The sequence below is a fragment of the Lolium perenne genome, chromosome 4, assembly GCF_019359855.2.
Source record: "Lolium perenne isolate Kyuss_39 chromosome 4, Kyuss_2.0, whole genome shotgun sequence".
Lineage (NCBI taxonomy): Eukaryota > Viridiplantae > Streptophyta > Magnoliopsida > Poales > Poaceae > Lolium > Lolium perenne.
The window spans coordinates 194,421,319-194,493,407 of record NC_067247.2 but is presented as its reverse complement, the minus strand read 5'-3'; the positions used below and the strand labels follow the sequence as shown (position 1 = coordinate 194,493,407).

The 72,089-nt window shown below is 44.1% G+C and overlaps 3 protein-coding genes across 3 annotated transcripts; 2 read left to right on the top strand and 1 right to left on the bottom strand.

Annotated features, from left to right (window-relative positions):
• The first annotated feature begins 27,186 nt into the window (after positions 1 to 27,186).
• On the top strand, positions 27,187 to 32,171 carry LOC127295277 (uncharacterized). Its single transcript, XM_051325190.2, has 7 exons — positions 27,187 to 27,507; positions 27,627 to 27,712; positions 30,349 to 30,495; positions 30,580 to 30,688; positions 31,275 to 31,398; positions 31,469 to 31,742; positions 31,828 to 32,171. The coding sequence occupies exons 1-7, from the start codon at positions 27,378 to 27,380 to the stop codon at positions 31,927 to 31,929; spliced, it is 972 nt and encodes a 323-aa protein (XP_051181150.1). The 5' UTR covers positions 27,187 to 27,377; the 3' UTR covers positions 31,930 to 32,171.
• A 710-nt stretch (positions 32,172 to 32,881) lies between these two features.
• Positions 32,882 to 41,217, top strand: LOC127295279 (thioredoxin domain-containing protein PLP3B). Its single transcript, XM_051325192.2, has 8 exons — positions 32,882 to 33,115; positions 39,912 to 39,986; positions 40,101 to 40,148; positions 40,232 to 40,374; positions 40,455 to 40,527; positions 40,610 to 40,671; positions 40,771 to 40,868; positions 40,950 to 41,217. Exons 1-8 carry the CDS (start codon positions 33,032 to 33,034, stop codon positions 41,057 to 41,059), a joined length of 693 nt encoding a protein of 230 aa, XP_051181152.1. The 5' UTR covers positions 32,882 to 33,031; the 3' UTR covers positions 41,060 to 41,217.
• Positions 41,218 to 41,399: 182 nt separating this feature from the next.
• On the bottom strand, positions 41,400 to 46,041 carry LOC127295278 (acyl-coenzyme A oxidase 2, peroxisomal). The gene is made up of 7 exons (XM_051325191.2): positions 45,497 to 46,041; positions 44,231 to 44,346; positions 43,153 to 44,036; positions 42,855 to 43,034; positions 42,611 to 42,777; positions 41,951 to 42,074; positions 41,400 to 41,836 (listed from the first exon to the last, which is right to left on the bottom strand). Exons 1-7 carry the CDS (start codon positions 45,958 to 45,960, stop codon positions 41,681 to 41,683), a joined length of 2,091 nt encoding a protein of 696 aa, XP_051181151.1. The 5' UTR covers positions 45,961 to 46,041; the 3' UTR covers positions 41,400 to 41,680.
• Positions 46,042 to 72,089: the final 26,048 nt, after the last annotated feature.

Genomic DNA, 72,089 nt, shown 5'->3' with positions numbered 1-72,089 from the left:
ATCATTGTCGGATCTTGTGAGCTGCCTAACATGATCAAGATCATCTATCTGTAATTCTATATGTTGCGTTTGTTGGGATCCGATGAATAGAGAATACTTGTTATGTTGATTATCAAAGTCATGCTTATGTGTTGTTTATGATCTTGCATGCTCTCCGTTACTAGTAGATGCTCTGGCCAAGTAGACGCTTGTAACTCCAAGAGGGAGTACTTATGCTCGATAGTGGGTTCATGCCTGCATTGACACACAGGACGATGTGAGAAAGTTCTAAGGTTGTGTTGTGCTGTTGCCACTAGGGATAAAACATTAGTGCTATGTTCAAGGATGTAGTCACTAGTTACATTACGCACCATACTTAATGCAATTGTCTGTTGTTTGCAACTTAATGCGGAGGGGTTCGGATGATAACCTGAAGGTGGACTTTTTAGGCATAGATGCAGTTGGATGACGGTCTATGTACTTTGTCGTAATGCCCAATTAAATCTCACAATACTCATCATGATATGTATGTGCATGGTCATGCCCTCTCTATTTGTCAATTGCCCAACTGTAATTTGTTCACCCAACATGATGTTCGTCTTATGGGAGAGACACCTCTAGTGAACTGTGGACCCCGGTCCAATTCTCTTTACTGAAATACAATCTCTTGCCATCTTTGTTCTACTGTTTTACGCAAACAATCATCTTCCACACAATACGGTTAACTCTTTGTTACTGACAAGCCGGTGAGATTGACAACCTCACTTTGTTTCGTTGGGGCAAAGTACTTTGGTTGTGTTGTGCAGGTTCCACGTTGGCGCCGGAATCCCTGGTGTTGCGCCGCACTACATCCCGCCGCCATCAACCTTCAACGTGCTTCTTGGCTCCTCCTGGTTCGATAAACCTTGGTTTCTTTCTGAGGGAAAACTTGCTGCTGTGCGCATCATACCTTCATCTTGGGGTTGCCCAACGAACGTGTGAAATACACGCCATCAGTGGGCCCACCCCATAGGCCGGCGCGGCCCAAGGCCTGGCCGCGCCGCCCTGTGAGGAGGGGGGCCCACAGCCCCTCTCGCCTCCTTTTCTTCGCGAAATCCTTCGTCCCGAAGACCTAAGCTCCAGAGGGTACCTCGCAAAGAGTTACAGCCGCCTCTGCGGGGCGGAGAACACCAGAGAGAAAAGAGCTCTCCGGCGGGCTGAGATCCGCCGGGGAAATTCCCTCCGGGAGGGGGAAATCGACGCCATCGTCACCGTCATCGAGCTGGACATCATCTCCATCACCATCATCATCATCTCCATCATCATCACCGCCGTCTCCACCGCTGGACACCGTCACCGCCGTAGCAATTTGGGTTTGATCTTGATTGTTTGATAGGGGAAACTCTCCCGGTATTGATTTCTACTTGTTATTGATGCTATTGAGTGAAACCGTTGAACCAAGGTTTATGTTCAGATTGTTATTCATCATCATATCACCTCTGATCATGTTCCATATGATGTCTCGTGAGTAGTTCGTTTAGTTCTTGAGGACATGGGTGAAGTCTAAATGTTAGTAGTGAAGTATGGTTGAGTAATATTCAATGTTATGATATTTAAGTTGTGGTGTTATTCTTCTAGTGGTGTCGTGTGAACGTCGACTACACGACACTTCACCTTTATGGGCCTAGGGGAATGCATCTTGTACTCGTTTGCCAATTGCGGGGTTGCCGGAGTGACAGAAACCTAAGCCCTCGTTGGTATATCGATACAGGAGGGATAGCAGGATCTCAGAGTTTAAGGCTGTGGTTAGATTTATCTTAATTACTCTCTTGTAGTTGCGGATGCTTGCAAGGGGTATAATCACAAGTATGTATTAGTCCTAGGAAGGGTGGTACATTAGCACAGGTTCACCCACACAACACTTATCAAAACAATGAAGATTAATTAGCCGTATGTAGCGAAAGCACTAGACTAAAATCCCATGTGTCCTCGAGAACGTTTGGTCATTATAAGTAAACAAACCGGCTTGTCCTTTGTGCTAAAAAGGATTGGGCCACTCGCTGCAATTGTTACTCTCGCACTTTACTTACTCGTACTTTATTCAACTGCTACATCAAAACCCCCTGAATACTTGTCTGTGAGCATTTACAGTGAATCCTTCATCGAAACTGCTTGTCAACACCTTCTGCTCCTCGTTGGGATCGACATTCTTACTTATCGAAGATACTACGATACACCCCCTATACTTGTGGGTCATCAGCGACGACTGGATTTCGTTATCCGGACGAGATTCACCATCATTGAGAACAACATGATCAGATTTGGCCGGCTCATTCAATTCCACAGCTTCTTCACGTCGTTTGCGTGAGCAGCCTTTCCGCGTGTGCATCAAGAAAAAAGAAAAAGAAAGAAGAAAAATTCTCGTCCAGATCGGATCAGAGAACACCGCGTACTTTATCTGTACCACGATTGACCCAGCGGTTCGCAGCCGTGCTCTTATCTCGCGCTGGGAGAAGACCCACGAATGCAAGAAAGTTCATGTGAAGATAAGACCCAAAAAAAGCAAAGAAGAAGGGACGATCGAACTTCTAGCTAGAGCTAGCTCCTGTGTACATATCAATCGCAGACCACATTATATTACACAAGTCGGAATGTGTGAACAACTCGAAAAATACATCAACCTCGCCCCGGCCAACGACTTCGACAATGAGGATATATCACACTGATGACGTCAATAGATATGGGATTGGAGGCTTCAATCTCCCATGAGTTCACGATGAAAAAGATTCGGAAGCATATATGGAAATTAATCGGAGCTTTTGCGCATCCAAAAATATCAGCTTCCATTGTTGGTGCTTCAAGCCAACAAAAATAATCAGGTGCTATATTTATAATTACGTAAAAACTATTTTGTCAAATATTTTTCGGATCGTACTATTATTTGCACGCGGGTTTTTATGTGCGGTAATATAACTGTAGATCGGGAATAAGCTTCCACTACTTTGCTGTGTCAACCCCATTCACCATCACGCATCCGCCATCACGCACTCGACATCTCGCACTCGCCACGCCCAGGCATGAACATTTACTTTGACTGCAATTATGATATTGGAAGAAGTTGTGTACTTATGCGATGAGGCCAAGCACTACTACATTGGACAGAAATCAAGTTATTAGTAAATTTATTTTCTATGGTTATATCATGCTGACCCGATGCACTTTCGGTGGATTCATCTATATGCTTGTTATCGGTTTCATCGTAAAAAAACTGACCCGAGGCACTTCCGGGTCAGTGGATTTATCTTTTATGGTTATCAATGGATTTACCTTTTATGGTTATCAATGGATTTATCCTTCATGATTATATAAATACTGACCCGATGCACTTCCGGATCAGTGGATTCATCTTTTGTGGTCCTTAGTGGATTCATCTTTTATGGTTATCTAGTACTGGCTCGACGCATTTCTGGGTTCATGGATTCATCTTATACATAATATTGACCCGGTGCAATTTTGGCTCAGTGAAATCATTTTGTAGGGTTATCAACATATTTTATATTTAATGGCTTCATCTTTAATGGCGTTATTGGGTTCATTTTATATGGTTATCAATGGATTTAATCTTCAACGGTTTAGTTTTTAGTGGATTCATCTTTGAATGCTTCATATTTAATGGTTGGATTCATCTTCGAATGCTGCATCTTTAGTGGATTCGTCTTCAATAGCTTCATCTTCGATGATTATTGACTGATTATATGATGTTGGCCTCATGCACTTTTGGGAGCCAAAAATTTCGTCGAGTTCTCTATTGGAAGTTGAAAATGCACAACAGCTATCGCAACTTTGTCGTGATCCTGGCGTGTGTGTGATCATGATTCTCTAGACGAAATGAAAAACAGGTGCTATTCATCCATTTAATTGTTTTGTTTTGTAAATTTAATTATGCCACCGAATTTTCTTCACTTGGTATTATTTTTTGTATAAAGAATCACATATCCATGGTGCCAAGAAGCACTACATATAGAAGGTATTTCGACTTCATCGCGACGACTACTCCAACCATGAGTTACTTCATTGACTCTGAAGAAGCCTGCATCACCGTCGACCATGGAGGCACCCTCCTCGCGATCTTTCACCAGCTCCCCTGGAGAGCCAGCATTCGACCACGTCCGACGTGTCTACTACTTTAGGCAAAACACCGTAGGGTTCCGCTACATCAACTCCTTCTGGATATACGTTGTACGGCTCCATTGCATCAATTACATCGTGGCCTCGACTCGGTTGCGCCGTCAAATTCTGCTAGACTAAACTACTGCAGTATATAGCCAAGTGAGGAAGAATTGATTAGAAGTTTTGACACCAAGTTGATTACCTGTTGCTGCTTTGCATGAATCAAAGGAAACACATTAATTCTTGAGAAGGATATAATGAGCTGCTACGTCTCATACCAGCAAAAATCATTCGAGTATTATTTCACCAAAGAAGAAGTCTGGTCATGGGAATCTTTACTACACTACCGTTCAAGCCAAGAAGGAAAGAGAAAACAACAATATGAAGGCCGAGTCGCATGCGTCCTCGCATGAATTTAGGGGGCAACATGTTAGTTGCATGCATAAACGTCAACTAAAGCGCTACCACGGTATCGTACAAGGAGAAGGAAAAAAGCAATCAGCAAAGCTAATCTCTATGGACCATGGATCAGTCATTCATTAAGGAGAAGTTGGGTCACGGCAAGCTATGCCGATTCACCATGCATGGGTGCTCAACGTCGACTCTTCCCTGGTGCCTCAGGGAGCCGCGCACGTTTCTCGAGACAAGGTCGCACACCACAAGTTTTTGATTGTAAGTACTAGTTGTTACTACTTCACGAGCAAAGGAAACAACAGAGAATCTATCAAGCTGCTTTCAAGCAACCTTTGTCTTCATTGCGACTGCCAAACGATTTCAAGTGCGGGCAACTTTATTGCCATCAACTTCAGAGAAGTCGACAACGCCTTCGACTCTGGCAAGATCGACATTGTCATCAGCCAATGAGGCAGCATCCTCTCTCCAAAACGAGCCAGAATTGACTCGGGGGGCTCGACGACGACTTTGTCCTTAGTCACAATTGCAATAGGACGTCTAAGCAATGATTATGACATCGCCCCAGCAACACTCGAGGGCTCGGCGGTTTCTTCATCAACGACTTGGTGGCCTTCACATACGTTACTTGCAGTTTCTAGTTCGACACTAATTTTTCGTTGTGCCCGACAACTTCATCGACTCCGCCATAGCAATTGCATCCACCGCATCGACCGCTTTTTCCGCATGACCTGCTTCTTCATCGACTCTGTCGTATCCAATAAGCTAAGTATTCCTCTAGCCACAATGGATTATTACTTAATTTAGCTGCACCCGACACTCGGGGGCAGCGTCGAATAACTCACCCTGCACATCTTCGACTCCGAGCATTTGGCACTTCACCCGATGATAATTTTCTTCAAAGCAAGAAGACGAAAAAAATAGAGATGGAAAAATCTTCGAGTCCGCAGACTTGTCATTTATTCCTATCAAGAGCGATGATCACGTACTCGACGAATCGACAAAAAAAGATGAGATGGAAAAATCTTCGGGTCCATTGCATCATCATTTATTCCCATCCACAGCACCGATGGTGTACCCGACAACAATATAGAAGAACTCAATACATTCGGCTATCGCATCACGCCCGAGAAAAATATAGAAGAACTCGAAAAATGGGTCGTTCCATCAGTCGAACAAAGGCACTCCACAATATATTCTCAGAGCGCGTCCGCCGCGGTAAAAACTCTGAATGTCGTGACTTGTAAAAGGGTCACGAAGGTAAGACCCCAGGATCCGTCCTGTGTGGCGTGGTCACCACACCTGAATGCGCTCTGCCACTTGTATCCACATCAACGATGTGAAGAAAAATCTTCGCGGACGCGTTAGGTAACCCGATAACTTAGTTAGAATTCGGTTTCGGTATGTCCTAAAGCGGCACATCATGAATTACGCCAGTATCTCGAATTCGAGTCCAGGGACTTGGGTTTGGAGTAGGTTTATCCGGATTTGTGTCAACACCCGGATTTTTAAGTCCAGATGCCTATTATGCCATTCATCGCAATCCCAGGAATATTGTTTTTGCGAGACATAATAGATTGATATCACAACACATCATTCATTACATACCATAATCATCTTACAAATAAAGGATCACATGATTGATGGCGTGTATTTCACACGTTCGTTGGGCAACCCCAAGAGGAAGGTATGATGCGCACAGCAGCAAGTTTTCCCTCAGAAAGAAACCAAGGTTTATCGAACCAGGAGGAGCCAAGAAGCACGTTGAAGGTTGATGGCGGCGGGATGTAGTGCGGCGCAACACCAGGGATTCCGGCGCCAACGTGGAACCTGCACAACACAACCAAAGTACTTTGCCCCAACGAAACAGTGAGGTTGTCAATCTCACCGGCTTGCTGTAACAAAGAGTTAACCGTATTGTGTGGAAGATGATTGTTTGCAGAAAACTTGATAAAACAAGTATTGCAGTAGATTGTATTTCAGTAAAGAGAATTGGACCGGGGTCCACAGTTCACTAGAGGTGTCTCTCCCATAAGACGAACAGCATGTTGGGTGAACAAATTACAGTTGGGCAATTGACAAATAAAGAGAGCATGACCATGCACATACATATTATGATGAGTATTGTGAGATTTAATTGGGCATTACGACAAAGTACATAGACCGTCATCCAACTGCATCTATGCCTAAAAAGTCCACCTTCAGGTTATCATCCGAACCCCCTCCAGTATTAAGTTGCAAACAACAGACAATTGCATTAAGTATGGTGCGTAATGTAACTAGTGACTACATCCTTGAACATAGCACTAATGTTTTATCCCTAGTGGCAACGACACAACACAACCTTAGAACTTTCTCAGTCCCGGTGTCAATGCGAGCATGAACCCACTATCGAGCATAAGTACTCCCTCTTGGAGTTACAAGCATCTACTTGGCCAGAGCATCTACTAGTAACGGAGAGCATGCAAGATCATAAACAACACATAAGCATAACTTTGATAATCAACATAACAAGTATTCTCTATTCACCGGATCCCAACAAACGCAACATATAGAATTACAGATAGATGATCTTGATCATGTTAGGCAGCTCACAAGATCCGACAATGATAGCACAATGGGGAGAAGACAACCATCTAGCTACTGCTATGGACCCATAGTCCAGGGGTAGACTACTCACACATCACTCCGGAGGCGACCATGGCGGCGTAGAGTCCTCAGGAGATGATTCCCCTCTCCGGCAGGTGCGGAGGCGATCTCTGGATCCCCAGAGATGGGATCGGCGGCGGCGGCATCTCCGGAAGGTTTTCCGTATCGTGGCTCTCGGTGCGGGGGTTTCGTCCACGGAGACTCTTTATAGGCGGAAGGGCAGGTCAAGAGGCGGCACGGGGCCCCACACCATAGGGCCGCGCGGCCAAGGGGGGCCGCGCCGCCTATGGTGTGGCCCCTCCGTGGCCCCTCTTCGTCTCTCCTTCGGACTTGGAAGCTTCGTGAGAAAATAGGCCCACAGGCTTTGATTTCGTCCAATTCCGAGAATATTTCCTTACTAGGATTTACGAAACCAAAAACAGCAGAAAAACAGAATCGGCACTTCGGCATCTTATTAATAGGTTAGTTCCAGAAAATGCACGAATATAACATAAAGTGTGCATAAAACATGTAGATAACATCAATAATGTGGCATGGAACATAAGAAATTATCGATACGTCGGAGACGTATCAGCATCCCCAAGCTTAGTTCTGCTCGTCCCGAGCAGGTAAAACGATAACACAGATAATTTCTGGAGTGACATGCCATCATAATCTTGATCATACTATTTGTAAAGCATATGTAGTGAATGCAGCGATCAAAACATTGTATATGACATGAGTAAACAAGTGAATCATATAGCAAAGACTTTTCATGAATGGCACTTCAAGACAAGCATCAATAAGTCTTGCATAAGAGTTAACTCATAAAGCAATAATTCAAAGTAAAGATATTGAAGCAACACAAAAGAAGATTAAGTTTCAGCGGTTGCTTTCAACTTGTAACATGTATATCTCATGGATATTGTCAACATAGAGTAATATAATAAGTGCAATAAGCAAGTATGTAGGAATCAATGCACAGTTCACACAAGTGTTTGCTTCTTGAGGTGGAGAGAAATAGGTGAACTGACTCAACATTGAAAGTAAAAGAATGGTCCTCCATAGAGGAAAAGCATCGATTGCTATATTTGTGCTAGAGCTTTGATTTTGAAAACATGAAACAATTTTGTCAACGGTAGTAATAAAGCATATGCATCATGTAAATTATATCTTATAAGTTGCAAGCCTCATGCATAGTGTACTAATAGTGCCCGCACCTTGTCCTAATTAGCTTGGACTACCGGGTCATCACAATGCATTGTTTTTACCAAGTGTCACAAAGGGGTACCTCTATGCCGCTTCGTACAAAGGTCTAAGGAGAAAGCTCGCATTGGATTTCTCGCTATTGATTATTCTTCAACTTAGACATCCATACCGGGACAACATAGACAACAGATAATGGACTCCTCTTTTATGCATAAGCATATACCAACAATTAATAATTTTCTCATTTGAGATTTGAGGATTGTTGTCCAAAACTGAAACTTCCACCATGGATCATGGCTTTAGTTAGCGGCCCAATGTTCTTCTCTAACATATGCATGCTTAACCATATGGTGGTAGATCTCTCTTACTTCAGACAAGATGGACATGCATAGCAACTCACATGAAATTCAACAACGAATAGTTGATGGCGTCCCCAGTGAACATGGTTATCGCACAACAAGCAACTTAATAAGAGATAAAGTGCATAATTACATATTCAATACCACAATAGTTTTTAAGCTATTTGTCCCATGAGCTATATATTGCAAAGGTGAATGATGGAATTTTAAAGGTAGCACTCAAGCAATTTACTTTGGAATGGCGGAAAATACCATGTAGTAGGTAGGTATGGTGGACACAAATGGCATAGTGGTTGGCTCAAGTATTTTGGATGCATGAGAAGTATTCCCTCTCGATACAAGGTTTAGGCTAGCAAGGCTTATTTGAAACAAACACAAGGATGAACCGGTGCAGCAAAACTCACATAAAAGACATATTGAAAACATTATAAGACTCTACACTGTCTTCCTTGTTGTTCAAACTCAATACTAGAAATTATCTAGACCTTAGAGAGACCAAATATGCAAACCAAATTTTAGCATGCTCTATGTATTTCTTCATTAATGGGTGCAAAGCATATGATGCAAGAGCTTAAACATGAGCACAACAATTGCCAAGTATCACATTACCCAAGACATTTATAGCAATTACTACATGTATCATTTTCCAATTCCAACCATATAACAATTTAACGAAGGAGAAACTTCGCCATGAATACTATGAGTAGAAACCAAGGACATACTTGTCCATATGCTACAGCGGAGCGTGTCTCTCTCCCATAAAGTGAATGCTAGGATCCATTTTATTCAAACAAAACAAAAAACAAAAACAAACCGACGCTCCAAGCAAAAGCACATAAGATGTGATGGAATAAAAATATATTTTCAGGGAGGAACACGATAATGTTGTCGATGAAGAAGGGGATGCCTTGGGCATCCCCAAGCTTATACGCTTGAGTCTTCTTGATATATGCAGGGGTGAACCACCGGGTGCATCCCCAAGCTTAGAGCTTTCACTCTCCTTGATCATGTTGCATCATACTCCTCTCTTGATCCTTGAAAACTTCCTCCACACCAAACTCGAAACAACTCATTAGAGGGTTAGTGCACAATATAAATTGACATATTCAGAGGTGACACAATCATTCTTAACACTTCTGGACATTGCATAATGCTACTGGACATTAATGGATCAAAGAAATTCATCCAACATAGCGAAAGAGGCAATGCGAAATAAAAAGGCAGAATCTGTCAAAACAGAACAGTTCGTATTGACGAATTTTAAAATGGCACCAGACTTGCTCAAATGAAAATGCTCAAATTGAATGAAAGTTGCGTACATATCTGAGGATCATGCACGTAAATTGGCTTAATTTTCTGAGCTACCTACAGGGAGGTGGACCCAGATTCGTGACAGCAAAGAAATCTGGAACTGTGCAGTAATCCAAATCTAGTACTTACTTTTCTATCAACGGCTTAACTTGGCACAACAAAACACAAAACTAAGATAAGGAGAGGTTGCTACAGTAGTAAACAACTTCCAAGACACAAAATAAAAACAAAGTACTGTAGGTAAAAACATGGGTTGTCTCCCATAAGCGCTTTTCTTTAACGCCTTTCAGCTAGGCGCAGAAAGTGTATATCAAGTATTATCAAGAGACGAAGTGTCAACATTACCTTGGGCTTTACCCTTACCTTTCTTATTGTTTTTCTTTCCCTTTGGTTTAGGAAATGTATGAGTTTCCGGTATAGAGGTGAATTTCAGAGTGCCTTCTCCAACATCAATGACTGCTCCCAATAGTTTCAGCAGGGATCTTCCGAGTGTGAGTTTTCCTGTTTCAAAAACAAGATAATCAATGGATATTGTTCTTCCAAGAATGGTTGTATGCACACCTGCGGCTATTCCTTTAGGAATTATAGTAGAGTTATCAATGAGAGTTATTTCTTCTCCTCCTTCCTCGACTCCCCAAAGTTTCAAATATTTATAAATACTTTCAGGCATAAGGCAAAATTCATACATAATATCACAGTAGGCGTGGAGAGTTCGATCACCGATGACAATTTTAACAGCAGGATCCCACATTGAGAGTTTAGAGTTCACTAAGACTTGTTCAAGACGATTACGAACGTGGCAATAATTATCATTCAAGCGAGATGTACTTATCTCGAGATTATTTAATCTACTATAAATGCTAGTGAGGACTGAATCAAAGTTATTAGCTGAATCATGTGATGCAACCAACTTCTTTATGGCATTAAAAGCTTGATCCCCATTGCAATGAAGGAAATCTCCTCCCACTAAAGTATCCAAAGCATATCAATAGCGAACCATAAGACCAAAATAAAAATTACTGAGGAGCAAACTTAGAGTCATTTGAGGTTCAGTTTTACGATAAGAAGTAAAAATTCTAGACCAAGCATCCTTAAAACTCTCCTCATCCCCTTGTTTAAAAGTGAAGACTAATTCTTCAGGCGAAGAAGTAACAGGTTCAGAGCTAGACATGGTAACAAAAGTAACTAATTTTTTTTGTATTTTAATATAGAGTGCAAGACAATAAAGCAAACTAGATAAAGTAAATGCAAGTAAACTAATTTTTGTGTGTTTTTGATATAGTGAACAAGATAGCAAATAAAGTAAAACTAGCAACTAATTTTTTTGTAATTTGATTTAGTGCAGCAAACAAAGTAGTAAATAAAACTAAGCAAGACAAAAACAAAGTAAAGAGATTGAGAAGTGGAGACTCCCCTTGCAGCGTGTCTTGATCTCCCCGGCAACGGCGCCAGAAATTTATGCTTGATGGCGTGTATTTCACACGTTCGTTGGGCAACCCCAAGAGGAAGATATGATGCGCACAGCAGCAAGTTTTCCCTCAGAAAGAAACCAAGGTTTATCGAACCAGGAGGAGCCAAGAAGCACGTTGAAGGTTGATGGCGGCGGGATGTAGTGCGGCGCAACACCAGGGATTCCGGCGCCAACGTGGAACCTGCACAACACAACCAAAGTACTTTGCCCCAACGAAACAGTGAGGTTGTCAATCTCACCGGCTTGCTGTAACAAAGAGTTAACCGTATTGTGTGGAAGATGATTGTTTGCAGAAAACAGTAAAACAAGTATTGCAGTAGATTGTATTTCAGTAAAGAGAATTGGACCGGGGTCCACAGTTCACTAGAGGTGTCTCTCCCATAAGACGAACAACATGTTGGGTGAACAAATTACAGTTGGGCAATTGACAAATAAAGAGAGCATGACCATGCACATACATATTATGATGAGTATTGTGAGATTTAATTGGGCATTACGACAAAGTACATAGACCGTCATCCAACTGCATCTATGCCTAAAAAGTCCACCTTCAGGTTATCATCCGAACCCCTCCGTATTAAGTTGCAAACAACAGACAATTGCATTAAGTATGGTGCGTAATGTAACTAGTGACTACATCCTTGAACATAGCACTAATGTTTTATCCCTAGTGGCAACATGACACAACACAACCTTAGAACTTTACATCCTGTCCCAGGTGTCAATGCAGGCATGAACCCACTATCGAGCATAAGTACTCCCTCTTGGAGTTACAAGCATCTACTTGGCCAGAGCATCTACTAGTAACGGAGAGCATGCAAGATCATAAACGACACATAAGCATAACTTTGATAATCAACATAACAAGTATTCTCTATTCATCGGATCCCAACAAACGCAACATATAGAATTACAGATAGATGATCTTGATCATGTTAGGCAGCTCACAAGATCCGACAATGATAGCACAATGGGGAGAAGACAACCATCTAGCTACTGCTATGGACCCATAGTCCAGGGGTAGACTACTCACACATCACTCCGGAGGCGACCATGGCGGCGTAGAGTCCTCGGGAGATGATTCCCCTCTCGGCAGGGTGCGGAGGCGATCTCTGGATCCCAGAGATGGGATCGGCGGCGGCGGCGTCTCTAGAAGGTTTTCCGTATCGTGGCTCTCGGTGCGGGGGTTTCGTCACGGAGACTTTTTATAGGCGGAAGGGCAGGTCAAGAGGCGGCACGGGGCCCCACACCACGGGGCCGCGCGGCCAAGGGGGCCGCGCCGCCTATGGTGTGGCCCCTCCGTGGCCCCTCTTCGTCTCTCCTTCGGACTTACGGAAGCTTCGTGAGAAAATAGGCCCCACAGGCTTTGATTTCGTCCAATTCCGAGAATATTTCCTTACTAGGATTTCTGAAACCAAAAGCAGAGAAAGCGACAAGCGGCACTTCGGCATCTTGTTAATAGGTTAGTTCCAGAAAATGCACGAATATAACATAAAGTGTGCATAAAACATGTAGATAACATCAATAATGTGGCATGGAACATAAGAAATTATCGATACGTCGGAGACGTATCAATGATCCATTCTCATTACAACAGTAGAAGTTCTATTTATTCATTACATAACACATAGCGGAAGCGAAAGTAGCGTAGTAGTAGTCCATCTATTCCACAGGCAACTGTTTACGTCAGGAGTGATCCTAGTTGTCGTAGACGTCCTGCTGTCCTTCTTAGGGTTACGGTACTCGTCTTCATAGTCTGGCCATTTGAATAGCCAGGGACACAGCCATGAGTACTTTAAAGTACTCGCAAACTAATACTTAGGTAAATACTATCAACTATAGTAAGGGGGTTCTAAGCTCTAGTTTCATTTGCATAAAGCCAGTTTTATTTCATAAGCACTTTTAATAATCAAAGCCTCTTCAAATAACTAACTCAAGTGGGAACATTTGTGTCATTCCCACAACTCAGTTGTGATTCAAAGTCAAAGTCACCTTTCAACTCAAGTCACAAGTCACCATTCATATTTTTAGAAAAATTCTGATGACGGAATAGTATGGCCTTTCCAACTGTCCATAACCGCGGACGCGGCTATTCGAATAGGTTTAACTCTGCAGAGGGTGTACACTTGTGCCACAACAATTGCAATAGTTCATCAGGGGTAACTGGCCCTGATTTATCGTACGCAGTACGCGAACTACCAATCCTAACCTTTCATTTACATACTCTAGTATGAGCACCTCTCCCCATGAGCTTGGCCTCCCGGTGAAAACCGCAGTCAACCCGGGAACTGCACAGGGCTTGGGCCGGACATTCACCTCATTTCACGTCAATTCACATCACTTCACCAGTACGGAGGCAGCCTCGGCATAACCCCTATGACGCTTGTTTAGAGGGAACCCATACGAAAATACATAAGTTTCCGGCTAAGCCTTACCCAGATTCAGGTATTGTGGGGGTACTTGTAAAATTGGAATGGTATCGCATCCGAACCCAACCATCAGTGTTTTTTGTAAAATTCACCAAGTCATTCACCAGTCATATTCACCTTCAAAATCTCTCAATAGAATGACTCATCATTCCAAGGTTTTCAAAGTCATTTCACTTCACAAATTCCCAACTAGAGTAGTCACTTTTAATCTTGAGCACTAGCAACTAGTTATGAGGGGTGCTAAGTATCTTGGAGCTTGCTAGGCTAAGTGTGATGCTCTTGTACTATTCTATAATTCAACCAAGTGAATCATAAATCAAAAAGTAACTTTGATAAATAAAATCAAGTAAAACTTGTAAAGTAAAAACTTGGGATAGGTTCATAAAGTAAAATGTAATGGTGCCTTGCTCTTGTAGAGCTTTGCACGAGGGAACCTTGCAAGAGTGTTAGCTTGCCTTGATTGGTGATGTGATCAAAGTTTTCTTGCTCTTCCTCTTGGTAGAAGACCTCTTCCTCTTGATAGTCTCCGGTACTAGCGTCTATAAACGAATACGAGGATACAATCACCAAACAACACTTAAGTAGTCTTAATTAGCCTTAATGGCTCACACAATGGATCTTAGCATCACTACTTAACATCTATTCACAATTTATTCTAGGGTTTCTTTATTTAACAAATAGGAAAATAATTTCCTCTCATTGAAAATTTAAATTAAGGTTTCTCTTTGGTTTGGAGAAATAATTTCCTCTTATTGAATTCTTCTTAAGATTTAATTTCTCTTATGAATAATATATGACCTAGGTTGACCAAAGTCAACCTCTTCATACTTATCATTTGAGAAAAATGATTTAAATGAGGTTCCATACCTCATGCAATTTAATACTAACATGGTAGTAATTTAATGCCACCAAATAATTCAATATGAGATTATATAGACCATGGTCACTACCTCATGTTGAATTACTTGAGAACAAGATTTAAATGAGAGGAATACCTCTCATATGATTTAACACATAGTTGTAACTAATTCAATAAAAACTACGATTGAGGTGATTCAATATTCTCAAATAACCAGGGATGATCCCATGTTGACCAAGGTAAACACTTCACACTTAGTATTTGAGAAAAGTGATTTAAATGAGATTCATCATTTCATGTGTTTTAAATAACCTTTGCAACTTGAATACTATGTTGATTTAAATTCTACAAGTGAGCAAGTATGAGCCTAAGCAAATAAAGGTCAACACATTACTTCATATCACTTGTGAGAATGATTTATATGAGGTGCTACACCTCATTGGTTTAAATTCTAAAATTTGGATATAGTTTAAATGGGCTAGTATTGACTACATAGCCAATATTTTGATTCTAGCCCATGATCATGTACAGAACCCATATCATATTTTTACATACTAAATTAGAGTTTGTTAAATTTGAATTATTGCAATTGGATTCACTTCAAAATTAAAGTGGTTGATTTTTAAGATTTATTTGAAAATAGAAAAGTATCTGTTTTGTTATTTTTGCTATTCAAAAACTACACAAGGTATGAGTTTGAATCCAGTGGGGTTAGTTAGAGCAATTCATAAGCTTTCCAGAACATTTGGATTTGCTAAATTTGAGTTTGTAGAATTTGAACTATTCAATTTATAGGACATACCAGTATTGAATTTAAACCACAAAAGAATTAAACGAATTTGAATTCTGGGCTTTAGGCGGGAAGGTAAACGGGCCAAACTGAGGAAAACAGCGCTGGGCTGGCCCGGTAACGCTTCAGCGCGCCACGGGCCAACTGACATGGTGGGGCCTGCGTGTCAGTCTCTCTTTAACGCCGAATCGGTACCTGGCAACGTCGACCGTCAGATTAGAACCCGATCGCACGGTTGTGGTTCGTCTTCTTCTCCGGCGAGAGGAGGGCGTGCTGGCGACGGAGGTTGGGGGTCGGGGAGCGTCCTGGGCCGCCGGCGGTCGAGGGAGAGGTGCGAGGCGTCGTTGGCGAGGACGAAGAGGCTCTGAAAATGGCGGCGAGGCTCGGGCGGCTCCAGTCGAGGTAGAGGGTCCGCGGGCTCCGGCGGGAACGAGCCTTCGATTGGGGCGGCTCCGGCGAGGTGGGGTTCAATTGGGTGGTCGAGGAGGGGCAGTGATGAGAGGGGAAGAGATTGGTGTGAGAGAGGAGTGCTCTGGTGGCCTCTATTTATAGCGGGATATGTGACCGACGGTGCTGTGAGAGGGTGTCCATGGCGCGGCCGCTCCGGCGATCGAAGGGGCAAGCTATGATGCGTGGCGTGTAGGCGACTGCTAGGCGGTGCTAGCGCGCTTGAAGGGACGGCCAATGATGGTCTGGGGCGTGCTAGCGACGGTGGCGTCCTCGCGGTACGAGCACGGCAGAGATTGATCATGGCGACGGCTAGGGTGTTCCCGCGTGCTGATGAGGATGTCTAGGAGGACGCAGGAGTGTAGGCGCGTGCGTGTGCAAAGGGAGAAGGCGAGGGAAGGGCGAGAGCGTGCTGGCGAGTGGTGGTACTGCGGCGTCCAGTGTCGTGCCAGGGCGCGCTCACCGCGTGCCTGGCACGGTTCTGGCGCGTCTGGGCGCGCGCGTTCTGGACACAAGTGTGTGTTTCTTTGCGTAGGGCTGGTACAGGCGTGCTTAGGGGAGTACATAGATGCTCGATGACAAGGTGAAAGAGAGAGGGGAGAGCCAGAGAGATGAGTGGCATGTGTGGCCGGCATGCACACGGAATGGATAGTTTAGGGCTTTTCCATGCTTAAAGCAGCAAGAGCAAGGACGTGTAGAGGTGCAGGGGTGTAGAGGGGTGATGATCATCACGAGTTGAAAGGGGTTTAGGCCAAAATCCTCTGGATAATAGCATGTAACATGATTTCCAGATTATGCACACAAGGTGCTCGACACAATGGCCGCATGAAGCTTTTGTTCAAATTTTGGATTTCTTTTTGGTGGAGCTTAATCATATAAATAAAGGGTTGGAATGGTGGTGGTGGTGTTCATTTTGGTGAATGTTTGCAAGAATTTCAAAAATGTGGTCATCTTCACATAGTTTCAACATCACCACTTGTCAAAACTCTACTGGTCAACCTGGTCAACTTCAGCATTGATGGTCAACATGAAAGTTGTTGACCTTGACATGGTCTTGGATGACATGGTCATAGTTGACCAAGTTTGGTTGAAGAAAAGTCAAAGCCAGAGGGGTAGAGAGGGGATCATGTTAAAAATCACACAAATGACCATCATCACATGTGAGATGGTTTTGAGATTTCCTTTGATTTGATTCTTGTTTCTTTGATGCAATTGTGTTTGTTTATCATATATAAGTATTCTACAAGCAAGAGATCAAGCAATGGTGGCCTTGGTTGAAGATTTGCAAATTTGGCTAAGTGTATGTGAGTGAATTTTGGGGATTTTCTCCCTATTTGATTTCTCCCCAGTTGAGTTGACTTTTGTTGACTCTAATGTGGTTCTTATTAGTTTAGAAACATTTTAAGACCATTGAAACAAATTCAAAGGGTCTTGTTCAAAGATTTGCAAATTTGGCCATAACACATAAGAGATGAGGTGTCAAATTTTACTAAACTTGTAAATGGTTGATCTTGCTTTACTTGGACATGGGTTAGGGTCAATTTAGTGTTATATGAAGTTTAGAAATGGTTTCCCATCATTTGGTCAAGGTTTAAAGTCATAGGTCCAAAATTGGGTATTATGGCTATGTGTCACATATGCTTCTATGCATATGTTGCATTTGATTATTAATTTGGCTTGGCTTGACCCAATTGGTGTGGTTGAGTGTTGAATGGTATATAGGAGTGATCCCACCATTCACAACATGTATTAGGGTCAAGATTCTTAAAATCACAAATTTGCTATTTTGCTCTCATATGCCTCTATGGCATTTTTAGTTTCTTTTTAATTTCTTTGGAAACCACTTGGAATTGGTTTGATAGGTACTAGGTAAGGTGTATGAAGATTTTCCAAACCTCTAAGCAAGGTAGAAAAGCTTAGGGTAAAGTTTTATAAATATAGCCATAGGCACATATGCCTTTTTCTTATTTATTTTCCTTTTATTTTATTTTAACTAGGATGGTGAAAAGAGGGGTGAGGTTTAGGGTTTAAGATCACTTCAAATACTAATGACAAGCAATCATAGCAATAGCACAAGAATTAAGCAAGATCACTATGTATCCTACTTAATTAATAAAAAAAATTGTTGGTTCCAAAATTTGGAACTAGTGAAATTCATTTGTTTTATTTTGTAATTCTTGGGATGTTACAAACCCTTCCCCCTTAAACAAATCTCGTCCCGAGATTTTAAGAAAAGTTAGGTTCCTAAGAGAGATTGAGCATTTTATTAACAGGAAGACATACTTGGCATGGTCTGGGGTGCTTCACGAGCTTGATGGCGATCATGTGGTAGAAACGGCCGTTGTTGTTGTTCTGGTTCCTTCTACTGCGGCAGCAACTGTTGCTGAGCAGGTGCAGCGGTATTGGCGGCAATCCTGGCAAGCTTCTTGGGGCACTCATTGGAGAAGTGACCCACAACTCCACATTCGTAGCAGTTGACGGTGGACTTGTCCTTGGGAATGATGGGGGTAGCATTGCTTCCAGTCCTTGGGGCAGTATTGGTGTTGTTGTTGTTCCCATTGTTGTTGCTGTTGCTGGGGTGGTTGTTGTTGTTGTGGCTGTTGTTGTTGTTGTTGTTGCCTCCGGGCTTCGGGGGTCCTCCGTTGTTATTGGGGTAGTTGGGGCGATAAGTCTGAGCAGGGGGCTTGCTGTATCTTGGGGTGAATCCTCCAGAGGAGTTGTTGCAGTACTTCTGGGTATGGTGGGGTCCATTCTGGTTCATCATTCTACGCTTGCGGTTCTCATTGGCCTGATGCAGCTTTCCTTCCATCTGTATGGCTGAGTCCACGAGGGCTTCGAGGTCAGCGAACGGAATGTTCACTAACACAGTCTGCATCTCATCGTGCAGTCCGTTCAGAAATCTTTCCTTCCGCTTCTCATTGGTGTCGGTCTCATCCGGGGCGTACCTTGACAGTGTTAGAAACCTGTCGCGGTATTCCACCACGGACATTCTTCCTTGTTTGAGTTCACGGAACTCGTCTCTCATCTTCTTGATCAGTCCTTGAGGCACATGGTATTTGCTAAACTTCAGCTTGAAGTCTTCCCAGGTCATCATCTGTCCCGCATTCATTGCACGGGCACTTGTCCACCAGGCTCTGGCAGGTCCTGACAGGTAGTGGGTGGCGAACGATGCTTTTCTGCGGCTTCAACTCCCGCAACTTCGAGGTTGTTCTCCATGGTCTGGAGCCAGTCATCAGCATCAAGGGGATCTTCAGTCTTGTTGAATATCGGAGGGTTGGTGTGCTGAAAGTTCTTCAGCTTCGATCCAGGGTGATCGTGGTTTCCATGGCCTTGATTGTTCTGAGCTAGCTGTTGCAGTGCAGCAATGTTGGCTTGGCGTTCAGCTCTCTCGACTTCTCGGTCTGCCATCATCGTCTGCAGCAGTTGCATCATGGCATCTTGGGTGGCGTTGCGGGTTGGTGGGGCCATCTAAACATTGAGATAGATGATAAGATAAGAGGGAAATTCTATGGTTTGTTTTGTTAAGGTTTAAAAAGTTCATAATATTGAAAACTTGAGTAGTGTTGCGGGGGTAAAAACCAACAACACTTTTTCATTCATACCAAGCATCATACATTACAAAGCTAACACACTGTTGGTTTGAAGAACCATTCATCGCTCTACGATACAAGGGGATCCTGATACAACTCACACATACGAAAGTGCTTTAAATGAAACTACTCTTCAGGGGGGGATTCTTCATCTTCACGGTTAATGTGCTTGGCGAGAGGCGAGGGCGTTGTCCAAATCCCTACGGGTTTTGTACTTCCTGAAGTCCTGGTGTGCTACATAGGGGTTCATCTCCGGGTGCAGGGGCATGGTCATCGGTCTTCCCATGGGGTCATGTCTTGGGTAGTAGATGAAGCGAGTGTTCTTGATCTTGTCCTCATTTTGTCCGCACAGACGGAAAATTGCTTCTTGCATAGCTCTGACTAGTCCTTCCTTCCAAGTGTTTCCCGTTACAGAAAACCAGATGGTTTCCCATACCGGGGCTCCAAGCTTCCTTCGTAGATCAGTAGAAACGTCCCACCGGGGTGGTTCTCCGGAGTGGTTTTTGAGGGGTATTCCGAAGAACTCGGGATACGGGTGGCCTAGGTATTCCACTAGTTGCTTCAAATCCTTTTTGAACCTCAGTTCTCCTCCGTGACCAAGCTGATAGCACTCCCATTTGTATTCCATCTATGACAAAGAGGAGGAGTAAATTAGAGAAGTATTCCAGTGTGCAAAATTTTAGATAGTGCAACAAAGAAAAAGTAGAGTATGAATTTCTCATTTTGAAAAAGATCTTAAGGATAAGAGTGAGAATAAGTTTTTCACAAATATTTACTTCTTTGGTTTTGAAACTAAGTTTTACAGACGTCCATTCTAACTAGGGTCTCCTAAGGTCAACAATGGCTCTGATACCAACTTGTCAACACCCGGATTTTTAAGTCCAGATGCCTATTATGCCATTCATCGCAATCCCAGGAATATTGTTTTTGCGAGACATAATAGATTGATATCACAACACATCATTCATTACATACCATAATCGTCTTACAAATAAAGGATCACATGATCCATTCTCATTACAACAGTAGAAGTTCTATTTATTCATTACATAACACATAGCGGAAGCGAAAGTAGCGTAGTAGTAGTCCATCTATTCCACAGGAGCAGCCCCATTTACGTCGGGAGTGATCCTAGTTGTCGTAGACGTCTGCTTGTCATTCTTAGGGTTACGGTACTCGTCTTCATAGTCTGGCCATTTGAATAGCCAGGGACACAGCCATGAGTACTTTAAAGTACTCGCAAACTAATACTAAGGTAAATACTATCAACTATAGTAAGGGGGTTCTAAGCTCTAGTTTCATTTGCATAAAGCCAGTTTTATTTCATAAGCACTTTTAATAATCAAAGCCTCTTCAAATAACTAACTCAAGTGGGAACATTTGTGTCATTCCCACAACTCAGTTGTGATTCAAAGTCAAAGTCACCTTTCAACTCAAGTCACAAGTCACCATTCATATTTTTAGAAAAATTCTGATGACGGAACAGTATGGCCTTTCCAACTGTCCATAACCGCGGACGCGGCTATTCGAATAGGTTTAACTCTGCAGAGGGTGTACACTTGTGCCACAACAATTGCAATAGTTCGTCAGGGGTAACTGGCCCTGATTTATCGTACGCAGTACGCGAACTACCAATCCTAACCTTTCATTTACATACTCTAGTATGAGCACCTCTCCCCATGAGCTTGGCCTCCCGGTGAAAACCGCAGTCAACCCGGGAACTGCACAGGGCTTGGGCTGGACATTCACCTCATTTCACGTCAATTCACATCACTTCACCAGTACGGAGGCAGCCTCGGCATAACCCCTATGACGCTTGTTTAGAGGGAACCCATACTAAAATACATAAGTTTCCGGCTAAGCCTTACCCAGATTCAGGTATTGTGGGGGTACTTGTAAAATTGGAATGGTATCGCATCCGAACCCAACCATCAGTGTTTTTTGTAAAATTCACCAAGTCATTCACCAGTCATATTCACCTTCAAAATCTCTCAATAGAATGACTCATCATTCCAAGGTTTTCAAAGTCATTTCACTTCACAAATTCCCAACTAGAGTAGTCACTTTTAATCTTGAGCACTAGCAACTAGTTATGAGGGGTGCTAAGTATCTTGGAGCTTGCTAGGCTAAGTGTGATGCTCTTGTACTATTCTATAATTCAACCAAGTGAATCATAAATCAAAAAGTAACTTTGATAAATAAAATCAAGTAAAACTTGTAAAGTAAAAACTTGGGATAGGTTCATAAAGTAAAATGTAATGGTGCCTTGCTCTTGTAGAGCTTTGCACGAGGGAACCTTGCAAGAGTGTTAGCTTGCCTTGATTGGTGATGTGATCAAAGTTTTCTTGCTCTTCCTCTTGGTAGAAGACATCTTCCTCTTGATAGTCTCCGGTACTAGCGTCTATAAACGAATACGAGGATACAATCACCAAACAACACTTAAGTAGTCTTAATTAGCCTTAATGGCTCACACAATGGATCTTAGCATCACTACTTAACATCTATTCACAATTTATTCTAGGGTTTCTTTATTTAACAAATAGGAAAATAATTTCCTCTCATTGAAAATTTAAATTAAGGTTTCTCTTTGGTTTGGAGAAATAATTTCCTCTTATTGAATTCTTCTTAAGATTTAATTTCTCTTATGAATAATATATGACCTAGGTTGACCAAAGTCAACCTGTTCATACTTATCATTTGAGAAAAATGATTTAAATGAGGTTCCATACCTCATGCAATTTAATACTAACATGGTAGTAATTTAATGCCACCAAATAATTCAATATGAGATTATATAGACCATGGTCACTACCTCATGTTGAATTACTTGAGAACAAGATTTAAATGAGAGGAATACCTCTCATATGATTTAACACATAGTTGTAACTAATTCAATAAAAACTACGATTGAGGTGATTCAATATTCTCAAATAACCAGGGATGATCCCATGTTGACCAAGGTAAACACTTCACACTTAGTATTTGAGAAAAGTGATTTAAATGAGATTCATCATTTCATGTGTTTTAAATAACCTTTGCAACTTGAATACTATGTTGATTTAAATTCTACAAGTGAGCAAGTATGAGCCTAAGCAAATAAAGGTCAACACATTACTTCATATCACTTGTGAGAATGATTTATATGAGGTGCTACACCTCATTGGTTTAAATTCTAAAATTTGGATATAGTTTAAATGGGCTAGTATTGACTACATAGCCAATATTTTGATTCTAGCCCATGATCATGTACAGAACCCATATCATATTTTTACATACTAAATTAGAGTTTGTTAAATTTGAATTATTGCAATTGGATTCACTTCAAAATTCAAAGTGGTTGATTTTTAAGATTTATTTGAAAATAGAAAAGTATCTGTTTTGTTATTTTTGCTATTCAAAAACTACACAAGGTATGAGTTTGAATCCAGTGGGGTTAGTTAGAGCAATTCATAAGCTTTCCAGAATATTTGGATTTGCTAAATTTGAGTTTGTAGATTTTGAACTATTCAATTTATAGGACAGACCAGTATTGAATTTAAACCACAAAAGAATTAAACGAATTTGAATTCTGGGCTTTAGGCGGGAAGGTAAACGGGCCAAACTGAGGAAATCAGCGCTGGGCTGGCCCGGTAACGCTTCAGCGCGCCACGGGCCAACTGACATGGTGGGGCCTGCGTGTCAGTCTCTCTTTAACGCCGAATCGGTACCTGGCAACGTCGACCGTCAGATTAGAACCCGATCGCACGGTTGTGGTTCGTCTTCTTCTCCGGCGAGAGGAGGGCGTGCTGGCGACGGAGGTTGGGGGTCGGGGAGCGTCCTGGGCCGCCGGCGGTCGAGGGAGAGGTGCGAGGCGTCGTTGGCGAGGACGAAGAGGCTCCAGGTACAGCGGCGAGGCTCGGGGCGGCTCCAGTCGAGGTAGAGGGTCCGCGGGCTCCGGCGGGAACGAGCCTTCGATTGGGGCGGCTCCGGCGAGGTGGGGTTCAATTGGGTGGTCGAGGAGGCGATGATGAGAGGGGAAGAGATTGGTGTGAGAGAGGAGTGCTCTGGTGGCCTCTATTTATAGCGGGATATGTGGCCAAGCGGTCTTTGTGAGAGGGTGTCCATGGCGCGGCCGCTCCGGCGATCGAAGGGCAAGCTATGATGCGCGCGTGTGGCGGCGCTAGGCGGTGCTAGCGCGCTTGAAGGGACGGCCAATGATGGTGCAGGGCGTGCTAGCGACGGTGGCGTCCTCGCGGTGCGGGCACGGCAGAGATTGATCATGGCGACGGCTAGGGTGTTCCGTGTCTTGATGAGGATGTCTAGGAGGACGCAGGAGTGTAGGCGCGTGCGTGTGCAAAGGGAGAAGCGAGGAAGAGGCGAGAGCGTCTTTGGCGAGTGGTGGTGCTTGCGGCGTCCGAGTGTCGTGCCGGAGCGCGCTCACCGCGTGCCTGGCACGGTTCTGGCGCGTCTGGGCGCGCGCGTTCTGGACACATGTGTGTGTTTCTTTGCGTAGGGCTGGTACAGGCGTGCTTAGGGGAGTACATAGATGCTCGATGACAAGGTGAAAGAGAGAGGGGAGAGCCAGAGAGATGAGTGGCATGTGTGGCCGGCATGCACACGGCATGGATAGTTTAGGGCTTTTCCATGCTTAAAGCAGCAAGAGCAAGGACGTGTAGAGGTGCAGGGGTGTAGAGGGGTGATGATCATCACGAGTTGAAAGGGGTTTAGGCCAAAATCCTCTGGATAATAGCGTGTAACATGATTTCCAGATTATGCACACAAGGTGCTCGACACAATGGCCGCATGAAGCTTTTGTTCAAATTTTGGATTTCTTTTTGGTGGAGCTTAATCATATAAATAAAGGGTTGGAATGGTGGTGGTGGTGTTCATTTTGGTGAAGGTTTGCAAGAATTTCAAAAATGTGGTCATCTTCACATAGTTTCAACATCACCACTTGTCAAAACTCTACTGGTCAACCTGGTCAACTTCAGCATTGATGGTCAACATGAAAGTTGTTGACCTTGACATGGTCTTGGATGACATGGTCATAGTTGACCAAGTTTGGTTGAAGAAAAGTCAAAACCAGAGGGGTAAAGAGGGGATCATGTTAAAAATCACACAAATGACCATCATCACATGTGAGATGGTTTTGAGATTTTCTTTGATTTGATTCTTGTTTCTTTGATGCAATTGTGTTTGTTTATCATATATAAGTATTCTACAAGCAAGAGATCAAGCAATGGTGGCCTTGGTTGAAGATTTGCAAATTTGGCTAAGTGTATGTGAGTGAATTTTGGGGATTTTCTCCCTATTTGATTTCTCCCCAATTGAGTTGACTTTTGTTGACTCTAATGTGGTTCTTATTAGTTTAGAAACATTTTAAGACCATTGAAACAAATTCAAAGGGTCTTGTTCAAAGATTTGCAAATTTGGCCATAACACATAAGAGATGAGGTGTCAAATTTTACTAAACTTGTAAATGGTTGATCTTGCTTTACTTGGACATGGGTTAGGGTCAATTTAGTGTTATATGAAGTTTAGAAATGGTTTCCCATCATTTGGTCAAGGTTTAAAGTCATAGGTCCAAAATTGGGTATTATGGCTATGTGTCACATATGCTTCTATGCATATGTTGCATTTGATTATTAATTTGGCTTGGCTTGACCCAATTGGTGTGGTTGAGTGTTGAATGGTATATAGGAGTGATCCCACCATTCACAACATGTATTAGGGTCAAGATTCTTAAAATCACAAATTTGCTATTTTGCTCTCATATGCCTCTATGGCATTTTTAGTTTCTTTTTAATTTCTTTGGAAACCACTTGGAATTGGTTTGATAGGTACTAGGTAAGGTGTATGAAGATTTTCCAAACCTCTAAGCAAGGTAGAAAAGCTTAGGGTAAAGTTTTATAAATATAGCCATAGGCACATATGCCTTTTTCTTATTTATTTTCCTTTTATTTTATTTTAACTAGGATGGTGAAAAGAGGGGTGAGGTTTAGGGTTTAAGATCACTTCAAATACTAATGACAAGCAATCATAGCAATAGCACAAGAATTAAGCAAGATCACTATGTATCCTACTTAATTAATAAAAAAAATTGTTGGTTCCAAAATTTGGAACTAGTGAAATTCATTTGTTTTATTTTGTAATTCTTGGGATGTTACAATTTGCCACAAGAGCAATTAACTGGTTCCTGGTCCGTTAGAAGAACCATCACCATTTACCAATATCCATGTACAATATAGATGTCGAATAAAAATAGCAATGCGTGGAGTCGAAAAAAATCAAGAAGAAAAGTCAGGGTTCAGAGATTCAACCCGATTCTGTGATCCAATATCTCCATGGTAAATAAATCAAGGTTTGTAGACTCAACTCGACTCTGCGACTCAAGTGGAGCCTACTCCCATCGGGAGCATATAGATTTCATCAAGTCCTCAAACATGACTCGACAATTATATCAAGTCCTCCACCAGGAGTCGATAAAAAGGGGGCTGCGCCCAGAAATAATGTCAAGTTCTTCATCGAGTAGTACAACTTGAGTCTATGCCTAGGTGCAAACACCCGCCCAGAGACCCGGGGTCTACTCCCATCGGGAGCGCTGGTCACGCAACCGATAGAAAAATAACTTTGAAAATCGTCGACAGCGTCTACGCTACACATGATCTACGACATTAACCTGATGTATTTCCGGATCAATGGCCTCGCCTTGTATTTCTTCAATTTCGGAGATGATTATGATTGGAGTCTCTACGAAAGTCTGCGACTTCCCTAGACACTCAGGGGCTACTGTCATGGGTTTACCTTTCGGGTACCCATTATTACCATACCCGACTCGGTCCAATTTGGAGAAGATCCAAGAAGACAACCCGAAGAAGTAGTCGACTAGGACTCTTGTAAAACCCTAGGCTGGTTGCATATATAAAGCCAGCCAGGACACCCATATAAAAGGGGAAACAATATAGACAAGATAGACAACATAATTCCGTCTATGACGATCCCACTGTAAACATACTTGTGATCATATACTAGATTGCTAGCAGCACGTAGGGATCCTCCACCGAGGGGCCCGAAGCTGGGTATATCGTGTGCCCAATCTCGCTCCCGGAATCTCCATCGCCGCTCTTTCGCGAAACCCAAGTCTAAAATATGTAGGCATTGGCGAGGTGGTCCCTCGTCAATGGCCAACTCCTCTTTGGACCTAATTGCTTTTTTTTTTCCTTTTTATGTGTAAGGGGTTATTTGTAAAATTTGTGTTCCTTCTCAAATTTGGCAATCCAATTATACCAGGGCTCCCAAAGCATAATTTGTCTTGGATTGCCAAACCTTCTCTCTCCCCCTTTTTCTAAAAAAAATTCTCTCTCCTCTTGCTAACCAGTTTTTAGCAATTCATTACAAAGGCTCTAACCACTAGCAGCCGATTTGGAAGGTTCCAAGTCAATTTTCACCCGCACTGACCTACCCACCTACCCCACCGTGCTGCCTGCGCCACCGGGGCCCGCGCCCGTACGCACACGTCTCGTTGCAAAAGTTTGCGGGCCCACGTATACCTCGCTTCGGCTCTTCGCTTCGCACCTAGTCTAGTCTAGTCTAGTCTATTCCCCCAACAACTCGACTCCAACCTCCGTCCTCCTCCCTCCTCGCCCCCGTCGAATCCATCGAGGCGAGGAAAAACAGGAGAGGCTGTTAGGGTTCCGGATGGACGGGCCCAGAAGCTTCTAGAACCGCAGGCTTGCTCGGGACGGTGCGGCGCGGCGCGGCGGGCGATGGAGGACGAGAAGGCGAGGGGGCTGTCCTCGGCGGCGTCGCCGCTCATCCCGCCGCCGTCCTCGGAGATCGACCTCGAGGCCGGCGCCGGGGACCAGCTCCAGTGCCGGATCTGCCTCGAGACCGACGGTACGTGCGCCCGGATCCGCCCCGCGCGAGCTGTTGCTGCCGCTGCCGCTGCCGCGCCGCGTTATCCTTGGGTTCTATTTTGGCAGGGGTTGACTGCCTCTCTCCGTGTGCGTGTGCAGGGAGGGACTTCATCGCGCCCTGCAAGTGCAAGGGCACCTCCAAGTACGTGCACCGCGACTGCCTCGACCACTGGAGAGCCGTCAAGGTATATCCGCTTTCACTACTCTCTTGATGCATGCTCCGCTCAAATGTTGATTGTCTCATGGATCCGTTCACGGTTACAGGCAGCTATTCTTTTCTTAGCTACTTATAATCCCTGAATCACTGTACCTCGTGCCTGATTCTTATGCTTAGATGTAGTAATTCTAGCCATTTTTGGCATGATTCACTTCCATTCTAGTGGTCAATCAATTCATGGATCATCTAGAGTTGAATAGAAATGGGAGGCCCAGTAAGTTCCCTTTTCCCCATGGACATCTTCTTATGTTTCATCAGTGTCGTCTAATGATGCGCCACGTGTAACCAACTAATCTGCCCAAGTTGAATATGGCAGTTATAGTAAGTCACCATTTCAAATTCAGGCCTATTTCGCGGGCTTGGAGAGTGCGTTTGGATCAAAACCAACGCTGACCCTCCCAATAAATTGCCTAGCCTAGCCGTTGAGTAGCTGTTTGGACTGGCGCCAAAGAATTTGGCTCGCCAATGACCCTGGCCGTCTATCCGTTTAAATCTGGCCAATCCGAGGGCGAGTCGAGGGCGCGCGAAACCCGCGCCAAATAAATTTGGCGTCGCGACACCCCCTCTCTCTAGGTGTGTCCCATGTGCTTTTCTCTTTTCCAATTGTTCCTTAGTGCGTGCAGGCAGCTGTTTTAATTCTTGGCTAGTAATTAATTGGTGGGTCCTACACTATTACCAACTGAGTGCACCAGACTATTGCGCGCGTGTATCCTGTCGCAAGTTCCAGCGCCTTTCATTCTTTTGTGAGTTTTTTTCTCTCTTTGGCTGCATGATAGTATTGTTCTACTTATCCTCTCAAATTTAGATGATAGATGTGTCAAATATTTTCAATACCATACTACTTCAGTTGGTTACAAACCAAACGCGGGGTTATTTTGCCAAAATTTTGGGCAGTACAATGGCTACAATCCAAACAACAACACCTTACCAAAAGTTTGGTCATGCCCTTGCATTGGCCATGCTATAAGTTTGGTGGGGCTAGTTGGAGCTGAACATCCGTGAATTAGCTGCTGAGAGTCGATATGAATATGTTCCTGTTTTTGGTCCATGTCTGGAAAACTGCAGCTGTATTTTCATTCCCATTGGAATTATCATGCGTGAAATTTATCCAAGGTGCATTGCATATTGGCATGGTTTTACTGCTACCTAACCTCTGAAAGACAAAAGTTAATTTTGTGTTGCTGTGAGCCCAATTGACAGAAAGCTAGTAATTGTATTTGATTCATTGGGGTGCTATTCTGATGGAATTTCTTGTAACATTGTTTGGATTTCTGATACATGTCACCAATTGGTTCTGTGATGTGTGGTTGTATCAGCATGTAGTATTAAGACTATGACTATGATCAGCAACCTCAATTTTCAAAAACAATATCAGCCCACCTTCTCTTTCTTTTCTATTTTGTTAAAGATCTCTATTGATTAGTGCTTTCTGTGACCACCTGGTTTTTTTGTTCATGACAACCCTGTTATGTGTGTTTTGCTATGCCGATTCACAGTCAGACGAAAGGGCATTCGTATGTGACTACAGTCTACACATACAAGTTAACACTAGAGCATTCATGTGTGATTAGGTCCACACATAGCAAATTCATCAAAAATTACAGGTCAACTTTGTTGGGAGACTTAACAGTAATATTTAAAAAACTTGCACAAACTCTGGTAGGAGTTCACTTTCAAACCCTCTAAAGCCGTTTGAATTGCAGCCTCGGACTACTGAAATAGCCCACTTTCAAACCCTAAATTCCAAAGCTATTTTAACTGAAAGGATGAGGCTCAACCGGTTGCAGAAATGTGTTTTAACTGAAAGTGGGCAATTTCATAAAGAGTAGAATTGGATGACATGCAGCGATGTGGCATTGAGATGAGATCTTTGTGGCATCCACATCAGTTAAAACCTCTTCTGCAACTGCTTGAGCTTGAAATATGGACATGTTGAAAGGTGCACTGTTTGAGTGTTTCAGTAGTGAACTTCGGCCATAGTTTGGGTTGAAAAGTGGACTGTGTTCTTTAAAATATTTCTCTATGGACCTTCTGTACACTTTCAGGTAAAAAACAAAGGTTCTGTATTCCTAGACTGCTCCCCCTCCCCTTTCCTTGAATCTTCAAATTTAGTTGTAGTGGTAGGTGAGATCACTTTCCTTGGCTAACAATGTACTCTTCCTTTGACTTTACTTAGAATATGGGTGTTCCAGTTTGTTAGGCAGATGTTCCCATGTCCAGTTGTGGTAGTTAGTATTGGAAAATCTGCTTTCTGTTAGGATGTTGGGATGTCTGCATCAAAATGAAGTTTTGCTGTTTGGTAAGGGTAGATGGAAGCTGAGTTGGTGTTGGAGGTTCAGATTACGACATAAAGCGTATTGCTTCTGAGGATGGATCCAATAGATTAGAGTAGAAATGATGTATGGTACATATTATATTCTGTTTTCACTCTCAGAAATATGAATTCTCTTTCTTCAGCAAAAAGCAAAAAAAAATCCTGTTGCAGTGGTCTGACTCTTTGCATTTTGTTGCCTACTTTTCTTAGCTATTAGAAGCTTGCCTTTGTAATGAAATTGTGTCTTTGTTGCTTAAAACTAACAGCGTTTGATGCTTTGTCATATACAGGAGGGATTTGCATTTTCTCATTGCACCACCTGCAAGGCTCCTTATTATTTGAGGGTTCATGTCCACACTGACAGGAAATGGCGAACAATGAAGTTTCGTTTCTTTGTTACTAGAGATATACTATTCATCTTTGCTCTAGTCCAGTTTGTAAGTCTTCAAGAATCTGTGTCATTTTTCTTTTGTATATATGTTGCGTTGAGTGATAAGAGTATATCTTACTCCTTTGTTCAGGTCATCTCTGCATTGGCTTATTTGGTACATTTGATTGATGGGTACCAGCAATATTGGTTGAGGACGTCCTGGGGTTTTGATAATGAAGTTAGTTTTTATTATATATGTGGTAAACTACTTAATCATTTGCATCTTCTGTTATCACCTGTACATTGTACCTGTTTTTGCATGATTTAGATATTTGAATTTATACCTTATGCCCTTGTCTGGATGTGTGGGGTGGAGTCTAATCCCTGCTTACGCTAGTGTGTTCATCCTCAACACTAGCTGTATGGGATCTGTACCTTTTACAAAGTGAAATAGGCAATTAGTGGGTATTCTGTCTGGTCAGCCTCTCCTATACAAGAGTTTAGTAGTGTAGAAAAGAAAACATGAGAGGAAATGTATTTTGTTTTCGGAATCAGAGGAAATATGTACGTTGAATAAAAAATAGTAAGTTTCATTTCCCAATTACATACTTGTAGTGGCAATGATTGAAGTTGTTCTTTCCTTCCTACGGGATGCATTCACTCATCTCTTGTGTTTATGCTGTGAGGGACTAATACTAGGTATTGTGTGATGATCTACACTATGTTGCATGCACTATATAGTCTCTAAATATGTATGAACTCTGTTGATGAGATATACGATCATCCTTATGCTGAACATATGGTTTAAATTCTGAACTGAGTCGAACATCTTTATTCTGTTTACAGGAGCTTTGTTGTTCTTTGCTTTACTCGGGTTATCGGGATGCTTCATAACGTGTTATGACCGAAGAGTGCGGAGTGACTTGGCTCAGCCTTGTCGAGAACTTTGTCTCTGTTGCTGCCAACCAGGGTAGGCGTTGTTTATGCTATATTCTTGGTTCATCTGTATGCTGTACACTCACTGTTCCATCTTGTTTCAGGATGTGTGCGGATTGTCATCTTCCTGGCACCCTTTGCATGTGGACCGACTGCACCACATGCTTTGAAGGCTGTGCAACAACAGCTGGGGAGTGCGGCGGTTGCTTGGGAGGCGCAGGGGAAGCAGGGCTACCATTGCTCCTCATAATGGGAGTGATCGTGCTGGGGCTGTTCACAGTCGTCGGCATCTTCTACAGCGTACTGGTGGCAACTATGGTAGGGCAGAGGATCTGGCAAAGGCACTACCACATCCTCGCCAAACGAATGCTAACAAAGGTGAACATTTCTCTTCACTCATCCTTTAGAACTTATCGGTCATGGTGCTTCCTCCTGTTTATAACCCCAATTTGGTGTTCTCCAGGAATATGTTGTGGAAGATGTTGACGGTGAACGCACAGATTGGTCTCCGCCACCGCTCCCTGCTGAGCATGTCCAGCAGCTCAAGTCCCTGGGACTCCTATAGCCCATGCCATCGAGTTGATGGCTGTTGACGATGACCTAAGTTCAGGACCAGCGCGGCGCGACACTGCCCCAGCTGTACAGGAAGCAAATACCAAGCTGATGGCAGGGCGTTTCTTGTATCTGCACTTCCGCAGCCCAACGTGGCGTGTGAGACCGTCGGTCTTTTTTGTACATTGTAACAGGGAAAATGACAACACCTTGATTTTATACAAATGAGTGGTTTACTCAACTGAGTTCAGATCATGCATGTCTTGCATAAAAGCTACTGCGTTTAGTGATTCATCGTGCTGCAGCTCTCAATCATTTTATCTGTTTATCCTTTTGATCTATCCCATATTCAAGTACATAAAACTTGCAATTTAGCAGGCAATACTCTCTCTGGATGTTTTCCCAAGTATTAAAGTTGTAACCTCCATTCCAAAATGTAAGCCTTTAGTAATACTATAATTTTTATACTTCGGTTAACTTTGTGTTTTCGTTGCACAAGATTTTTTTGTCTAACTAACAATCTCGTGAGTTATTGCGTACACCATTACCCCTTTTCACAGCCTTAACCACTCCGAACTAACCACTAACAACAAAATTCTGCCTACTGTGAACAAAGCATATTGTGTTTAAATCAGAGGCGAATACATAACTTGGTGAACTCATTCATATGTGCAAATTAAGCTGCCCAAATCGATTATGCTAGCATTGCTGAAGTTGGCATCACCAGACACCAGTCACCAATTATGATGTGATGTTGTGCCAACTGATGAACTGAAGCATTATCATGCGAAGTGCATGTAATTATCTTTATTCATGTGTGTTAATTATTTGAATCTTTAATTACTCATCGTGTAGCCAATGCGAAAGGCCCCCTTTGGCTCGTTACTGAGCCTCATACAAAAGTACAAAAATCTACAAAATTTAGTACAGTACTCCAGTAGTAGGCCTGATGGGCCGTATTCCGCAGAGGAAAGTATAAATCCGCTCCCTCAAAAAAAGAAAGAAAAAACACTCCCCAATCGCCACCTGCACCGAAGCGGAACAAATCTCCGGCGAGCTCGAGCCGAAGCGGCGGAGGAGGAAGGCGCCGGCGCGAGTTCGAGGGCAGAGGTGAGATGGATCCGGACGAGGTGAAGTCCAAACTCCAAGGCTTGGCCTTCGGCAACGTCCTTGCCGCCGCCGCCCGCGACTACAAGAAGGTGACTCTCTCTCTTTCCACCGCTACGCTACGCTCCCTCCTTCGTCTCCACTAGGATTCCACGTCTTGCGTCGCTGTTACCGCGCCTCCGGTCTGATCCGATCGGAATTGGCCGAGGAGCTAGTGACGCCGGCGTGGTGGTCCTCCTGGATCTCGGGGCAAGTTCATTCTCGCGGTTGCAGTTCTCCGCCTTAGGCCTTGTTTACTCCTAGGGTATTTCCACCCCCTAGGGGTTTGGGGATGAGAGGGGATTGGGTGAAACCCTCCCTTTCACCCAATCCCCAATTTTCCCCTAATTTCCCCTAATTTCCCCACAGCCTCCCCCACAGCGTCTAGTTACTTTATTTTTTGGGGATGAGAGGGGATATGAGAGGATTGAGATCAGATAATAAAAACTCAATCTTTGCATCCCAGGACGTGATAATGGACAATCAGTAAATTAAAAACTCCGTCTTTAACATAAACTCGGTGTCATGCAATTATGTTATGCAATCTTCTCGAACAAGAACACACACATAAATAAATGTTGACCTAACAAATGAGCAACCGCCACCATAAACTCACTGTCATGCAGTTTGAAGAACATTAGAAGTCATTGCCGCCGAACTCCGGAAACCGTGCCGCCGCCAGAGGACCTCCAACTAGAAATACACGCAGAGGTAAAATTTAGTATTGATACATTGCTTACAAATAATTCAATTGTATAGTAACTGCAACTAGGGAGCATCCTTATAATTTAAGGTAATTGTCAAAAGTAACAGAAGCTACGAAACAGTAGAAAGTTGATCAGTTTGACTGGTTATTCTTGCACAGTACTATAAATTTGAATCTCACAGCTGCGTCCTTTGGCACTCAAACTGAAGAATGAACATGCAAACAATTTTAGTGGCCAGGTTCATAGTTCAAACACGTTTGAATTGGCTAATACGGCAGGCTAGAGCGCCTCCCATATAAAATGATGCTACATATCGATCATAGTATTTTCTAGCTCTGTTTCAAATACAGTAGGATGTTCAGAAAATGGTTTCTAGTGACGTGAAACCTGACCTAGTGATCTCTCTGGATATTAAGAAAGGAATATGAATTTATAATATCTAGCAAATCTCAGTAGAGAAACATGATGTACTCACCAGCAAGTGATTGCATTCCAGAGCTAGAACGCACTCACCAGCACAGTGGCAAAAGGTCAAACTAAAAGAAATAGTAATTCTAGAAGCGTGCAATGGAAATGCAAACCAGACAATACAGAGTAGCACATAACTTAATAGCGCTAGGCATCATACAAAAATGGTCAAGCATGGAGCTAGATGGAGCAGATGCAAAATCTGAATTCATCTTGAATAAATCCAGTATAGGCAAAACCAAGTGTGCTTTACTGTTCCAGTATAGGCAAAACCAAGTGTGCTTTACTGACTGAAACTACCACATCACCGGTATGGCTAACTTTCAGAAGTTGTTCCCCTTGCTGTAGGTTAGTTATGAATTGGGAGTACAGAGTAACATTAATTACTTGAAATGAAAATACGAAATAATACATTCTGCATAGGATCATAACATCAGAAAATTCTTTGTTTCCAACTGTTTTTGTAAAACATATTTTCATGCAATTGCTAGCTTGGAGAAAGAAACATCATATCATTAAGTGAAAAATCAAAGTAAAATGGTCAAGCATTAACAGAGCTAGGCATCATAACTTAAACATTGATTCATTCCAACTTGAGTTTGCACACAACAGATGTGAAAAATCAAAGTAAAATGGTACATACACATACCTCAAGTCAACTCTTGCAGCTCACCCCTAAGCCACATGATAGCCGACTCCTCGTCTTCAGCGACCCAAGTGATGAAGGTTTCACGGTTTTCAAGATTTTTGAAGACTTTAGAAGCCTTCACTCTTTCTTGACGTGTGAAGTCATGAATTTTGTTGACAGCAGCAATGCACTTGGCAATGGAGAAAATGCTTGACTCTGCCTTCTCATCCTCTGCTTGTTTTTCTTTCATCTTCACATACATGTCTGCTACTTGCACCATTTCATCGCTCTTAATAGGCTTCTTTAATTCCTTTGGAGGAATTTTCTTTGGTACACCAGTTGCCTTCTTATCCATTCTTTCACCAACATTCACTAGATTCAGCAATTGCAAATGTTAATATACACTTGATACAATTTGTTATATATATTTAGTCTTGACTGAAGGGAATTACCTCGGCTGGCTGAACTTCCTGTGCCCTCGTCTTTCTTTTCAGTAGGGTCTTCATCCAGAATTTGTACGTCCTCATCAAATTCAGACCCAGCTTCTTGCACTCTCTCATCTTCTAACTCTTCATCAAGTTGAGATGCCTTAGAGCTTGTAGTGAAATTGTGATTCCCCTCAGCTATTTGGCCTATGTATACAAGTTAACATCAGTATAGTAACCATAATATAGATCTCCGAGCATTACAGGAATATGATAGCAATTGTACAAGTTAACCATCATATAGATCGCCAAGAGAATCATACATAGGAAAGCCATTTCTCTTGAATTTCCCAATTCTTGGAAAGGACTACAAAACAATGGTGAGAGGAAACAATGAGTCTAAGCATATTATGAAGCTTGTGACCAAGTATAAGAATGGAGAAACGGAAGCTTACGATTTGTAGGTTATCCCACAAAGCCTTCTCAGCAACTATCATGCAGGTCTTCTCATCCCAACCAGCACCACTTTGCATCCGAGCTTCCTTCAGCATCTTGTATTCTCTCTTGAGTTCTTTTTCTTTATCTTGTACCTGGGATTTGACGAAGTTGACCTGCTGATTACGTTCCTGGAATATTTGCGTCATTCGATTCCATGTGTCCTCACTCCATCCATTTTGTGCTCTGTAATAGTCATTATCGTGCTCATGAAGTATATCGACCAGAGATTTCTCAAGGCCCAAATTCCATTGGGCTCTTGCTTTCATTGCTGAACAAAATTTGTAAGCAGTAGTTAGTCAAAACTTGACATGATTCATCAAAGAATTTGCTGCTCTATATCACAGTATAGCCATACACAAATAGTACCTTTTGGAGATTTTTTTTTCTTATTGGTCGGTGGAGTTTTTCTCACACCAAGAGCGCGAGAACTCCCCGGGGACCAGTCGCCGGAGGAGGATCTCGTTGGTGCCGTCTTGATCTGCTAGTTCCGCCACCGTTGCCTTTCACCGCCGCCTGTCGCCGCTGTTGCGTTGCCTCCGTCGCCCGTTCCCCTTTTCACGACCGAAAACACGGGGTCCACCTCGTGGCTGAGAAAACCGGAGTGTGCAGCTTACCGGGTCGGGAAGATCTGGGATGGGCCGGGATGTTACCCAAAAAAACCAGAGAAGTAAACGGCCCATCCGGTAACTTTCGGGATTCGATCGTGGGCCGGTATTTTACCCTCCTAAACCCAAATATACCACAGAAGTAAACAAGGCCTTACAGCTGGTGCCAATTAGGCGAGTAGGCTATCTTATCTCTGTTCTGGAATCCAGCAAAGTAGTTACTACTGCATCTATAATGGTGGAGCGCCGCTGCGGGAGCGAGAGTCGCCTTCTTGTAGTGGTGGCACCTCCGCCGCTTCAGCTCTCGCTAGCCCGAGATTTGTGGTGCGGGTGGCGATATGAGTGTTTCTTTTCTTATAGAGTGCGATTGGAGTGTTCTTGTTACGTGGAAATGGGGATTCCGTTAACCAAAAATAAGATTAGAAGATATACATCTACTGACTAAGCCCCTGGAAAAAAAAAGTAGCTACTTTCTGCGTTAACTACCCGGGGTCCAAAGGGGCAGGTTCACGTTGACTCTAATTTTTAAACGGGTCGGCCATCTAGTGCGCGCTTCGTCCCCTTCACAGAATTCTGCCCTCTCGATCCCGATCTGGAGGACTGCTACCCGCTCGACTGCCGCCACGGCCGCGCCCTCCTCTACGATGAGGAATCCAGGGACCTCCTCCTCTGGGACCCCATGACCGGCGAGAAGAAACACATTCGCGAGCTAGGCATCCAGCGGGACTACTTCAACACGGCCGTCCTCTGCGCTAGGTCCAACTTCGACCACCTTGACTGCCACGGAGGGCCTGGAGCGCAAAAGCTCATGTAGGGAAAAATGGTGTCGAAGTCATTCCTGTCGAACACATGTGTAGCATACTTTGATTCAAGGTCGATCATGAAGACACCATCATATAGGCTCACGAAAATGATATCGGAACCAGGACCATTAGCAGAGCCGATCAAAGATGGTCTGTGAAGTGGATGGCTAATGGAGAGCTCATTCAGCTTGATAATTCTGCGCCGTTACCACATATCATTTTCTCCAGGACCCGTTGCAGCAACCACAGTCCACAGGTAGAGTGTAAAGTTGTTAAGGCCGACGAACCACAGCCCACCGTCCTCTGCCGATATGAGGAGATTGCCTCCATCATGGTATGCCGGGTGGGCAATTATCGGCAGGTTCTGGTGCCGGCCATGTCGTACCGCAGAATTGTGTCCTCCGACGTGCCGAGGAAGTAGAACACTTCTCCCGCGAGGACAGGGCCTGGAAACGTCCATGTAGAGGAGGGCGCGGCCGTGGCGGCAGTCGAGCGGGTAGCAGTCCTCCAGATCGGGATCGAGAGGGCAGAATTCTGTGAAGGGGACGAAGCGCGCACTAGATGGCCGACCCGTTTAAAAATTAGAGTCAACGTGAACCTGCCCCTTTGGACCCCGGGTAGTTAACGCAGAAAGTAGCTACTTTTTTTTTCCAGGGGCTTAGTCAGTAGATGTATATCTTCTAATCTTATTTTTGGTTAACGGAATCCCCATTTCCACGTAACAAGAACACTCCAATCGCACTCTATAAGAAAAGAAACACTCATATCGCTTCACAGACCATCTTTGATCGGCTCTGCTAATGGCCCTGGTTCCGATATCTTTTTCGTGAGCCTATATGATGGTGTCTTCATGATCGACCTTCAATCAAAGTGTGCTACATATGTGTTCGATAGGGATGACTTCGACACCATTTTTGCCTACATGAGCTTTTGCGCTCCAGGGCCCTCCGTGGCAGTCAAGGTGGTCGCAGTTGGCCCTGGCGCAAAGGACGGCCGCATTGAAGTAGTCCCGCTGGATGTCTGGCTCGCGAATGTGTTTTTTCTCGCCGATCATGGGGTCACAGAGGAGGAGGTCCCTGGATTCCTCGTCGTAGAGGAGGGCGCGGCCGTGGCGGCAGTTGAGCGGGTAGCAGCCCTCTAGATCGAGAGGGCAGAATTCTGTAAAGGGGACGAAGCGCGCACTGGATAGCCAGGAAGTTTGATGGAGAAATCCCAGCAGGGGCGGTGCTCGGTGGAGTGTGCGGTAGCATCGGAGGAAGGCAGGGTCGGAGATGAGGCAGCCGGCGGACGAGGCACTCCGGCTCGTCAGGCGGAGAAAGATCTCGGTGAGAAGGTGCTCCACCAGCTCCGTCGCCGGGGATTCGGTCGGCACCTGCGTAGGCATCGTGGCTTTGGCCTGTGGTCGGTGGAGGCGAGGATTTTGTGTGGGTGAGGAAGAGAGCTTGGACTTGGATACGATGCGAGTAAGAAGATGGTGGTGGTGGTTGGCGCAGCTACTCGGTCCGGCTCAGCAATGTTTCGTTGGGAATGTTCTGCCATGTGGGGCCGCAGAGGCAGTGACAGTTCAAGATGGGAGGTGTCCAGTCGAGCCCTCTAACCCGTTGCACCGGACCTCAGTTTTGTTAACGATAGGGTTAGGGGCCGACCCGTTTAAAAATTAGGGTCAACGTGAACCTGCCCTTTGGACCCCGGGTAGTTAACGCAGAAAGTAGCTACTTTTTTTTCTCCAAGGTAGTCAGTAGATGTATATCTTCTAATCTTATTTTTGGTTAACGGGAACACTCCAATCGCGCTCCGTAAGAAAAGAAACACTCCTATCGCCACCCGCACCACAAATCTCGGGCTAGCGAGAGCTGAAGCGGCGGAGGTGTAAGGCGCCGGCATGACTGGGAGGGTGGAGGACAGATGGATCCGGACGAGGTGAATTTGAAACTCCACGGCCTGGCCGTCAACAACGTCCTGGCTGCCACAACCTGTGACTACAAGAAGGCGACTCTTGCTCCCGCAGCGGCGCTCCATCATTCTCCAACTATAAGATTCCAGGCCTTACCTTTTGCCATTATATACTGCCATCCGGTCTGATCCGGCTGTCGGATGGCGTCATCGGCTGGCTGAGGAGCCAGCAGTGCCGGCTTCGTAGCCCTCCTGGATCTTAGGAGAAGTTCCTTCTTGTGGTTACATACAGTTATTTGCCTTGGGAATGAAACAACAGATGCTAAAAGCCTAATATTCGGCGAGTATTTCCCTCGGGGCAGCTCTGTTCTGAGAATCTAGCAAAACCGTTTACATCTAGCTAGGAGATGTTTATTTGGAATTGATTTTTTTTTGGGCCTAGTTACCACCGTATTCCATTTTTGCATATGAAGCTCACACCGAACCTCTAAAGATGGCTGGAGTTGCGTAAATATGGCAGGTCTGTGATCATAGTAGCGTTGGTCACTGTGTTTATCTAGATTGATTGGATTTGCAACAAACCCCTAGAAAGTACAATTTTTTGGGTTCAAGCCATCTGTTGCTTATGCTCGTAGGCCAGTGAACTGATTGTATTCTCACATGTAGTTTCTTTTCATGACTTCCATGCTGTAAGCTGCTGGCATCTGTGTTAAGTTGATTTGAACTTGTGCTTTTATTAAATCTACTGTTGGAGCAAGAATAGCCCTGTTTTTTTCATTATGAGTTCTCTTTTTTGCAATACTGACACAGACACCATGTTAGGAAGTTATAGCTAAAGAGAAGGCTCACGCAGCACCTGCAATCCATGATGAAGTTGATCTTGATGAATTATTGGATGTGAGTTAAACTTTACAGCATCTCTTTATGTTCTCTTATATTTATCTTTAGTGTAAAGTACCACGAATTTTCGCATCTGTCCCACAACCATTATACTGCGGAACTGATTTCTAGGACCCAGAGCTTGAGAGATTGCATGCGGAAAGAATTGCTGCTATGAAGGTACTGATCTGAATCTCACACTCGTGAAGCTTGTGTAAGTGTCGTATCATGTACTAAGCATTTCAGTTTTCTCTATGCAACAGAGAGAGGTTGAGAAGCGTGAAGTGCTTAAGAGGCAAGGTCATGGTGAATACAGGGAAATAACTGAAGGAGACTTCCTAGCGGAGGTCACTCGCGGTGACAAGGTCATCTGTCATTTCTACCATCGTGAATTTTACCGCTGCAAGTAAGCCATAACTCCTTTTTATGGAATTGCTTAACTCTTGCCCATGATGATTCAGTGAAGGATGTCTAATTTTTTGGTAGGATCATGGATAAGCATTTGAAGGCACTTGCACCGGTCTATTTGGGGACTAAATTCGTCAAGCTTGATGCTGAGGTCCGTATGCTATCGCTATTAGCTTTAAGTTACTTCTGCTTTTACTGCATGAATGATCCTAATTTGTTGATAATTATTTCAGAACGCTCCCTTCTTTGTGACAAAACTTGCAATTAAAATGTTGCCATGTGTTATATTGTTCAAGTAAGTGTGTAAACTGTTCACGGCTTCTACCTATTTCAAATTCCAATGTCATCAGGCATTATACTAATATACTGTGTTCACGGTACTTTTCTACATCAGGAAGGGTATTGCTGTTGATCGGTTAGTTGGATTTGAAGACCTTGGAGGTAAAGATGATTTTTCTACCAGGGCATTGGAAAATATTCTGAAGAGGAAAGGTAGAGACAGCTGTTACTTCTCCATATAGCATTCATTCACAATTTGGAATGGCAAATATGCTAAAACCCAAAAAAATGTAGGTATCATTGAGGAAAAGAAGAAAGACGAGGACGATGAAGATGATGAGACTGACATGTCAAAAAATAGGAGGATTAGATCATCAACTGCTCGGGATTCTGATTCAGACTGACATTGAGTTTTTATGTTTTGTACTAGTCCTCAAAAGCTCTTTATGACTGTGTGCACGTATTGTATCAAAACAAGAGAACTGGATATGCTGTGGCTGGATGTAGAAGTGATTTGTTAATAGCTCCAGTTTTATGTGAGCTGGGATGTATGTTTGACTAAGAGTTACTGCTGCAATTCTTCCGTGTTGGGCATTTCAGCTGGCCTATTCATCACTGGCTTTCGTTTGATCACATCAGTGCCTTTTCACGATGATTCCATCTATGATGTTCTCAACCTACAGGTTAGTAGCCACATCATGTTTGTCACGTGAATCAAGAGATATTATTCATCAGACACTGTAATTACAGTCTGTCACGTATGAGCTTTATTCACAGCAGTGCTGTCAAAACACAATCTGACAAAAAAAAATTCACGATGTTACCACTTATACATTGTCACTCGTCTAAAATAATTCACGACGTTACCACTTATACATTGTCCCCCGTCTATTATTTACCTTATTATACACTTTATTTGACCTGCTATTATATTGGATATATGACAGAAGTTCGTTTTCAGAGAACTTCGTGTAGTAAGTATTTGAACTTCGTAGTGGAATGCTATTCCTGTGTTGTTTATTTGTCTAGAAGCCGATACACTGCGTATACTGAGAGTAGGCCTCTGATTGCATGCCGATTGGGGCACGGATGATTTGATCTGGAATATCGAAGGCATCGACGAGTTCTCGGGCCACAAGCCTGACTTGGTAACTGAGGTAGTCTGCCAGTTTATGGATAGCCTGCAAGTATAAAGGGGAGGATCAGGTCTTAGTTTTGGTTTGAAGCTAGGAACTGAAATTGCATACATGCAGTATTGGAGGAGGGGCAAGGTGGCGGGATAGGCAGAAGCGTACCTTCGCTTTGTTTGGCGCGACGTAGTCTACGTTCCGATATGTCCCAATGTCATTCCAGATCCTATCGAGCGCGTAAAGGTCGCACACTAGCTTCAGTACTTCACGTGTTTTTTCATCAGGGCAACTGCATGGATGCATCATAAGTCATTGTTGTCACATGAACATTCTTACCATATGCAACTCAAAAGGGAGGCAAATAACATCTGAATGGTGAGTAGGCTTCTATGCTTTGATTGTCAACATTAATGTATTCATGGTTCAGCTAAAGAACAATATGAGGGCAAGGGCTCGAACACAGGAAGGAGTTCTCAGGTGCACAAGTACTATCTGTTACAGTCATTTGGTGGCTCAACTACTTAAGCACCAGTAATCGCGATGGAAACTGGAATATTATTCAATTCTTACACAAATAGCATTCAGTTGCTGATACCCCTTTTCAGGGGATCATGCTGGACACTGTACTTGTTTATCCCAGTCTCAACCAAACAAATAAAATATTAAGAACTATTAAAAAAGATATACCTTCTTAAGAGCTAATCTATTAGCGAGCTTCAGTTTATAAGAATTTTTTCACTAGAGAGCTTCATATTCTAAAAATAAAACTACTAGTGAGAACCAATGATAAGAACAGTTTAACCGAGGACGAGCACAAAACTATACCTGTTCACAGCTTCTATAAACCTAGCAAGAATGACAGACTCAATGTGTGACTCTGCCAGTGTGAGCAGATGGTTTAAACATCTGTTCCACGCACCAAACCCTCCAAGTGTCTTCATATGCTTCTGGAGTCGAGCAGCAACACTATGCAGTAATCGTGATGTTCGGTACTGATAAGAGGGTTTATCCAATCAGTGCAGGAATGTTAGCCAACTTGTACTGAGATTATTATGTAGATATGACTTACTCTGAATGCATCCAGCTGAAATTTAGGATCCCTTAGATGATCTTCCCCTTCCCATCGAGCAGTGACGGGATTTGGCTGAGACAAGTAGGTGCTCATGGAGTCTCTCAAGTAGTTCCAGGTGACTGAGAGTGTCCCTCCCTTAAACTTTTGCTGATATTGCTTCAGGAGATCTCCAGCAACCTACAATACCATCATGATAGGAGGTACAATAATTGATGTATGAGTAACTTAACTTCATTTCGTCCACAATATGTAATTAATTGTGTGCTCTGGCTTTGTAAAGGATGCTTATTTGTACCTGCTGTAAAAGAACTGTATTGTCTCCTTCAAATGTTTGAAATATATCATGGTCATTCCGCAGACCACCAAAACGATTTACAGCAGCATACCCATGCCCACCACACGATTCTCGGCAGATGCTAATAGCTTTTGCTGTGTATGAGGTTATGTAGGATTTCAACCCAGATGAAAGCACATGGACATCGGCGCTAAGATCCTCATCTTCGGTTTTCTTCATTTCCGAGTACTTATCTACCAAATACGCTCTGGCAAAGTGAAATGCATAAGCTGATGCCAACATAGGCATTAGTTTGTGCTGGTGAGATTGGTAATCCAGAACACTGATTTCAGGCTGCTTAGGAGGACCAAATTGTTGACGCAGTAGAGCATATCTTACAGCAATGGTTACTGCAACTTTGAGTACCCCCACAGAACTATATGCAAGCCCAACTCGTCCACCAACAAGCTCGCCAAGGGTTGCTGCAAATCTTCTGTTAATTGTGGGGAGGCTGCTCGTGTATTTTCCATCTCTCGCCACATCACCAAATCTGTTCAGAAGATTGTCTCGGGGTATTCTAACTGAACAGAACCTCAGGGCACCATTATCTACACCATTTAGGCCAATCTTGTGCCCACAATCATTGATCTCAATTCCAGGAAGAACAGCATGGGTTTCAAGGTCCCGTATCGGGACAATAAACGCATGAATTCCCATGTCAGCAGGTTCCCCCCCTTTGCCCTGAAGTGGTAAAATTAGCCTGGCAAAAACAGTAGCGAATTTTCCATGCAGAGCTGCATTGCCAATCCACCACTTAATGGCTCCATCATTTGGGGTATCAATAATGAACTCATCAGTAACTGGATCAAATGTAGCAGTAGTCTGTAGGGCTTGAACGTTGGATCCTGCCAAAAAGCAACAAACGATAAGAAGAGAATCTTTTAAATTTTTGTGAACAGCGTTTTAGGTACTGCGTACAAGTCCCAGTGACCATTCAAAAGATACGGAAAAAGATTGATTGAAGACAGTCCAATTGCAGATCAAAGTACCAAACAGGCAATCGGAAATACTGATGAAATAAGTAAATAAACAATCTAACCATGATGCAGTTCTGTCATAGCAAAACAGCCTGGGTATTCCAAATTGTCGATTCTGTCGAAGTACTTTTCTTTGTGCTTCTTGGTTCCTAAATTTATTATCGAACCACCCCAAAGACTGCATTAACAGCAGGCAAGTTAGTTGATCAGTAATAACAGACATATAAGGCAAAGATAGTATATAAAGCAAGTACACAGTTACCAACTGTCAAATGTTGTGTTACTGTCCTGCTAAGATCACCAAATTACATATAAGCCACAAAATAGTTTGGCATAAGCCACTGATGGAGTTTTGCAAGAATTCAAGTAGTGCTGTGCTAGAGGTTGCAGGAGCCACCAGCCAAAGTCCTGATGCATATATACCCTAAATAATCCCAATTAAGACTCGAAACAGAATTGTAGTGACTAGAAAAATGGGCAAATAAAGTACTAGTACCTGGCATTTCACAAACAGGTAATCATTCTTTACGGAAGGTAATCGAACAGTACAGCTCGCAAAAAACCCATAACCAAAGCTCTTTACCCACCAACCATCGTAATCGAGAATCAATGTGGCTTCTGTTGTTATCAATAATTGTTAAATTAGGCCCACACTATTGCAGCCAAAGGTCATCATGCATTAGCAAGCAGAGAAGAATACAAAACCATGTGCATTCATGCTGAAACTCTGTTTTCACAGTCCCTGTCACTCATAACTCCTAAGTACTTGTCCCAAAAGAGTGCAATTGCAACCTAGCCGTACACGGGGTAGGATGCAATTAAGCTATCAAGAGACCCAAGCCCCACCCCCGCCCCACTATGGTAGAATCTTCGCGAATGCAATAATCAGTATGGTCAGTAACTCGGGATCTCAAAGAGCAGGGGTGCTCAGTACTCCTGATTTATGTTACTCACATTCAGAAGAGCAAACTAAAAATGATTTCGACGTTAGCATGCAGATAGGTATTATCACACTGATCCTGGAAGCGTGTTAATCCATTAAAACCATTTGCACTATCTACCCCTGCTTAGTTACTGATATGGAAAATGATGTGAAATTACTAATTGATCCATAGATGAAGTAGTTCGCAGTTCCCATCGTATCAATTGATCATGCAATTATGTAAGCCCTCTGGTTAACTACCAACTAACAATCCCCATCTGAAACATACTGGAAGTGTCAAGTTCTAGTTGCGTACTGTGCACTTTAATTGTGCAGAAATTACTACTCAATTGCAAGTTAATCAATTAAACTAATGCACGCAGTAAACCAAAAAAGGCGCACCAACCTGTACTGGACGCCGACCTTGATGGCGAGGGATATGTCGAGTCCGCCGACGGCCTCCATGACGGCGAAGTACTCGGCGGGGTCGGACGCCATGAGGGTGAGCGGCCGCACCCCGGCCTCCCGCACCAGCGCGGACATCTGCCGGAAGCAGAGCTCGCGGTGCGCGGCCGTGGGCAGCTCCACGGGCGTCTGGAGCTCCGGGCGCGCGACGTAGAACTCGTACACCCGCGCCTGCATCGCCCGGTGGCGCCCCCGCAGGTACGCCGTGAGCGCCGCGGCGTCCGCGTCCAAACCCCCCGCGCGCCGCTTCCCCGCGCACGCCGCGGCGACCAGAGAATTGGGCCCCTCGGGAACGGGCCGATCGGAGGGCTGCAGGAGGTGGAGGGAGAGGCGCCGGAGGCGGCGCATGGCCGGCGTCGAGTCCTCGTCGTTGGGGGCGGAGCCGGCGCGGGACGTGGTGGCCATGGCGACGGCGGTGAAGGTGTTCGACGAGACGTGTTCGGGCGGGGCGGGAGTGGGAAAGCGTAGCCGAGGTTAGTTGGTGCCGTTACGTTAGGACGTTGCTTTAATGGACGCTGCACGGGTCCCGTTCGGGAGGCGCATCTTCCATTCGCCCCCCATTTACTTATGCATATTGCTTATACACCCAAAATGTGTCCTAGCTCTATCCCACTGAGTACTCACAAAACATATTGAGATCCATGCTTTTATATATGAATCTTATTAAGCAATAAGGAAAGCTCTTAGCAATATGCAATGCCACTCGCATATTTGGAAGAGTGGTACTACCTCCATTTATGAAAGGATGTCCAACTTTGTCTAAATTTCGATGTACCTACACATCTTTTAGTGCATTTACATAAATCTCCGACATCCTTCTATAGACTGAGGGAGTAATTCGCAGATATGCTTCTAATAACAATCCTATCTGTCACAAGCCTAGTGAAATTGCCATTTCCCATATTGCTTTTTTTTTGTTAGTTTTCATTTATTTATGGATGTTTTCTTAAAGAGTAAATTTCAATTTATGGCTCTACATTTAAATCTTTGACACAAATTGCCATGTTTAATTGTTTATGATCTTTTCATCTAGAGTACCTCATCTAGCGGGTTTCTTTTGCGAGTTTTAATCTTTCTAAGGTATTGCGAGCAATCTGTCAGGTGAGTTGTAAATATCAGGTACGATTCGTGTGCCACGTTGTGGCTTTTGTCGTGGCTTTTTTCCCTTTTGTTTGAACCTATTCACCTTGAGGTGTTACCTAGACCAGTATGGCTTAAACGGTGGGTCTTTTCATGTGCCCATACTGATGCACCTCCTCTAACCCGAATCGATCTAAACGTAGCCATGCACTGCTTCGTTTGGATTGGCTTGGTTCAAGGAGGCGAACCGGTTCATATGCAAAAAAAAATCACGACAAAAACCGCAAAGTGGCATGCCACATGTACCTAAAAATAGCAATCCTATAGAAGGGGTAGAAACTCACAAAACTTTTATCAGTGAGGTAGCCCAGATAACAAGTTGCTAATGGAGCAACTCATGTATTCATTGATGCTTCAGCACACGGAGCTGGGAGATTAAATACCATTCTTCAAATGTATAATGAAGCTTCGGGCCAAATGGTGAATAGGGACAAAAGTTCCATCTTTTTCAGTTCAGATATTTTGGATACAACACGGATGTTAGTAAAACAGGAGTTGGATATTATGGTGGAAGCTTTTAGTGAGAAATACCTCGGACTGCCAACTGCCGTGGGACGGCTCAAAAATGAGGATTTCGATTATATTTGTGATCGTATAAGGAGCAAGATTGTTGGTTGGGATCGCCTGATGTCTTATGCTGGAAAAGAGGTTATGATCAAGGCGGTTCTTCAAGCTATGCCTACTTATAGTATGAGTTGTTTTCAACTTTCTAAGGGATCTATCCAGAAGATTATCTCTCATTTTGCAAGATTCTGGTGGAGTGGTTCTTTGGATAAGAAGTCAATGCGTTGGCTAGCTTGGGATAAATTAGCTAGGCCAAAGAGTGGTGGTGGTTGTAGGGATTCGTTGCATAGAAAACAAACATTTTCCTACCGCGAACACGCAATCCAAGCCAAGATGCAATCTAGAAGACGGTAGCAATGAGGGGATGATCGAGACTCACCCTTGAAGATTTCCAAAGCCTACAAGATGAGGCTCTTGTTGCTGCGGTAGACGTTCACTTGCCGCTTGCAAAAGCGCGTAGAAGATCTTGATCACGGCGCCACGAACGGGCAGCACCTCCGTACTCGGTCACACGTTCGGTGTTGATGAAGTCGACGTCCACCTCCCCGTTCCAGCGGGCAGCGGAAGTAGTAGCTCCTCTTGAATCCGGCAGCACGACGGCGTGGTGGCGGTGGTGGTGGAGAATCCCGGCGAAGCTTCGCTAAGCGTGCGGGGAAGAAGGAGGAGTGGGGCGGCTAGGGTTTGGGGAGAGGGGGGCGCCGGCCACTTGAGGGGTGCGGCCACCTTGTGGTGTTGGGGTGGCCGGCCCCCTCCCCTTGGCCCTCATTATATAGGTGGAACACCCAAGAGTTGGTCTACAAGTCTTCGAATAAGACCCCAAACCAAAACCTTCCATATCACATGAAACCTACCCAAGCTAGGACTCCCACTAGAGGTGGGATTCCCACCTTCCCTTGGGAGGGGGTGGCCGGCCACCTTGGTGGAGCCCAAGGTGGACTCCCCCCTCCTAGGGTTGGCCGGCCATGGGAGGTGGAGTCCCTCCGGGACTCCGCCTTCCTTAGTGATTTCTTCCGGACTTTTCTAGAAGCTTCTAGAACCTTCCATAGAACCTTTCGGATCATTTTAAATCTTATAAAATGACTTCCTATATATGAATCTTATTCTCCGGACCATTCCGGAACTCCTCGTGATGTCCGGGATCTCATCCGGGACTTCGAACAAATCTTCGAACTCCATTCCATATTCAAGTTCTACCATTTCAACATCAAACCTTAAGTGTGTCACCCTACGGTTCGCGAACTATGCGGACATGGTTGAGTACTCTCTCCGACCAATAACCAATAGCGGGATCTGGAGATCCATAATGGCTCCCACATATTCAACGATGACTTTAGTGATCGAATGAACCATTCACATACGGTACCAATTCCCTTTGTCACGCGATATTTTACTTGTCCGAGGTTTGATCATCGGTATCACTCTATACCTTGTTCAACCTCGTCTCCTGACAAGTACTCTTTACTCGTACCGTGGTATGTGGTCTCTTATGAACTTATTCATATGCTTGCAAGACATCAGACGACATTCCACCGAGAGGGCCCATAGTATATCTATCCGTCATCGGGATGGACAAATCCCACTGTTGATCCATATGCCTCAACTCATACTTTCCGGATACTTAATCCCACCTTTATAACCACCCATTTACGCAGTGGCGTTTGATGTAATCAAAGTACCTTTCCGGTATAAGTGATTTACATGATCTCATGGTTATAAGGACTAGGTAACTATGTATCGAAAGCTTATAGCAAATAACTTAATGACGTGATCTTATGCTACGCTTAATTGGGCGTGTCCATTACATCATTCATACAATGATATAACCTTGTTATTAATAACATCCAATGTTCATGATTATGAAACTAATCATCCATTAATCAACAAGCTAGTTAAGAGGCATACTAGGGACTCTTTGTTGTTTACATATCACACATGTATCAATGTTTCGGTTAATACAATTATAGCATGGTATATAAACATTTATCATAAACATAAAGATATATAATAACCACTTTTATTATTGCCTCTTGGGCCTATCTCCTTCAGTCTCCCACTTGCACTAGAGTCAATAATCTAGATTACATTGTAAGGTACCTAACACCCATGGCATTCTGGTGTTGATCATGCTTTGCCCTAGGGAGAGCTTTAGTCAACGGATCTGCTACATTCAGATCAGTGTGTACTTTGCAAATCTTTACTTCTCCATCTTCGATGTACTCGCGAATCGAGTGGTAACACAGCTTGATATGCTTCAGCCTCTTGTGTGACCTTGGTTCTTGTGCATTGGCGATGGCACCCATGTTGTCACAGTAGATGACTAGTGGGTCCAATGCACTAGGAACCACACCGAGCTCTACAATGAACCTCTTCATCCATACCGCTTCGATGAAGCCTCGGAAGCCGCTATGTACTCTGATTCTGTTGAAGACTTCGCCACCGTGCCTTTGCTTCGAGCTTGCCCAGCCCATCTGCAAAGCACCATTCAATATAAACACGTACGCAGACTGTGACTTAGAGTCATCAGGATCAGTGTTCCAACTTGCATCGGTGTAACCTCTTACAACGAGCTCTTGGTCACCTCCATAACAAAGAAACATATCCTTAGTTCTTTTCAAGTACTTCAGGATATTCTTGACCGCTGTCCAGTGTTCCATTCCTGGATCACTTTGATATCTGCTAGTCAAACTAACAGCATGTGCTATATCCGGTCTAGTACATAGCATGGCATACATGATAGATCCCATCGCCGAGGCATAGGGGATATTACTCATCCTTTCTCTTTCTTACGCCGTAGCAGGTCCTTGAGTCTTACTCAAGACCTTGCTCGGTAACATAGGTAAGAAACCTTTCTTACTTTCGTCCATTCTAAACTTCTTTAGAATCTTGTCCAGGTATGTACTCTGTGATAGCCCTATTAGGCGTCTTGATCTATCTCTATAAATCTTGATGCCTAATATATACGATGCTTCACCAAGGTCTTTCATTGAAAAACTATTATTCAAATAACCTTTTACACTGCTTAATAGTTCTATATCATTCCCAATCAATAATAGCTCATCTACATATAATATCAGGAATGCTACAGAGCTCCCACTCACTTTCTTGTAAATACAGGCCTCTCCATGACACTGTATAAACCCGAAGTCTTTGATCACCTTATCAAAGCGTCGGTTCCAACTTCTTGATGCTTGCTTCAGTCCATAGATTGAACGCTGAAGTTTGCATACTTTGTCAGCATTTTTAGGATCGACAAAACCTTTGGGTTGTACCATATACAACTCTTCCTCAATGTCTCCATTAAGGAACGCCGTTTTGACATCCATCTGCCAAATCTCATAATCGAAAAATGCAGCTATTGCTAACAAAATCCTCACAGATTTTAGCTTCGCTACAGGTGAGAAAGTCTCATCGTAGTCAGCTCCTTGAATTTGTCGGAAACCCTTTGCGACAAGTCGAGCTTTATAGACAGTAATATTACCATCAGCATCTGTTTTTCTCTTGAAGATCCATTTATTCTCGACAGCCTTGCGGCTATCAGGTAAGTCTACCAAAGTCCATACTTTGTTATCATACATGGATCCCATTTCGGATTTCATGGCTTCTTGCCATTTGTTGGAATCTGGGCTCATCATCGCTTCTTCATACGTCGCAGGGTCCTCATCATTGTTGTCCACAATCATGACATTTAGACAAGGATCATACCAATCAGGAGTGGCACGTTCCCTTGTCGATCTGCTAGGTTCAATAGTTTCCTCGTTCGAAGTTTCATGATCATTATCATTAGCTTCCTCTGTTGCCGGTGTAGGCGGTACAGGTACAACTTCGATCTTTGCGCTACTCGATCCAGCGAGTATAGATTCATCAATCTCATCGAGTTCTACTTTTCTTCCAGTCACTTCTTTAGTGAGAAATTCTTTCTCAAGAAAGGTTCCGTTCTTAGCAACAAAGATTTTGCCTTCGGATCTGTGATAGAAAGTGTACCCTATAGTTTCCTTAGGGTATCCTATGAAGACGCATTTCTCCGCTTTGGGTTCTAGCTTGTCCGGTTGTAACTTCTTTACATAGGCTTCGCAACCCCAAACTTTAAGGAACGACAGCTTAGGTTTCTTATTAAACCATAATTCATACGGTGTCGTTTCTACGGATTTTGATGGTGCTCTATTTAAAGTGAATGCGGCTATCTCTAATGCATAACTCCAAAATGATAACGGCAAATCAGTAAGAGACATCATAGAACGAACCATATCTAAGAGAGTTCGATTACGACGTTCGGACACACCGTTTCGTTGTGGTGTTCCCGGCGGTGTCAATTGTGAAAGTATTCCGCATTTCTTTAAATGCATGCCAAACTCATAACTCAGATATTTACCTCCGTGATCAGATCGTAGAAATTTAATCTTCTTGTTACGTTGATTTTCTACTTCACTTTGGAATTCCTTAAACTTCTCAAAAGTTTCGGATTTATGTTTCATGAAATAGATATACCCATATCTACTCAGATCATCTGTGAAGGTTAGAACATAAAGATAACCACCGCGCGATGCTACACTCATTGGTCCGCACACATCGGTATGTATGATTTCCAATAAGTCAGTAGCTCGCTCCATCATACCAGAAAATGGAGTCTTAGTCATTTTTCCCATTAGACATGTTTCGCATCTATCAAGTGACTCAAAGTCAAGTGATTCAAGTAATCCATCGGTATGGAGTTTCTTCATGCGTTTCACTCCAATATGACCAAGACGACAGTGCCACATATAAGTAGAATTATCATTCAATTTAATTCGCTTAGCATCAATGTTATGTATATGCGTATCACTACTATCGAGACCTAACCGAAATAAGCCATTCTTTTCAGGTGCTCGACCATAAAAGATATTATTCATAAAAATAGAACAACCATTATTCTCAGACTTGAATGAATAACCGTCTTGCATTAAACAAGATCCAGATATAATGTTCATGCTCAACGCGGGTACAAAATAACAATTATTTAGGCTTAAAACTAATCCTGAAGGTAGATGTAGAGGAAGTGTGCCGACAGCGATCACATCGACTTTGGATCCGTTTCCAACGCGCATCGTCACTTCATCTTTCAGTAGTCTTCGTTTATTCTTTAGTTCCTGTTTCGAGTTACAAATATGAGCAACCGAACCAGTATCAAATACCAGTACTAGAACGAGAACCGGTGAGATAAACATCTATAACATGTATATCAGATATACCTTCTTTCTTCTTCTTGACAAGGCCGCTCTTCAGATCAGCCAGATACTTGGAGCAATTACGCTTCCAGTGTCCCTTCTCCTTGCAGTAATAGCACTCAGCATCAGGCTTAGGGCCGTTCTTAGGTTTCATAGGAGGCGTGGCAGCTTTCTTGCCACCCTTCTTGAATTTTCACTTAGACTTGCCCTGTTTCTTGAAACTGGTGGTCTTGTTGACCATCAACACTTGGTGCTCTTTCTTGATCTCAATCTCAGCAGGTTTTAGCATGCCAAAGAGTTCAGGTAACTCCTTGTTCATGTTCTGCATATTGTAGTTCATCACAAAGTTCTTGTAACTTGGTGGCAGTGATTGAAGGACACGATTAATCCCCAGTCTATTAGGAATCACTATTCCCAAGTCACTGAGTTTCTTCGCATGCCCGGTCATAACGAGCATGTGCTCACTAACGGAGCTGCCTTCTTCCATCATGCAGCTGAAGAAGTGTTTCGATGCTTCATAGCATTCCACGGCCGCATGAGTCTCAAATATAGCTTTCAGCTCATTGACCAACTCATGAGGATCGTGGTGCTCAAAACATTTTTGAAGATCGGCTTCCAGACTGCACAGGAGGGCACACTGAACTTGAGAGTACTGAGTTTTCCGAGTTGCGTAAACATTCTTTACTTCATCGGTTTCAGTTTCTGCAGGAGGGTCACCTAGCGGTGCATCAAGCACGAATTGCAGATTTCCGCCAGCGAGGAAGATCCTCACATGACGGAACCAGTCGGTGAAGTTGCTACCGTTGCTCTTAAGCTTTTTTTCTCTAGGAACTGGTTAAAATTGATTGGGGATGCCATCTCTACAACATATATTTGCAAAAGTTTAGACTAAGTTTATGACAAATAGAGTTCAAATTTTAATTCAACATAATTAAAAATCTAGGTGAACTCCCACTCAAAACAATATCCCTCGCATTGTCTTAGTGATCACACGAACCAAATCCACCACACCTAAGTCCGATCATCACGAGACAAGGTGTAATGTCAATGGCGAACACTCAAAGTGTTCATCATATCAACCATATGATTCATGCTCTACCTTTCGGTATCACGTGTTCCGAGACCATGTCTGTACATGCTAGGCTCGTCAAGGCCACCTTAGTATCCGCATGTGCAAAACTGTCTTGCACCCGTTGTATGCACTTGTTGATTCTATCACACCCGATCATCACGAGATGCTTCGAAACGACAAGTCTTGGCAACGGTGCTACTAAGGATGAACACTTTATTATCTTGAGATTTTAGTGAGGGATCATCTTATAATGCTACCGTCGCGATCTAAGCAAAATAAGATGCATAAAAAGGATTAACATCACATGCAATTCATATGTGATATGATATGGCCCTTTTTGTCTTTTCGCCTTTGATCTTCATCTCCAAAGCACGGACATGATCTCCATCATCTTCGGGCATGATCTCCATCATCGTCGGCGTAGCGTCAAGGTCAATGGTGCCGTCTTCATGATTGTCCTCCATGTAGCAACTATTACAACTACTTTGAAATACTACTCAACATGAAATTTAAAGACAACCATAAGGCTCCTGCCGGTTGCCACAATACAATAATGATCATCTCATACATATTCATGATCACATTATGGCCATATCACATCACCAAACCCTGCAAAAACAAGTTAGACGTCTCTAATTTGGTTTGCATATTTTACGTGGTTTAGGGTTTTCGATAGAGATCTAATCTACCTACGAACATGAACCACAACGGTGATACTAGTGTTGTCAATAGAAGAGTAAATTGAATCTCCACTATAGCAGGAGAGACAGACACCCGCAAAGCCTCTTATGCAATACAAGTTGCATGTCGAACGAGGAACAAGTCTCATGAACGCGGTCATGTAAAGTTAGTCCGAGCCGCTTCATCCCACTATGCCACAAAGATGCAAAGTACTCAAACTAAAGATAACAAGAGCATCAACGCCCACAAAACCATTGTGTTCTACTCGTGCAACCATCTATGCATAGACACGGCTCTGATACCACTGTAGGGATTCGTTCCATAGAAAACAAAAAAATTCCTACCGCGAACACGCAATCCAAGCCAAGATGCAATCTAGAAGACGGTAGCAACGAGGGGATGATCGAGACTCACCCTTGAAGATTTCCAAAGCCTACAAGATGAGGCTCTTGTTGCTGCGGTAGACGTTCACTTGCCGCTTGCAAAAGCGCGTAGAAGATCTTGATCACGGCGCCACGAACGGGCAGCACCTCCGTACTCGGTCACACGTTCGGTGTTGATGAAGTCGACGTCCACCTCCCCGTTCCAGCGGGCAGCGGAAGTAGTATCTCCTCTTGAATCCAGCAGCACGATGGCGTGGTGGCGGTGGTGGTGGAGAATCCCGGTGGAGCTTCGCTAAGCGTGCGGGGAAGAAGGAGGAGTGGGGCGGCTAGGGTTTGGGGAGAGGGGGGCGCCGGCCACTTGAGGGGTGCGGCCACCTTGTGGTGTTGGGGTGGCCGGACCCCTCCCCTTGGCCCTCATTATATAGGTGGAACACCCAAGAGTTGGTCTACAAGTCTTCAAATAAGACCCCAAACCAAAACCTTCCATATCACATGAAACCTACCCAAGCTAGGACTCCCACTAGAGGTGGGATTCCCACCTTCCCTTGGGAGGGGGTGGCCGGTGACATAGGCATCCCAAATGGGCATGCCGAAGATAGTACCCAGGGTTTACTGAAGGCCCATTACCCGAAGAATAAGAAGATTCGGAAGCCCAAGATATTATTAAGGAAATCTAGAGTTGTAATAGAAAGTCTTATTTGTAATCTTGCGGGATGAGTTAGAAACCTTCCCGGACTTTGTAACTTGTATAGCACGAATCCCTCGGCTCTGCCTCCTATATAAGGGGGAGTCGAGGGACGCAGAGATAATCGAATCATTGTTTACAAACCCTAGTTTCATAATCGTCGAGTACTTTTCGGCTGAAACCTTCGAGATCTACTTGCCCTCTACTTCCAACTAAACCCTAGTCTACAATCAGTAGGCATTGACAAGTTGATACCTTGTCAATTGGCGCCGTCTGTGGGATTAGAGGCGTAAGGATCTGATCTCGATGGCACGTTCAAGATCTTCGACATCGTCAACTGCAAGCAACGCAATGGATCGAGGTAAACAGATCGCTGCTGGTCCTGTCGATTTTGTTCCTCACCCACCCTCCCGTTTTGATGCATATGCGTATCTGGCGGAGCCTATGGAGATGACGTTCGGAAGGTTTCGCTTTCGCGTCGAGAAGGAAGGATCGTATCGTGTCGAAATTCCGATTTCGTCGGGATCATCGGCGGTCGATTCCGATTTTTCAAGCTATACATCGTCAACCGAATCAGGAGAAGAAGAAACTTCGTCATCACGCTACATCAGCACCAGGGCAAGAGAAAAACTCGCCAAGATCTTCAGCGACATGTCGTTTGAGTCATCTGCGGACTCATATATAAGCGATGGCTCAAGCAGTGTCGACGATTCGACTTCATCGACAAATCTACTACAGTGGGCAAGGTCTTCACCAATCTCAACGATGGTGTCACCAAACCCAACATAGATCTGAATACAAAATATCATCAGATTTATGTCATTGGAGAGCCAAGCCATGACCAAGAGGAAACATCTGAGGCTTTTGACGATCTGGGAAATCCATACGTCGATCCCTCTGATCTGCGGCGAGGCCTGGGCAATAAATACGTCGGGCCACAGCCGCGACACAGAGTTCGACTCCCGCAAGCAGCATGGGATAGAGCCGCGAGAGCTATGGACGGCTCAGAACCAATGGCCACCACAGCCACGCCAGAGGAATTACAAGCATATCAATATAGGCTCGCACGAGCTGCAAGGGAATTGGAAAAACAGACAGCCGAGTTAAACAGAAGAAAGGAGGCAGCTTCTGCGTCCAGCAGGAGAAGGGCAGAGCTGAGTCGACAATCTAAAACTTCGGGTGATAGCCACAGGGAGGCTCGGAATAGAGCAAGATCGAGGTTACAACATGTACCCGAAGGAGAAAGAGAGCACTTAGTCCAAAACCTCGACATGTCTTTTATGTCGATAGACACGAGAGGAAACATCATCCCTAAGACACCAGAGGCTGGGTATATGGCGACACAAGCTTTTATCCTCGCATCTAAACCACCTCCAGGAGATCCAAGGGAAACACTGTACAACATGGCGATAGCAGGAGTTGGAGCCTTGGGGACGGCGTTTGTATCAACACCTCCCGAAGGATCAGCAAGGCAAAATAGTCCACGACCTGCGGCAGCAGCAGCAGCTCCTGAAGGACCAAGTGGAGCAAGGGACACGGCAGCACAAGCAAGAGTCGACAGAGCGCGACAAAGCAGAAGGGAACATCGGCAGTCCCCAGAGTTAAACGACGAGGATATGTGTGGCTTGCCATGCTTCACGAGGAGAGTCCGAAAAACTCCCCCCTCCTAGGGTTGGCCGGCCATGGGAGGTGGAGTCCCTCCGGGACTCCGCCTTCCTTAGTGATTTCTTCCGGACTTTTCTAGAACCTTCTAGAACCTTCCATAGAACCTTCCGGATCATTTTAAATCTTATAAAATGACTTCCTATATATGAATCTTATTCTCCGGACCATTCCGGAACTCCTCGTGATGTCCGGGATCTCATCTGGGACTTCAAACAAATCTTCGAACTCCATTCCATATTCAAGTTCTACCATTTCAACATCAAACCTTAAGTGTGTCACCCTACGGTTCGCGAACTATGCGGACATGGTTGAGTACTCTCTTCGACCAATAACCAATAGCGGGATCTGGAGATCCATAATGGCTCCCACATATTCAACGATGACTTTAGTGATCGAATGAACCATTCACATACGATACTAATTCCCTTTGTCACGCGATATTTTACTTGTCCGAGGTTTGATCATCGGTATCACTCTATACCTTGTTCAACCTCGTCTCCTGACAAGTACTCTTTACTCGTACCGTGGTATGTGGTCTCTTATGAACTTATTCATATGCTTGCAAGACATCAGACGACATTCCACCGAGAGGGCCCAGAGTATATCTATCCGTCATCGGGATGGACAAATCCCACTGTTGATCCATATGCCTCAACTCATACTTTCCGGATACTTAATCCCACCTTTATAACCACCCATTTACGCAGTGGCGTTTGATGTAATCAAAGTACCTTTCCGGTATAAGTGATTTACATGATCTCATGGTTATAAGGACTAGGTAACTATGTATCGAAAGCTTATAGCAAATAACTTAATGACGTGATCTTATGCTACGCTTAATTGGGTGTGTCCATTACATCATTCATACAATGATATAACCTTGTTATTAATAACATCCAATGTTCATGATTATGAAACTAATCATCCATTAATCAACAAGCTAGTTAAGAGGCATACTAGGGACTCTTTGTTGTTTACATATCACACATGTATCAATGTTTCGGTTAATACAATTATAGCATGGTATATAAACATTTATCATAAACATAAAGATATATAATAACCACTTTTATTATTGCCTCTTGGGCATATCTCCTTCAGTGGTTTGGGTTTTCGTGATCTAGAGGTCTTCAATATTGCCCTTCTGGGTAAGCAGGGTTGGAGATTGCTGACACAACCACAATCAATGTGTGCTCAAGTGTTGCGAGGTAGGTACTATCCGAATGGAGATTTTATGACTGTTAATCCGCCAAGTACTGCTTCGCGAACTTGGAGGGCAATTCTGGCTGGAAGGAGAGCGCTGAATGTGGGTTTGATAAAACGAGTCGGTGATGGCTCAACAGTGTCCATATGGAGGGACAAATGGATACCTGGTTTGAATGCTAGGAATCCGATGGGGTCTTTGATCGATACAGACAAAGAGTGGGTTTACGAACTTATTGATCAGGATTCAGGGTGTTGGAAGAATGATTTGGTCCGGTCGATTTTTGTGGGACCGGATGCAGAGTTGATTCTGCAGATTCCGCTTCGACGCAGTGGCGGCGAAGACTGGATTGCGTGGCATCATGAGCGGACCGATATCTATACGGTGCGGTCTGCTTATCGAGCTCTTCTCTCGGAGAAAGAAGGAAGTGTGGCACTAAATGACATTGTTGGAGGCTTCTCGGGAGAAAGTGATAAATGGAAGAGATTATGGAGGCTGGATGTTTTACCACGAGTACGAGTTTTTTGGTGGTGGGTTCTCAAAGGCATTTTGCCAGATTATGCGACCCTCACTAGGCAGCATGTCAGAGTCAATAGTACGTGCGTGGTGTGCAAGTCAGCTCCAGAAACGTTATTTCATGCATTGGTAGATTGTGGTCATGCGAGTCAGTTTTGGTTTGCAGCCAGGGAGATATTGCATGTGAAATTACCAAAGTTGCACCCTGCAACATGGATGATGGATATTCTATGTGATCCCACGTTCTCAAAGGGGGAGCATGAGAGGATTATTTCGGTTATGTCGGCCATTTGGGACTCTAGGAACCGATGGACACATGATGATGAGGGGTATGATCCAAGCAAAACAGTGGAGATGATTGCCGAAACTATGTCTTTCCTGGAAAATAAAAAAGATAAGAAGGAGAAGGTGAAGAGACCTCCATGCTCGTGGCACGGACCGGAGCCTGGCATCATTAAAATTAATTGCGATGGTGTAGTTCGGATCGAGCAAGGTTTTGCTGCAGGAGGAGGAGTAGCAAGGGATGTCGAGGGTTTTAGGGGTGCATGGTGCCGAGTCTATCAAGGTATTGTGGATCCGTTGACCATTGAGGCCTTGGCTTTTAGAGATGCAGTCGTTTTCGCAAAGCAAAGGAGTTTTGTGAAAGTTATGGTTGAATCAGATTGTGAGGATCTAGTGCGACTTTGGAAGGAGCGGAAGACTCAACGTTCTAGTATAGCCCTTATCCTTAGTGAAGTTAGTGAGGTAGCCTCTTCTTTTGAGTTCTTTGTTATCAGTTTTGCCGGCCGGTCAGCCAATCTAGTTGCACATGAGTGTGCTCAGTATGATTGTAATAATTTGGTTGATGTCGAGTGGCTGGACCGGCCCAGCTTTCTTAGTCACATCCTTCAGGCTGATTGTACTTTGACTTGAGCCCAGCAAGTTCCACGACACACTCTTTTCCTTACCAGGGCACCTAAGGGGGCTGGAAGATTTTTAATGAGGTGGCTTGCTGGTGTCTTTATATATGGAATTATGATCTTCAAAAAAAAAATGGAGCAACTCATGTAAAAGAAAAGTGGAAGGGGTGGGTAAAACTGGAATTCTCTCCTTCTCCTTAAATGTCGAGTGTTTGTTATCTCCCCCAAGAAACAAAAGTTGGAAAGGACATCTAAAAGAAAATAAAAAATCAAAAGGAAGTTGTGTATTCACCAGCATTTGGTGCTTAAAAAATTAAGAAAACCATTGGTGTGGATGGTATACGCTAACGTTGTGCTTTTTTTTAGAGAGAGGCATGGTGTACACTGCTAACCACCGTTTTTAATCGCAAATCATAGTATCTGATACAGTACAAAGAGTCAAGGCCACGTGGGATTGCAATCTTGAAAATAGAATAAAATACATCTCGGGAAGAAGGCATATATATACGTGCGCTCAACGTACGTTTGGTTGCGATCGTCGACGCGTCGGTCGTTGTCATCAACTCGTCAAGCGAACTGTAGTTGTCTGTAATGAAATGTAGGAGTATTTGGGAATATATTCTGATTCGTGGCAAAATCTCCAAATCTTTGAATCTGCAGTGTCGTGTGCCTGTGAGCGATCGTGATGTGCTCGCACGTAGACGTAACTTCGCTGTGGAGCTATCGTATTTAGCGGTTACGCAGGGGGCGAGACGTGATGTTTGCTCTAGTCAGACCAGACGAGCTGGGACGGCGAGGCCGCGAAGGCAAAGAACCGGAGAAGGAGATATAGCGGTGACGTGTATGCGACGGGACGGTGATGTGGCGATAAGGTTTGTTGGTTGCCCTCACGTGCAAGCTTCCCCGTGCTGGCCTAGTGCCACTGACAGGTGAGATCGGGTACGCGGCCATGCTCCTCGGCCCCACGTGTAAGTGAGCGTAGGAGCGGTCTAGCGCTAGGCAGCCTTGCTCCGTTTCTGTTATACGTATTATGGTGGCGACTTTTCGTACTAGCACCTTCTCCGACGGGAGGAGATGAGGATGGTGACGCGGGAACTCCCACACCGTCCCCGTTCCGTTCCGTTCTGTTCCATGCTGAGGTATAATTATTGTTGTTTCTAGTGAGATTTTGTCGCGCTCCATGTGATTCTACTTCGGATGTACTACTCGCTCTGTTCCTATTTGCATCGCATACGCTTCTCAACTTTATTAACCACTTAACCTCGTATGTTATAGTACATGCTATGAAAAGTAGATTACTCACCCCTATCTAAATTAATTGTCGCTGACTTTGTAAAATGCTGACCAGATATGTCTAGCCTAGTCGAACCCGCGACAACTAATTGAAATCAGAGGTACTTATTATATCTGAATCTTCCAAACAATGCAATTCCAATGACGAGTACGGAGTACTGCTTCATCCGTTTTTTCAAATTAAAAGATGGCTTGGTACGCTGAACTAGTGCGATATCCTGATCTAAGGCTTAACATGGTTGATAGAATACTCGTATCAACCGATAAGTTGTAATTTTTATTTTTCCCGAAATCTGATCTCTAAATAGCTCCAAAATAAGCGTGTTTGGGCCGGAACGATTTAGGGATAGGTGACCAACCGGAAAAGGATAACAAACACTGGTAGTCATTGGTATTTGATATTGGCTTCTCCTTCCATTGACCCCAAAGGTGAAACATTTTTCTACGTGAAATACAAGGATGGTTGAGATTAAATGATAATTGTTTGCGATTAACGATACGATGGCTGAGATTAAACGATACCACGATACCCATTGAGGGGTTTACAATATTTTAAGGTTCGGAGGTCTATGGAAACGCAAGCCTAGTTAGTTTGAGAGAAGTTTATTTTACACCCCTAATTAAACTTGTTTCGTGAAGTTCAAATTAATATATGTATGGTTAGTTTGGTCTACCGTACAACCATCAACTCTCAACACCGTTCAAGATACACCCCTACCTTTATCTTGTCTGGTTTTGACCGTGGTATTGCCCTATGTGGCACCACGTCATCATTTACATAACCATCTCTCTCCTCTCAATTGTCATGTTCTCCTCTCTGGTACTCTTAAGTCTTGTTCGCATATCTCTCTGTTTTTCTCTGAGTGAGTAGCTCCAGCATGCAGTCGTCGTCCCACCGATCAGCACCGCCAAAGCCCAGTGAGAAGAATGCTCCCATCCATCGCACCACCACCGCCAGGCGCTACATGACAATGAGCAGCACCCCAACATTGCCCGGGCCGTCATTGAGTTATGCCGCCTTAGCCTGTTTTGACATCAAGTCATCGGTTAACTACTCCAAGCACGAAAGACGAGAGGCTCGGAAGATCTTGTGAAGAAAGTAAGCGAGACCATAAGAGGTGTGGGTTTAAGATGAGTTGGACTCAGACTCACCATATGCAACTAAAATGTCTCACGATGCATCTGGTCAGAGTTGAAGAAGATGGAAAAAATTGTCGAATCAGGTGACTAGATCGAGCTCCTTGCCTCCTTTTCGGTTGAAAAGACTCTTCTCATCAATGGGATAATAGAGGGGGTGGTATTAAGAAGCGGTGGAAAAAGGTCGCCGAAATCATAGACTGTTTCGGCGGCACAAAAATCTGCGGGAGACGGTACGAGATGGAACTAGGAGTAGTGTTGGGTCGCTGGCTAGGCCATGCGGATGAGATATAGATGCCTTAAGAGGCCGAAAGGACACGAGGGTGTCTTCTGGTCTTATACATGCACTGGTCGTCGAGCTCGGTGACATAGGCATCCCGGATGGGCCTGCCGAATAAGGTACCCGAGGTTATCTGGAGGCCCACGATCCGAAGCTTTCAAGGCCCAGAAGCCCAACAAACATCGATATGGAAGTTAGAGTTATATTAGGAGTCGAGAGTTATGTAATTATACCAGAGAGATCTAGAGAGCCTCCCGGAATTTGTAACTTGTACGACAAGAAGATCCCTTGGTTCTCCCTCCTATATAAAGGGGAGCTGAGGGGTAAATAAGATATCGAATCTATTATCCACAAACCCTAGTTTTTACTTTCTCGAGCACCTTTTCGGCTGAACCTTTGAGATTTACTTTCCCTCTACTTTCTACGAAAACCCAAATCTACAATCTGTAGGCATTGACAAGTTAATCCCTTGTCAATTGGCGCCGTCTGTGGGGATTAGAGGCGACAAGGAGGTGATCTTGATGGCATCATCAACGTCATCTGCATCATCAACGGCAAGCAACGCAATGAACTGAAGTAAATAGATCCGACCTGATCTCGACGATTTTGTTCCTCACCCTCCCGCCCGTTTGCATGCATATGCCGATCTGGAGGAGTCACTAGAGATGACGTTCGGGAGTTTCCACTTCCGCGTTGGGAAAGAAGGATCGCATCGTCTCGCGGCACCGATTTTTTCGGGACCGTTAGCGGCCCATTCCAATTTCTCGGGATCATCATCATCATCGTTCGAGTAAGGCGACGAGGAGATCTCGCCATCAAGCTTCATCCAGCCCGCCATCGGTGGAAAACTCGCCGATATGTTCGGCAACATGCCCTTCGGGTCGTTTACAGGCTCCGATCTAAGCAGCGACTCGGAAAGCATCGACAGCTTCGACTTCATCGACAGATCTACTTCTATTCGGGAGGTCTTTGCCGATCTATACGACGGTATCACCGACCCTGAAGAGGAAAAAATAAAGTTACAATATATCATCAAGTCTGCGCAATCGGTGAATCAAGTCGCCAAGAAGATGAAGCGTCAGAGGCTTTCGATGATTTGGGCAATCCATACATCGATCCCGCTGATCTCACACGAGGAACATAAAATAAATACGTCGGGACCACACCTCGCGAAAAAGTACAACTTCCGCAAGCAGCTTGGGATAGAGCTCAGAGAGTCATGGATGGCATAGAGCCGATGACCACCACAGCCACATCAGAAGAGCTGCAAGAATATCAATATAGACTCACTCGCGCCGGACGAGAGCTCGAAAAACAAAGAATAGCACTTGACGAAAGAAGAGCTGCAGCCTCTGCATCAAGTGCGCGCAGAGCTGCCCTGAGTCGACAATCAGGAACCTCGGGAGATAGTCATAGAGTGGCACGCGCAAGAGGAAGATCTCGACTGGCGAACGTGCCCGAGAATGAGCGCGGAAATTTGATCCAAAACCTCGACATGTCCTTTATGTCGATAGATACAAGAAGACACATCATCCCCAAAACACCGGAGGCAGGATATATGGCGACTCACGCCTTCATACTGGTGTCCAAGCCACCTCCTGGAGATCCCAGAGAAGCATCATATCAGATGGCTATGGCAGGAGTTGGCGTCATGGGGACAGCGCTAGCAGGCTCAAGCACACCGCAGCCCGAAAGTGCTCCACGAAGAAGCAGTCCAAGGCAAAATAGTCCTCGACCCACCACGGGTGCGCGAGACCCTCCACGAGAAGGTGACGCAAGAAACACGGTGACGCAAGCACGAGTCGATAGAGCACGACAAGAGAGGGACTGTGAAAATAGAACAAGAGAACGTCGGCATTCACCGGAAGTTAGCGAGGAAGATTTAGGCGGGCTCCCTTGCTTCACCCGACGAGTTCGCAAGATCAAAGTGCCTTCTATCTTCAAGTTACCTGATAACTACAAGAAATTTGATGGATTGCAAGATCCTGAGGATTGGATAGTCGATTACTTGGAGACGGTGAAGCTGATGGGCGGAACCAGAGCAGCGGCCATGCAAAGCATCCAGGTTCATCTCAGCGGAGCCGCAAGATCTTGGTTGAAGAAATTACCGGATGGATCCATCGACAGCTGGGAAACCTTCGAGGACTTGTTCGTGAAGAATTTCCGCTCCACGTGCAAGAAACCCGCATCAATAGAACAACTAAGGACCTGCAGGCAGAAGTCGGACGAATCAATGAGGTTGTATATCCAGAGATGGAGCATCATAAAAAAACTCGGCAGAAAACGTGTCAGACGAAAGAGCGATAGACGCATTTATCGCAGGAATCCGAAGAAAATATCTGATCGAGGAAGTGGGAAGATCAAACCCAAGAAAAATAGTTGATCTCATGGAGATAGCAAATCGCTGGGCCGACGGAGAAGATGTCGTTCACAACAAACGGCAGAGATCACCCGATGAAGAATATAATATAAGCAAAAAATCAAAATAGGCGACGTTTTTGGCCATACACAGATTACAACGGTCACAACTAAGTGGCGGCTGGATTCCGAGGAAATAGTGGAGGAAATCATCGAGATGATTACCAACGGAGCAATGACCAGCGCAACGATCATCGAGACGCACCGAGCTCCAGCAGACAAAATAATCGGCCTAGGTTCCCTAAGCCATACAATGTATCACCCGAGGATTTGCTGAACGGGTCATGCTAGATGCATTTTTACCTCGACAACGAGGGCAAGAGATAGTCGGGTCATCTCTAGAAGGACTGTCGAACTTTTCAAGTTGTTCGGGGATACGCAGAGAACACCAACACACAAGCTGCAAACAGGGGGTATGTGGAGGGGCCAAGAAGCGAAATTCACCTGCTGCCACCACCTCCAATCACCAACGCAAACCAACATCAGTTGCAACTTGCGGCACCTACGGGCAACTACGTAGATTTCATAAACACAACGGGGGCGATGTGGATGATATAGAAGGGCAGACCCTCAAACAGGGCGCAAAAGTTAATTTCTCGGCAGGTATACATGGCAGAAAAAATGCCTCCACCAATCACTGAGTATCTAAATTGGTCATGACAGGCAATAACCTTTTGCCAAGAGGATCACCCACCCCAAGTTCCATGACCTGGGCAGTCAGCTATGATCTTACCAGCAGTAATCGCGGGATTCGAGGTCTCTCGCATATTCATAGATGGAGGAAGCAGCATAAACCTCATGTACGTGGATACATTTCGGAAGATGAATATATCTCTGTCAAATTTGACGCCAATGGATACGCGTTTCCACGACATCACACCTGAGAAGCCGAACCATCCTCTAGGAAAAATATCACTCGACGTACAGTTTGGGACCCGAGAAAACTTCAGGAAGGAGAAGCTGTAGTTTAAAGTTATTGATTTTCCATCACAATACCATGCTATCTTGGGAAGACACGCATATGCCAGGTTCATGGCTGTGCCGCACTATACATACCTGATGTGGAAAATCCCCGGACCCAAGGGCCCAATCACAGTCAAAGGAAGCTTCGCCTTGGCAGATAAGTGCGACAAGGATTTTCACAAACTCTCGGAAACTTTCGGCATGCAGGCTGAGTATGAAGCATCCAAACTCACCACCAACAACGATGTGTTGCCTGACGGAGGTACAACCTTGCAGGAGCAAGCTTTCGACACCTCCAAAAACTCTAAGGAAGTACAGATCCACCCGACAGATCCAAAAAAGACGAAAACTATCGCGTCCAACTTGGACAGCGCATAGGAAAGCGCGCTCGTCGAGTTCCTCCGTGAGCGCTGGGAAATCTTTGCATGGTGTATAGCTGACATGCCAGGAGTACCCGGGGAACTTGTCGTGCACCCCCTTAATTTGGATCCAAGAGCCAGGCCAATTCGACAACCTTTGCGGTGATTCTCCAAGCCAAACCGCAAAGCCATGTTATCTAAGATTCGTAGGCTCAAAGAAGTGGGTTTCATCAAGGAGTTGCACACTGAGGCCACGTGGGTCGCTAACCCAGTACTGATCCCGAAGAAAAATACTGAAGTCCTTCGCATGTGTGTCGATTTCACGTGTCTCAATAAACACTGTCCAAAGGATTGATACGTCTCCAACGTATCTATAATTTCTGATGTTCCATGCTAGTTTTATGACAATACCTACATGTTTTGCTCACACTTTATAATGATTTTATGCATTTTCCGGAACTAACCTATTAACAAGATGCCACAGTGCCAGTTCATGTTTTCTGTTGTTTTTGGTTCCAGAAAGGCTGTTCGGGCAATATTCTCGGAATTCGACGAAACGAAAGCCCAAGGCCTTATTTTCCCCGGAATGTTCCAGAACACCGAAGGAGAGCCGGAGGGGGCCCAAGGGGGACCCACACCATAGGGGGGCGCGGGTCCCACCCTGGCCGCGCCGCCATGTGGTGAGGGAGCCCTGTTGCCCCTCCGACTCCGCCTCTTCGCCTATATAACCCCTCGTGACCTAAAAACTCGACACCAATTGACGAAACTCCAGAAAGACTCCAGGGGCGCCGCCGCCATCGCGAAACTCCGTTTCGGGGGACAGAAGTCTCTGTTCCGGCACCCTGCCGAGACGGGGAATTGCCCCCGGAGTCATCTCCATCGACACCACCGCCATCTTCATTGCCATTGCTGTCTCCCATGATGAGGAGGGAGTAGTTCTCCCTCGAGGCTGAGGGCTCTACCGGTAGATATGTGGTTCATCTCTCTCTCCCATGGTGTGATCTTTATGTGATCATGAGCTTTGTATCACTATTAATCTATGTGCTACTCTAGTGATGTTATTAAAGTAGTCTATTCCTCCTCCACGATGTAAAGTTGACAGTGTGTGCATCATGTAGTACTTGGCGTAGGTTATGATTGTAATCTCTTGTAGATTATGAAGTTAACTATTACTATGATAGTATTGATGCGATCTATTCCCCCTTTCATAGCTATTGTTGACAGTGTGTATGATATGTTAGTACTCGGTCTAAATTGCAACGGTCTATTATGCACTCTAGAGGTTACTTTAATATGAACTCCGGATGTTGTGGAGCTTGTTTACTCCGGCTTGAGGTGTGCTTTTATAGCCCTACACAATGAATGGTGTTTGTTATCCAACAAGAGAGTGTAGAAAGTAGCATTTATTTATTCAGTTATGTGATCAATGTTGAGAGTGTCCACTAAAGGAGATATGCCCTAGAGGCAATAATAAAATGGTTATTATTTATATCTTTATGTTTATGATAAATGTTTATATATCATGCTATAATTGTATTAACCGAAACATTAGTACATGTGTGATATGTAGACAACAAGAAGTCCCTAGTATGCCTCTTAAACTAGCTTGTTGATTAATGGATGATTAGTTTCATAATCATGAACATTGGATGTTATTAATAACAAGGTTATATCATTATATGAATGATGTAATGGACACACCCAATTAAGCGTAGCATAAGATCTCGTCATTAAGTTATTTGCTATAAGCTTTCGATACATAGTTACCTAGTCCTTATGACCATGAGATCATGTAAATCACTTATACTGGAAAGGTACTTTGATTACACCAAACACCACTGCGTAAATGGGTGGCTATAAAGGTGGGATTAAGTATCCGGAAAGTATGAGTTGAGGCATATGGATCAACAGTGGGATTTGTCCATCCCGATGACGGATAGATATACTCTGGGCCCTCTCGGTGGAATGTCGTCTAATGTCTTGCAAGCATATGAATGAGTTCATAAGAGACCACATACCACGGTACGAGTAAAGAGTACTTGTCAGGAGACGAGGTTGAACAAGGTATAGAGTGATACAGAAGATCAAACCTCGGACAAGTAAAATATCGCGTGACAAAGGGAATTGGTATTGTATGTGAATGGTTCATTCGATCACTAAAGTCATCGTTTTATATGTGGGAGCCATTATGGATCTCATGATCCCGCTATTGGTTATTGGTCGGAGTGAGTACTCAACCATGTCCGCATAGTTCACGAACCGTAGGGTGACACACTTAAAGTTGGATGTTGAAATGGTAGTACTTGAATATGGAATGGAGTTCAAATATTTGTTCGGAGTCCCGGATGAGATCCCGGACATCACGAGGAGTTCCAGAATGGTCCGGAGAATAAGATTCATATATAGGATGTCATTTTATGTGAATTAAAATGTCGCGGAAGGTTCTATGGAAGGTTCTAGAAGGTTCTAGAAAAGTCCGGAAGAAACCACCAAGGAAGGTGGAGTCCACATGGGACTCCACCTCCATGGCCGGCCAACCCTAGTGGGGGAGGAGTCCCAAGTGGACTCCCCCTTAGGGGGCCGGCCACCCCCCCATATGGGAGGTGGAACTCCCACCTCTAGTGGGAGTCCTAGCTTGGCTAGGTTTCCCCTCCATATGGAAGGTTTTTGGTTCGGGTCTTATTCGAAGACTTGGATACCAACACTTGGGGTTCCACCTATATAATGAGGGGCATAGGGGAGGGGGCCGGCCACCACAAAGCCACAAGTTGGCCGCACCCCCTTGAGGCCGGCCACCCCCTCCCAAACCCTAGCCGCCCCCCTCTCCTCCATATCTCCCGCGTAGCTTTAGCGAAGCTCCGCCGGAGTTCTCCACCGCCACCGACACCACGCCGTCGTGCTGTCGGATTCAAGAGGAGCTACTACTTCCGCTGCCCGCTGGAACGGGGAGGTGGACGTCGTCTTCATCAACAACCGAACGTGTGACCGAGTACGGAGGTGCTGCCCGTTCGTGGCGCCGGAACCGATCGTGATCAAGATCTTCTACGCGCTTTTGCAAGCGGCAAGTGAACGTCTACCGCAGCAACAAGAGCCTCCTCTTGTAGGCTTTGGAATCTCTTCAAGGGTGAGACTCGATACCCCCTCGTTGCTACCGTCTTCTAGATTGCATCTTGGCTTGGATTGCGTGTTCGCGGTAGGAAATTTTTTGTTTTCTATGCAACGTTTTCCTACATCCACTAGTGAAAGTATGATCCATATGCCTTGTTTCTAAGCATTGAAACACCGTTTCCAACAAGTTCTGTTACATGTTTGCTTGCTGCCATCTTTATTTCAGATTGCAATTACTACTTACAATCATCCATATTACTTGTATCTTACTATCTCTTCGCCGAACTAGTGCACCTATACATCTGACAAGTGTATTAGGTGTGTTCGGGACACAAGAGACTTCTTGTATCGCAATTGCAGGGTTGCTTGAGAGGGATATCTTTGACCTCTACCTCCCTGAGTTCGATAAACCTTGGGTGATTCACTTAAGGGAAACTTGTTGCTGTTCTACAAACCTCTGCTCTTGAAGGCCCAACATTGTCTACAGGAATAGAAGCGTGCGTAGACATCAAGCTATTTTCTGGCGCCGTTGTCGGGGAGGTAAGGTAAAAGGTATTCACATCCTCCGACTACTAAGCTATTTCCTAGCACTGTTGCCGGTGTGTGAGTGCTCGAAGCTATTTCCTTTAGATCTTGCAATTGCATCTTTTTGTTTCTTGTTTTTATTTTCACTAGTTAGGCATAATGGAAAACAACAGTGAGCTTTTTAATCTATTTCCTGAGTTAAGACATGAATTGTTTGATGCGAAAATTAAAAAACCTATGGAACCTTATTTGCATGCTAGCAGCAATGTTATTAGTATGAACGCAATTACTGCTAATGCTATGGAAAAGTCTAAGCTTGGGGAAGCTAGTTTTTATGATCTTTTTTAGCTTCCCATCTTTAGGGGAGAAAATTTGCTCTGATAATACTTTATCTCCCATATACGACAACTCTAATGATGCTTGTGATATTTTAAATCCACCTACTGAAAGTATTCCTTTCAAGATACCTATGAAAATTGTTGAACTTGCTATGAACAATTGCTATTTTGGAGATGGGGTTGTCCATCCTAGTGATCATTTACTCTTTATACATGAATTATGCGAGTTGTTAGAGAATGCAAGTATTTCAAAAGACCAAGTTAAGAGGAAGCTATTCTCTATATCTCTGAAGGGCAGAGCTACGGAATGGTATAAGATGCTGAAGAATGGTCGATCTCTTGGTTGGGAGGAAATTGTACCTCTCTTTTATTCTAAATTTTATCCTCCTCATGAAGTGCATATTGATAGGAATTACATTTATAACTTTTATCCTCGTGATGGAGAGAATATTTCCCAAGCATGGGGGAGATTGAAGTCACTAATGCTCAAATGTCCCATTCATGAGCTCCCCCGTAATGTTATTATTAATAATTTTAATGCAAGGCTTTCAGGACACCACAAGGACTATCTAGATGCCTGTTCGGAGGGATCTTTCACAAGCAAGGAGGTTGAAGCTAGATGGGATCTTCTTGTAAGAATTCAGGAGAATACTGAAGATTGGGAGAATGACAAAGGTAAAGAATCAGGTATAAACTATGAATATGAATGCATTAAGTCTTTCGCTCAAACCGCTGATTTTCAAGAGCTTAGTGCTAAATATGGTCTTGATCCTCAAATTATGGTCAATTGCTATAGAGCCTTTGCTTCTTGATGACCCACAAGTATAGGGGATCGCAACAGTCTTCGAGGGAAGTAAAACCCAAATTTATTGATTCGACACAAGGGGAGGTAAAGAATACTTATAAGCCTTAACAACTGAGTTGTCAATTCAGCTGCACCTGGAAAAGCACTAGTAACACGGGTGATGTGAAAGCAGCAGTAATATGAGAGCAATAGTAATAGTAACACAGCAGCGGTAGCAGTAACACAGAGGCAATGGCACCGGAAAATAGTTGATACTACTTCCAATGACATATAGAACAAGTATATGATGATGAGAGATGGACCGGGGTTCCCAGCGATCTACACTAGTGGTAACTCTCCAATAACAAGTGACAAGTGTTGGGTGAACAAATTACAGTTGGGAAATTGATAGGATTGAAAGCATTAAGACAGAACATCAAGATTATTAATCATGTAGGCATGTTTTCCATATATAGTCGTACGTGCTCGCAATGAGAAACTTGCACAACATCTTTTGTCCTACCAGCCGGTGGCAGCCGGGCCTCAAGAGAATCTACTGGCTATTAAGGTACTCCTTTTAATAGAGCACCGGAGCAAAGCATTAACACTTGGTGAAAACATGTGATCCTCATATCACAGGCTTCCCCTCTGGTTGTCCCAATTTCTGTCACTTTGGGGCCTCGGGTTCCGGACAGCAATATGTGCAAATAACTTGTAGATACAATTTAAGCAATAATTATAGATCTTAAATCTAAGATCATGCCACTCGGGCCCTAGTGACAAGCATTAAGCATAACAAGATTGCAGCAACAATAACTTCACAAACTTTATAGATAGACTAATCATAATGTATCATCCATCGGATCCCAACAAACACAACACCGATTACATCAGATGGATCTCAATCATGTAAGGCAGCTCATGAGATCATTGTATTGAAGTACATGGGATAGAGAGTACCAACTAGCTACTGCTAGAACCCGTAGTCCATGGGGGAACTACTCACGGAGCATGATGGAGGCGGTGGCGTCGATGGAGATGGCTTCCGGGGGCACTTCCCCGTCCCGGCGGCGTGCCGGAACAGAGATTCTGTCTCCCGAATTGGAGTTTCGCGATGGCGGCGGCGCCCCCTGGAGTCTTTCTGGAGTTTCATCAATTTGTCTCGCGTCTTTAGGTCGAAAGGGGTCTTATAGGCGAAGAGGCGGCGCAGGAGGGCGCCTGGGCCCCCCTCACCATAGGTTGGCGCGGCCAGGCCTGGGGCCGCGCCGCCTTATGGTGTGGTGGCCCTCTGGCCCGCCTCCGACTCTCCTTCGGTGTTC

Coding starts and splice junctions, on each gene's coding strand:
- LOC127295278 (XM_051325191.2), bottom strand. CDS start 45,960: ATGGCCACCACGTCCCGCGCCGGCTCCGCCCCCAACGACGAGGACTCG. Junction 42,778..42,854: donor TTCAGCTGGATGCATTCAGA/GTAAGTCATATC, acceptor CCCTCTTATCAG/TACCGAACATCACGATTACT. Junction 42,075..42,610: donor TTTATAGAAGCTGTGAACAG/GTATAGTTTTGT, acceptor GCATCCATGCAG/TTGCCCTGATGAAAAAACAC.
- LOC127295277 (XM_051325190.2), top strand. CDS start 27,378: ATGGAGGACGAGAAGGCGAGGGGGCTGTCCTCGGCGGCGTCGCCGCTC. Junction 27,508..27,626: donor GATCTGCCTCGAGACCGACG/GTACGTGCGCCC, acceptor GTGCGTGTGCAG/GGAGGGACTTCATCGCGCCC. Junction 30,689..31,274: donor TAGTTTTTATTATATATGTG/GTAAACTACTTA, acceptor TTCTGTTTACAG/GAGCTTTGTTGTTCTTTGCT.
- LOC127295279 (XM_051325192.2), top strand. CDS start 33,032: ATGGATCCGGACGAGGTGAAGTCCAAACTCCAAGGCTTGGCCTTCGGC. Junction 40,149..40,231: donor AAAGAATTGCTGCTATGAAG/GTACTGATCTGA, acceptor TCTATGCAACAG/AGAGAGGTTGAGAAGCGTGA. Junction 40,869..40,949: donor AAATATTCTGAAGAGGAAAG/GTAGAGACAGCT, acceptor AAAAAAATGTAG/GTATCATTGAGGAAAAGAAG.